Consider the following 64211-nt stretch of genomic DNA (forward strand, 5'->3'; position numbering starts at 1 on the left):
CCAGCCACATTTTTGATGAAATTTAAAATACCCCATTATCCAGGGACCCAATTTCATTGGACCTAAGTATCATTTGCTGTCTCTGGTTCCAGTAGTTATCTTACATTGTTGATTGGAATGCACAATTATACTGTTTTTTGGCAAACATGCAGACAGTTTTAAATAAAATTAAGTATACAGCTAATTTCACCTTGGGGAATTTTACTTACAGGGAAACACAATGTATGCATAAAAATACACATACACTCATGTTACTGATAGTTGTATTCAAAATTATTCAAAAGAAAAATATTTTAACTCGTGATCAACAAATAAGAGACAAATTATGGCATATGGGTAAATGGCATATTACTCCACATCATAATGAAATAAATCCCCATACAGGCAGCAGCATGGATGAGTTCAAAAGCACTAACCAGAAACAAACTTTCCTTGTTGTTCATTTAATATGATGTTCTAGAACACGTGAACTGATCTCTGAAGATAAACATAAGCAATTTTGGCCTGGAATATGTAACTGGGGAATGTATCACAAAGCCATAATGAAACATTTTAGGGTGATAGTGTGTGCACATGTGTGTGTATTTATATCCAAAGAAAAAATCTTAGCCCACAAAGAAAACATTTTCCCCAATGCATATATATACTCTGAATTATGAATAGAAATAACATTTTTTCAAATGTAATTCATGTATGTAAATTATTATTGTTTTAACAGAAATCAACAAAATATGACCCTTTAATTTTTCCTTGAGTTATAACTATTAAATTAAACTATTACATATGTGAAGTACAAAATACAGTATTTAAGATAGTCTACTTAATTTGCATATCCATCACCTCAGGAAATTTTTTGGTGGGTATGTCGAGAACATTCAATATCTACTGTTAGCATAATTTCAACTATACAGTTGAATAATGTTACCTACAGTCACCCTGCTGGACATTAGCTCTATAGAAATTATTCACTCTCCATGACTAAAACTTTTTTACCATAGTCAAATCTCTGAATTATCCCTATCTCTAGGCTTTTGAGACCACCATTGAACTATCTGATTCTATGAGTTTAATTTTTTATACTCCACATAAAAGTATGACCATGTAGTAAAATATGATGCTTTTAAAAGTATATAAGCTATATGTGTATCTATATTTTACTACATAAATTTCCAAAGTATATATTTAGTTTGTAGTGTTTAACACATTGAATTAGGATCTAATGAAAATTTCTATTCCTGTATTTAAAATAACATGTAATTCAAAGCAGGTTTTCTGCCCCGTGAAGAGGGTATCCATCTTCACAGGTTCTTTGTTCCTGGACACTTTTTGTTTTGTTACATTTCTCGTTTCATCTCACAGTATCATGATTGAGCCAGCAAAGCCCAATGACATTCTAATTCATTTTAAATTCCTCTGGTTATAGGCAGAATTTTTTCTGCCTCCAAATTCATATATTATAACCCTAATTCCTATTATTGAGAAGAAAATGGTATTTAGAAATGGGTCTTTCAAGAGGTGATTGAATTAAAATGAGATCCTTAAGCTGCATCCGAATCCAATCCAACTGGTTCCTTCATGAGAACAGGAGATGAGGGAAGAGAGAGGGAGATGCATCTGACACAAACAGACCAGGAGCAGCCACACCAGGACACAGCTGATGAGGTGACCATCTGCAGGCCAAAGGAGTGGCAGATGACAAATCAGATCTACTGGGCTGGGTGGTGCATGCCTCTAATACCAGCAGTTTGGGAGGCTGGGGGAGGAAGATTGTGAGCTGAAAGCCAGGCTCAATTTAGCAATCCCTTAAGCTATTTAGCAAGACCCTGTCTCTAATAAAATATAAAAAAATGGTTGGGGATGTGGCTCAGTGGTTAACATCCCTGAATATTGAGTGGTATTTTATTATGGCAGCTCTCAAAAATTAATAAAACATGTATCCTTATTTCTTTACTTAATCCCCACCACCACCATCAGGTAACCACACTTGAGTATTTACTGTGGATATGCTTGATCCTTGTATTCTTACAAAGTATGAATTTTTGTGCAATAGGCATGTGTTTACCAAAAGGTCATCATGCTCTACATCTCCACTTGTAAGTTTAAATTTAAGTCTACAGGGGACAATCTTATGTAGTGTACGCACATGTGTGAGTATTTATATCCAAAGAAATTTTAGCCCACAAAGAAGACAATTTCTCCAATGCATATTGTTTTCTAAATAGTTTTATAAACATTATATTCAGGAATTGCATATATATAAAATATTCAGTGTTTTAAAAATCCATTTGTACATTTGGAAAATTTTAGTCATTTTCAAAAGATCCCATTGCTCAAATACTGTTTGAATCCTCTCCAGTATTTGTCTACTCTTCTTTTATCTCTTGAACAGCAAGTATAAAGGAAAGATCAAAAGAATTTTAGTAAATGAGTGCTAATTTTTAGAGGAGTATCCTTCTTCTATTGTCCACGTTATAATTTTCCAGGAAGTATTTGCAATGTTATTCTATTGTTGAAGTATAAGGAATAAAAATACCAACAGAAAAGGTGGCATAATAGACACGTCCCTTACAGATGTACACAGTTCTAATTTCAGTGACAATTAGGTTCTAGCTCTTATATGTTTCTTTCTTTCTTCTTCTTTTTCTTCTTTTTTTGCAATAAATATGTGCCTGGAAATCAGCTGATTTGACAGACACACCTCAAACACTGGGTCCCCTAGATATCATGGAATTGACAGTCTATGGTTCAGACTGCTACAAAGAATATAGAATGGACTGGGGTTGTGGCTTAGTGGTAGAGCACTTGCCTCACATGTGTGAGGCACTGGGTTAAATTTTCAGCACCACATATAAATAAATGAATAAAATAAAGGTCCATAAACACTAAAAAAGATAAAGAAATTAAAAACAAAGAATATAGAAGAAGTGTATAGAGAATTCCTGGAGGAGAGCCCTGTTAAGGAACCAATCCTAGGTGGCATATTCCCTGAAGATGTAACAGGAAATATGTGGATCCCAGAGCCACCTGTGCCTCGGAGGTAGGGTCCAGGGTATATAGAACACATGGATTCTCATTGCTGAAGTCCAGAAAATCAAACTTGAAGCAGATTATCATAAGAAGTGAGTAAAAAATATTCATTTTATTTTTACATAAGAATCTTAAAGACATTCAAACCATGGCTCAAAATAAGCCACTTCATTTTGATTTTGGAAGATACCATGAATTCCATAAAATTTTAAAAAACATACAGTACTTACCCTATATTTATTTTTGATATTTTAACTGTTTTCATAATACAGAGTGTCAAATAGGATACATTTATACATATTGCCAAATTAAAACTGGCATCATGTCTCATAAAGAAAGTATATGCATAACTACTCAAAGTCAAAATCATGCCCCTCCTTGAGGGCATAACAACAGACAACAAATTTTGTCAGAAAAAATTATCGGTTAAATCTGATAACACAAAATAATAAACACAGAAACATAGTACAGTAACAATGCAATAATGGAACATATTTACATAAATCTTATATCTTACAGAAAAATCTTCTAACATTTTAGTACAATCGTATAAAAAATGACTTTTGTTCATTAGACAAAAAGAAAACAAAAAGACTTCCATTTGAGCAGTGGCACTTATGAGAGGGTTGGTCTTCAGTGGAAAATGAGGAAGATTAAACAAGAAACTTGTTAAGATTTTTAGTCACTATTTCAATAAAAACTTTAAGATAGAAAAAATATATATATATACTGTCATGATTTAGACTGAAATTTCTCAAACGCTTCTGAAATTAACTGTGCCAGTATACTCTAGACATAAATATTAACATGTCTAAATGATTGTTAATATTTTATGAACAACTACGACATACTATATGGGAAGCATCACTTTGATTACTCTGTTCTTTTATATTCAAGACATACCTGACATACCTCTATCTTTCTCTTATATATCTCCTACATAATTCCTTGTAAGATTTATATTGAGAGTACCTTGTTTCTGTTTCTAATTTTTCGAATCTACTAACCTCTGTCTCCTGCTTCTCCTTCTTGGCTCAGTCAGCACCTTGAAAATACCATCGCTCTGCTTTGTGTCTTTGAATTTCAATTCGGCTCCATCATTTGTGTTTCAAATCACTTCAATTCATTATCTTCATAAAAGTCTGAGTAATATTCTTAAAACTTAAATCTTAACACATTTTTCACCTATCATAAAATTTCTCAATAGTGTAAAATAGACCTAAAATCCTAATATATAAAAATGTATTATCTAAGTTCTCTAAGTTATTTTCTACTCCATTGTACATATTCCAAGTTGCCTGGATTCCTAAAAATTGTTCTTCCTTGGCTTTCACAGAACAGCCGATTACTTCTGATTGTTTATGTCTTTAGTTTTCAATTTCAAAGTGACCTTGGAAGACTATCTGTTAATCTCTCTTGTGAAATTGTTGTCCCAAGTTATATTAACTTTTTAATTTTTTTATAAGTGCTGGAGTTCAAACCCAGGACCTGTGAATGCTAGATACACACTCTACTTATAAGCTGCATTTACGTGCTCCTAGCTTACCCAAATAATCTTCGTGCTCTGTTTAATTTTCTCATTACACTTACACTTATACACTCTAGATACATTTCTTTTCTTTCAATATTTGACTATTTTTTTTTTTTTTTTTTTTTTTTTTTTTTTTTAGTATTGGTGATTCAGCCAAGGGTGCTTAATCATTGGCCACATTCCCATCCCTTTTTAATTTTTTTTTTTCTTTTGAGTCTGGGTCTCCCTGGCTTTTTTACACTCCCACTAAATTGCTAAGGATGGCTTTGAATCTCTGATCCTCCTGCCTCAGCCTCCCAAGCTTCTGGGATTTCAGGCATGTGCCACTGGATCTGACTTATTTGACAATTTTTTGTCTGTTTCCTGTAATTAGAATAAGAAATCCATGAGGTGAAGGGCAAGTAATTATCTGAGTTTTCAAAGTTGTCTTGATCAGAGTAGAATTTCAATCAATATGTGGTTAATAAATAAATAAGAAAACAATAAAGATAACCTAGCATTATGGTTTTATTTTTCTGATTCTCTATGTCTTATCATTTCATTTATTTCAATGCATAATAATTTTCTCTTTTTACCTTTTTTTTCTATATGTTTTAAGAGAGAGAAAATGTCAACAGTTTCAGGTTTTTACTGCTTAGACATGTATCAAAATATAATCTTTACTCTTGGGAACGTAATTGCAAGTCTTTAGGTAAGAACACATGACTGGTCTTACTATTTTACATTATTCATTTGTCAGTAGGGACTGGAAAGGGACTCTAATTAGTTTACTTTGGGTGATCATTCTTAAGATAAATAATCTAGAAAAACATTTAATAATATGAAATAGCATGTTATTCCATGGCAGATAATATTCACTGTAAGGATCAGAGCAAGTACATAGCATGAGAATATTTACTATGACCACTATAGCTGTCAAATTGTGAAAAAGGTCAATTAAAGAGTTTAACTAAAATTAAGAGCAGATATATTTTTAAATTATAAAAACATGTTGTAAATGTAATAAATAAAAATGATGATAAAAATAAAACAGTAGAAAGAATAGGAAGAATTATACAGAGTCTGGAACAATAAAACAAGAATAATGAGAAAGAAAAGGTAGGAAGAAATATCTTGTCAACATGCTACAAATATGTTAAATTTGACGCTGTTATATTTTTTTAAAGATTGAAAAAGGAAACTAGTCATCTAAAAAGTATGCTTTAGGTCATTTCTCTAGATATTTTTTCTGAGTTAATAAAATGGAAAATTAAAACAAAATAGTTAACAGACTTAAATAATTGAATATGGTAATTGAAAAACAGAATACACAGAATGGGAAAGGATAGGGCCTAGAATCATCTGTTCTAGGGAAAGAAAAAAAAAGAAGTATCAGATCAAGAGATTACAAAGAATCATTGATTTTTATTGTTGCAATTCCTGGTGGCTCTCTCCTACTCAATGAAAAAGGCATGATATGAATTATGGCTTCCAGTGTTTGCAATCAAAGGACAATATTAATTGCTTTAGGGGTCAAAGAAGTAAATCCTCAAAATGTTCCATGATCCTGGACTACCTTATAATTTACCATACTTTAACTTTCCATATGATTACAAATTTTTAATCAATGAGCAAGACTAACACATAATTTAAGGAAATCTCACCCAAGGAATTGTCATTATATATAATAAGGTTATAAAAAATAATTAACCTTGTAACTATTTTTTTTATTATTATTATTCTACAATCAGATGAATTGCACTGTACTCATGGCTCCTGGAAATCTCACCGAGGTGACTGAGTTCATTCTCACAGGAGTCTCAGATCTTCCAGAGCTGCAGATTCCTCTCTTTCTTGTCTTCCTGCTCATCTATGGGCTGACTGTGATGGGGAACCTGGGCATCATTACCCTCACTAGTGTTGACTCTCAACTTCAGACCCCCATGTACTTTTTCCTCCGACATCTGGCTGTCATCAACCTAGGAAACTCTACTGTCATTGCCCCTAAAATGCTGGTCAACTTCTTAGTAAGTAAGAAAACCACTTCATACTACGAATGTGCCACCCAACTGGGAGCATTCCTCGTTTTTATCATAGCTGAGGTGTTCATGCTGGCAGTGATGGGCTATGACCGCTATGTGGCCATTTGCAATCCCCTGCTCTACATGGTGGTGGTATCTCGGCAGACTTGCAAACTGCTGGTTTCACTCACCTACCTGTATAGCTTTTCCACAGCTACTGTGGTTTCATCTTTGGTATTCTCTGAGTCTTACTGTGCTTCCAATGTCATCAATCATTTTTACTGTGACAGTGTCCCTCTGTTAGCGCTGTCCTGCTCTGATACTTCCATTCCAGAAACAATAATCTTTGTATCTGCATCAACAAATATGTTTTTTTCTATGACTGTAGTTCTAGTATCTTATTTCAACATTGTTTTGTCTATTCTAAGGATGCGTTCATCAGAGGGAAGGAAAAAAGCCTTTTCCACCTGTGCTTCCCATATGATGGCAGTCACAGTTTTCTTTGGGACTCTGCTGTTCATGTATTTGCAACCTCGAACCAGTCATTCCCTGGACACTGATAAAATGGCATCTGTGTTTTACACCCTGGTGATCCCCATGCTGAACCCCATGATCTACAGCCTGAGGAACAAGGATGTGAAGGCTGCCTTAAGGAGATTCATGACAAATTCATTCTGGTCCCTTAAAACAATGAAGTTTATGAACTTGTAGGTAAATAAAGAGAAAGATGATTACCTGAGTAATCTTAGTTATGTAACTAAGCTGACAATTTAAAGGTATTTCTAGGAAAAAAAAAAAAGAGGGTCCAGGATATAGGATGCAAAGGACATTAAATTAAAAAATAAACTGTAGGTTATTAAGTTGTGAAGGTAACATAGAAACACAGATACTATTCCATAACTCTGCCTGCAAGTGAGCTGGTCACCAGTGTGAAAAAAATAAATAAAAGTTCTGCAGAGTCCAGGCAGATATATGTTTCAAAAAGTTAAACAAATTTAAAATGAGTAAAGGCATATGGAAAAGAGGAATAAAGCTGATTATTTTTGTTCTTGGCTTTTGTTTTTGTTTCTTCTGAGTATAATTGATATAATGGATCACTGCACCTTGACAAACTGTAATTACAGATAAATAATGTAATTTTTATATGTTATCAAAATTGAACTGATATTTCTATTTAAAACTCCCTGTCTCTTTCTTAATGTATTTGGAATGAATAACTGAATTCTACTAATAGGTAGCATTTAATGCTTCCAAGTAATGTTATGTACAATTTTAAAAGTAAATCCCAACATACAATATAATTTCATGAAATTTGATTTATATGCTTGATACATTCTTTAAAGGTTTTTCTTTTTCTTTGTTCTGAGTATATACTTTTATATTTTTTGAAATTAATATCTTTTACTGTGATATTACTGGACTTTAATGGGTTATCTTCATCTACATTCCTTACATCATTAGAGGAAAAAAAAATAAATTCATCAATGATTTTGCTTTATTTATGGAAACTCCTTGATCTGTAAGCATACACCAAAGTCTGTTGTATCCAACCTTAAATATGTGGTGGAGAACCAGGCTATATTTGAGAATTATCAAATCGGAAGCATAAGTTACTGGCCATAAAGACATATTTAAAAAGCTTCACAAACATTCCTGTATAGGACTGTAAGAATAAATTTTGGCAAACATGAAAGAATTAAACTGGAAAACATATGATAAGATTTTATGCCTGTATTCTCTTTAAGCATAATCGTGTTTTGACAAAGAGTTTTTTAGTCTTATTATTAAATATTTAGTCAGAATAATTACAACAAAAACACTGTAATGCTTTAAGAAAATTAGACTCTGAGACATAGGAATGTTATAATTAATATATATTCAGAGTTGTATTAAAGTTAACATATTCAGTCTATCTTTTTTACAAAGTCTTTCTTCCTCTGGTTTAGAGAAAAAATAATGGGAGAAATGTTTGGTGTAGGGTGTGATTGTGAGTTAATTGACTTATCTTTCTTAGACCCACACTGACCTACATTTTATTTTGTATTATATTTCCATCTTAATATGTTTATAATACATATACATATAGTATGTATAGGTATTATGTATACATATTCACACATATGCCTTTAGATTTTCATGTATTTCAATGACATTAAGATATGCTTGTGTATATACATACAAACATTCATATATATTTAGCAACATATATATTTATCACCTATAATTCAAGAATAAAAGTAGATAATATAACAAAAATTAAAAAACCATAAATCTAACTATAAATATTAATTATCATTAAGCTCATGACAAAGAGTCCCCAACATCATTTCTGATGTGGAAAATGAAATAACAATAACAGTGAGAAAGTCTATCCAGGACACATTTTTGAAGTGAAATTAAAAATCCCCTGTTATCCAAGGACCCAGTTTCAAGCTACTACTAATTATCAGTTACTACCTCTGATTCCTGAAGTTATCTTACTTTGCTGATTGGCATGCATTAATACTTTTCTTTGGCAAACAGGTGGACAATATTATGTAAAGTTAAATATGCAACTAACATGTTCCAGGCATTACCCTCATGGATTTTTACCTACAGATAATGACAATATGTTTAGAAAAATATATATATACACTCATGTTACTGATGTTCTGTATAAAATAATTTAAAAGAAAAAATCTAACTGCTCATCGACAAATAAAAATTAAACTATTGCATGTGGATAAATAACATACTACTCAGTGACAGAATAAAATGAACTCCCATATAGGCAGCAATTGCCTAAACTTCAATAGCATTAATCACACAAACTTTTCTGGTTATTCCTTTTAGATAATGTTCTAGAACACGCCAACTAATCTCTGAAGAAAAACATAAGAAATTTTGGTTTGAGATATGGGAAAATGTATGACAAAAATACTTCAGGAAACATTTAAAATGATAAAATACTCTGAGTTAGAACAAAAATAACATTTTTCAAATGTTACCCATGTAATTAGTATGTTAACAGAAAGCAATAGAATATGACACTTTTATTTATTTTTTCAGATGTTTTAGTTATTATTGGGCTGGGTTTGTGGCACAGTGGTAGAGTGTTCGCCTAGTGTGAGGCACTGGGTTTGATTCTCAGAATACATCAATATAAAGTTATTGTGGTCCACCTACAACTAAAAAATAAACATATAAAAAATAGTATATATGTAAAGTGTAAGCCATTTTTATGATGATCAGTCTTTTCTGCATATCTGTCACCTCATATAGCAAACTTTTTCAGGTAGTATGGCAAGAAAGTTTAGCATCTGCTATTAGCTTAATGTCAAGTATTGGGCTCAGTAAACTTATGTACAGCCACCATGCTGGACATTAGCTCTACAGATTTAATTGTCCCCCAAAACTGAAGTTTTTTTTTTCTCTTTGTTCAAAATATTCAAAATACCTCCACCCCTGCACCTTGAGACTGCCAATCCACACTTTGTGAGTTTAATTTGTTTTCAGATTTCAAATAAAAATGAGATCATATAGTAAAACATGATATTTTTAAAAGAATATTCACTATGCGAGACTATATTTTACTAAATAAATTTCCAAAGTATATATTTAGTTTCCAGTGCTTGGATGTATAGAATAATGATATTATGAAGATTTTTTTCTCTATTTTAATAACTGTAATACTCATCAGAACAGGTTTGCATATGAGCAGGTTTTACTTATGAAGATGTCTGTCTTTACTTTTTTTTTCACCTGAGATGAGAGATTTGAAAGACTTATGTTTTTCATTGCATCTTAGAGTATCATCATTGTGCTAGCAAAGCCCCCTTCTATTTTAAATTATTTATTAATCCCTTTGATAATGGTAAGAATATAGTCTGCCCCAAATTTGCATAAATTATTAGAAAACCCTAAATACCAGTACTGAGAAGGGACAATATTTGAAAGTTAGTTTTTCAAGAGGCAATTGAGTTAAAGAGAGATCCTTAACCTGAGCCCTAATCCAATACATGTGGTTCCTTTATAATAAAAGGAGATGAGAGTAGAGAGGGAGATGCACCAGACACAAACACAGACCAGGAGCAGCCACTCCAGGGCACAGCTGAGGCAGTGGCCATCTGCAGACCAAGGAGTGGCAGATGAGAAACCAAACCCACAGACATCTAGGTCTTGGACTTTGAGGCTCCTAACTGTAAGAAAATAAATTTACATTGTTTGTAGTTGCATGGTATTTTATTACAAAACTCTCAAAAATCAATAAACTTTGTATCTTTCTTTTTCTTTAATAATTTATTTATTCTAATTTGTCACTTATGATGGCAGAATGCAATTCATTTCATATTACACACATAGAGCACAATTTTTCAAGTCACTGATTGTACACAAAGTATTTTCACACCATCCATGTCTTCATACATGTACTTAGGGTAATGATGTCCAACCCATTCCACCATCATTCCTTCCCCTTGCCTCCTCCCTTTCCCTCCTTCCCCTTTGCCCTATCTAAAGTTCCTCCATTCCTCCCATGCTCCACCTCCCTCATAGCCATTATGAGTAGGCATCTTCATATCAAAGAAAATATTTGGCCTTTGTTTGGGATTGGCTTGCTTCAGTTAGATTTATATTCTCAACACTGAAATACATAAATTTATTGCCAAGGTTTTCTTTTGGATGTTTGTTTTTTGTTTGTTTTGTTTTTAAGGCTATTGTAAATGGGATGGTTTTCCTAGTTTTATTTTCAGTGGATTTGTCACTGATGTACAGAAATGTTTTTTATTTTCAGTGTTGATTTTATATCCAGCACTTTGCTGAATTCATTTATTAGTTCTAGAAGATTACTGGGGGAATGTATTAGGTCTTCTAAGTATAGAGTCATACCATCTGTAAATAGTGACAATTTGAATTCTTCTTTTGTCATTTGTATCTCTTCAATTTTTGTTTTTGTTTTTTTTGCTTTGTTTGTGTGTATGATTGCCCTCACTAGAGATTCAAGAACTATGTTGAATAGAAGTGGTGAAAGAAGGCATCCTGTCTTGTTCCAGTTTTTAGAAGGAATGCTTTTAATTTTTCTCCATTTAGAATGATGTTGGCCTGGGGCATAGCATAGATAGCATTTTCAATGTTAAGTTATGTTTCTGTTATCTCTAGTTTTTCCAGTGTTTTGAACATGAAGCAATGCTGTATTTTATCAAATGCTTTCTCAGCATCTATTAAGATGATCATATGATTTTTATCTTTGAGTGTATTGATTTGATGAATTATATTTATTGATTTCAGTATGTTCAACTAACCTTGCATCACCTGGATGAACCCTACTTGATCATAGTGCACAATCTTTTTGTATGTTTTTGTATTTGATTTTCCAGTATTTTATTGAGAATTTTGCATCTAAATTCATTAGAGATATTGGTCTGAAGTTTTCTTTCTCTGATGTGTCTTTGTCTGGTTTTGGAATCAGGGTGATATTGTTCTCATAGAATGTGTTTGGAATTGTTTCCTCTTTTTCAATTTCATGAAATAGTTTGAGAAGTATTGGTGTTAGTACTCCTTTAAAGGTCTTGTAGAACTCACTTGTATATCCATTGGGTCCTGGGCTTTTCTTGGTTGTTAGGCTTCTGATGGCTTCCTCTATTTCCTTGCTTGAAACTGATCTGTTTAAATTGTGTATATCATCCTGATTTAGTTTGGGTATATCATATCTCTCTAGAAATTTATCGATGCCTTTGATATTTTCTATTTTTTGGAGTAAAATTTTTCAAAATATTTTCGAATTATCTTCTATATTTCTGTAGTGTTCGTCATAATGTTTCCTTTTTCATCACGGATGTTAGTAACTTGGGTTTTCTCTCTCCTTCTCTTCATTTACATGGCTAATGATTTATCAATTTTATTTATTTTTTCAAAGAACCAATTTTTTGTTTTGTCATTTTTTAAAAATATTGTTTCTTTTGTTTCAATTTTATTGATATCAGCTCTGATTTTAAATATTTCCTGCCTCCAATTGCTTTTGGGGTTGATTTGTACTTCTTTTCCTAGGGCTTTGATATAATGATATGTCATTTGTTGACTTTTCCTTCTTTTAAGAAATGAACTCCATGCAATGAACTTTCCTCTCAGAACTGCCTTCATAGTGTCCCAGAGATTTTGATATGTAGTACTGGTGTTTTTATTTACCTCTGAGAATTTTTTAATGTCCTCCTTGACATACCTTTTGCAAACCATTGTTCATCCAATAGCATATTAGTTAGTCTCCAGGTGTTGGAGTAGTTTTATTTTTTATTTTATCATTGAATTCTAATTTCATTCCATTGTGTTCTGATAGAATGCAGTGTAGTATCTCTACTTTTAATATTTATTAAGATTTGCTTTATGGCATAATCTATGGTCTGTTTTAGAGAAGGACCCATATGCTGCTGAGAAGAAAGTGTATTTGCTCATTGATAGATAATATACTCTATATATGTCAGTTAAGTCTAAGTTATTGATTGAATTATTTAGTTTTATAGTTTCTTTATTTAGCTTTTGTTTGGAGGATCTATTCAGTGGTGAAAGAAGTGTGTTAAAGTCACCCAGAATTATTATTTTGTGGTCTATCTGACTCTTGAACTTGAGAACAGTTTGATTGATGAATACAGATGCTCCATTATTTGGGGCCTATATATATATTTATAACTGTTATGCCTTGTTGATGTACAGTTCTCTTAAGCACTATTAAATGTTCATCCTAATCCCTTTTGATTTACTTTGGCTTGAAGTCTTCTTTATTTGATATGAGGATAGAAATCCCTGCTTATTTACATAGACCATGTGAATGGTATATTTTATCTTAACCTTTCTCCTTCAGTTTGTGAGCATCTTTTCCTAAAAGATGAGTCTCTTGAAGGCAGCATACTGTTGGGTCTTTTTTTTTTTTTAAATCCAATCTACCAGCCTATTTCTTTCGATTGGAGAGTTCATTTTATTAACATTTAGCGTTATTATTGAGACATGATTTGTATTACCTGTTTTTTTTTGGTTTATTTTAGATATTTAGTTTGACTTGGTTTCTCCTTTGGTTGGCTTTTCTTTTATTGTATTCCTTCCTTTGCATATTTTTATTATTGCTTTTTATTTCCTCCTTGTGGAATAGTTTGCCAAGAATGTTCTTTAGGCTCTCTTGCTGTAAATTCTTTTAGCTTTTGTTTATCATGGAAGGTTTTTCTTTAATCATCAAATTTGAAGCGTAATTTTGCTGTATATAAGATTCTTGGTTAGCATCCATTATATTTTAGAGCTTGGTATATGTTTTTTCAGAATCTCCTGGCTTTGAGAGTCTGAGTTGAAAAATCTTCTGAGATATGAATTGGTCTTCCCTTGTAGGTAATCTGATTTTTCTCTCTTGTGGCCTTTAAAATTCTACCCTTATTCTGTATGCTAGGAATTTAATTATAATGTGTCTTGTACATCTATTGTAATTGTGTACATTTGGTGTCCTATATTTGATTTTCCAATCCATTCATCATGCTTGGGAAGTTCTCTGATATTATTTCATTGAAGAGATTGTGCATTTCTTTGGTTTGAATCTCTGAAACTTCCTCTATCTCAATAAATTTTAAGTTTGGTCTTTTGGTGGTATCCCATAATTCTTGGACTGTTCATGGTTTCTTACCATCTTCACTGTGAGGTCAACTTACTTTTCAAGGTTGCATATTTTGTCTTCATTTTGTGAGGCCCTGTCTTCCAAATGATTTAGTCTGTTGGTGATGCTATCTATTGGGGTTTTTAATTGGCTTATTGTTTCTTTCATTTTGAAGATTTCTGCTTTTTGTTGTTGTTATTTTTTTCAGTATCTCTTTCTTGAAGTAATCTCTTGCAACCTGTATTTGCTCTCTTATCTCTTTGTTGGTATGATTGATGGTCACCTGTATTTTTTCCCTTATCTCTTTGTTGGAGTGATCGATTTTTGCCTGTATCTGCTTACTTAGGTAGTTCTTTAATTACCAAATCATTTTAGTTATGTATATTCTGAACTCCTCCTCTGACATTTCACCTACGGCACTACATATGGATTCTATTATTATAATATCTTGGATTATTGAGGCACTTTATCCCTTGATTTTCCATGATGTCTGTGTGTCTTCCTGTTTTGCAATGTAGATCTGAAGTATTATAGCTTCTGCTCTGTTGTCTTATGGTGTCCCTACATGTTATCAATACCTCATTTTTAAGGAAGAGATCAATATTACTGCACTCAATGTACCCAACGTGCAGCCATATATCAGTGTGCTTCTATTTTTACAATTACAATTGTGTCACTAAAATCAGAAATGATGAGTTTGGTTATCTTCTACCATATAGTCAATAGCTTTGCATAATGGTTTACAGTTTCTGATGGTGGAAGGGGGGCCTGCGGGGTTGGCTGAGATGTTTGTGAGGTAAGATGTGATAACATGGAGGTATTAGACTATATGTCTAGTGAGAGGGTAATCATAAGAAGTTGGCTGTTAGTAGGAGAAATAAGAGATAGGCAACCCCATGCAAAACTCCCTGTTAGGTCAGCAGTGAACTCAGTAGACTGTTAGCACCCCTAGTAGAGAAACCTCTAGTGAAGCCAGGAAACACAGGGACCTTGATGTTGTCTTACCAGGTCCTTATTGTTGTCCTTTGATAGAAGCTGTGCTTTGTCAGTTTCATGGTCATGGTAGCCTAAAACCTCTATGTACCTTGATGTTGGGCTTTGGAGCCATGCTTTGGTGGATAAGGAACCCCAGCACATGGCTTTCCATGCAGGTGCAGAGTGGCTCTCCCCTGGAACTCCAGGACGCAGTGCCATGGTGGCATGAGGCAGGCAGGATCTCTTCTATCTTTACTTTTTTACCCACTCCCATCCAGCACCATCTTGTATACACCTCGAGCCTTTACTGTGGATGTGCTTGTTCCTTATGTTCTTATAAAGTATGCATTATTGTGCAGTGGGCATGCATTTACAAAAAGGTCATTGGGCCCTATATCTCCACTTCTAAGGTAAGTCTACAGTACAATCCTGTGTAGTGTGTGCATGTGAGTGTGTGTGCCTGTGTGTGTGTCTGTGTGTGCGTGTGCATGCCCAAAGGGAGGTTAACCCCCTAAGAAGAAAATTTCTCCAATGTACACCAGCTTCTAAATAATTCTATTAGACAGTACATTCATGAAATACACATATTTAAAATATGCTTTATTTTAAAAACTCCATTTCTACATTAGGAAATTTATCATCATTTTCAAAGAGACAACTTTGCTTTAAAATTCTGTGGTTGACTCTTTTCCAGGATTTGTCTACTCTATTTTATAACCTGAAATGCAAATGTAAAGGAAAGATTAAAAGAATAATTGTATTAAATGAAGAACACTTTGGGAAATGGAAGTCCTTCTTTTAACATACACTTTTGCAATGTAGATCTTTCTTTCCAGGAAATAATTATGATGTCAATTCTATTCTTGAAGTACAAAGGATAAAAGAGATGGTGGCCTAATAAAAAGCCTACTACAGAAATAGATTGTTGTAATTTGATTGATAGACAATCAGTTTCTGCACTTATATATTCCATTTTGCAATAATGAATCTCTAACTGGAGATGCGATTTGGCAAACACATTTTAATCACTGTATCCCGTAGATATTATGGAATTGACAGTCTATGGTTCAGACTTCTACAAAGAATACACAAGAATTATATAGAGAATTCCTGGAGGAGAACCCTGTTAAGGAACCAATCCTAGTTGGCATATTCCCTGAAGATGTAACAGGAAATATGTGGATCCCAGAGCCACCTGTGCCTCAGAGGTAGAGTCGAGGGTATATAGAACACATGGATTCTCATTGCTGCAGCCCAGAGACTTAAACTTGAAGCAGATTCTCCATTAGAGGTAAGTAAAACATATTCATATTACTTTTCCATAAGGACCTTAAAGACATCCAAACCATGGCTCAAAATTAGCCACTTCATTTTGATTTTGGAAGATACCATGAATTCCATAAAATCAAAAAATAAAGCCCTTAACCTAAGATTTTGTGTTTGTGACATTTTAACTATTTTCAGAAATGCAGTATGTCAGATACAATACAATTTTATATGTTTCCAATCTAATATTGTCTCCAGGTCTCATGTGCTTTAGTAAATTTTATCACTTGTGAACCAATGAACTTTTGCTCACTGACTGTGTTTATATCACTGCTATATTGTCTAAAATGAAAATTTCATGTGTCCAGGAAAACTGTGGAAGAAAACTGGATGTATAGCTACCCAATGTCAAAATCATGTCTCTCTGAAAACATAGCTGTAGATAACAGATTTCTTCAGAAAAATTACCAGTTGAATTTATCGCCATACAGGAAAGTATGGCGTAACACAGTATAAAGCATAACACAGTAGTCAATGAAATAATATAACATATTAATATAAACCTTTATTTTCAGAAAAATTAATCTGTCAACATTTCTATTTAATTATATCCAAAATGGCTTTGATTAGTTATTAAAAATATTTTAAAAATACTAGAACTCCTTTTGAGATGAGGCTCTTGCCCTCTTGGTACCGTCCAGTAGCATAGATTCCTGGTCTCTAGGACAAATTTTCTAAGATATTTTCAAAGGGGAAATAAAATTCTGGAAGAAAATATACATTTCTTGTTTTGCCCTTAATTCATTAGACCTAAATTTTAAACTGTTTAAAAAATGAATTCACTTTCTCTGATTTTTTCCCCTTGATCTACAATTTCTCCGAGGATTGGTCATTAGTTGGAAAAGATAAAGATTAAATGAGGAAAATGTTGAAATTATTGGTTACTAGTTCAATGAAAACCTTGTAATAGAAAAAATACATTCTGATTTAGACTGAAATCAATGCAAAGCCTGTGAAACTAACTGCACTAATATGCTCAAGTCATAAATATAATATGTCCAGCGATTTTGAATACTTCATGAGCAACTAAAGTATACTATATTGAAATATCACTTTGATTACTCCATTCTTTTATATTCAAAATATCATTAACATCATCCAAATTTCCAAAATCACCTCACAGAAGTCTTCCAGATCTACCTTCCTCTCATTTTTTTTCATTTATCAACCATATATTCCTTGTAAGATTTATGTTGAGAGTACCTTGTTTATGCTCGTGTTCCAATTTACTAAATCGGTCTTTTGTAGCCCTCTTCTCTCCTGGACTCAACCAACATTATCTCGAAAACCACATAACTGTCCATTAACTGTTTTTTTTTTATTCCACTTCTGCTCTACCTCTTGCCTTTTAGAATCATTACTATTCATGTTTTCATAACAGCAAAAATCAGTTTGTTTAAATTTAAAGCTGGTCATATTAGTTACCTATCTTAAAATTTTCGTATGGTTTGCAGTGCCCTTAAAATCTGAATAAGTACTGTGAGTTCTAAGTTCTGATTGTATTAACAACCCACTTCTGTATTAAAATACAGTCATACTCTCTTCCATTAAGTTTTCCATCTTCTCCCCTCTCAAAAAATAAAATAAGTTATTTTCTATGCCAAAGCAGAATTCCACACATTCACTGTGGCATAGAATCCTGAAATGTTCTTGCTGAACATGACTGCTTTATAGAATAGTTAATTGCTTGTGATTCTCTAGGTCTTTGGATTTCAATTTCCAGTCTGAAAAGGCCTCCCCTGAATGATGAATGATTTTTTCTGATAATGTAGTCTAAGGTTTTTCATTGTTTTTTGTCTGTTTGTTTGTTTTTGTTTATTTGTTTGTTTGTTTGTTTTTTCTGGGCTGGAGATAAGACTCAGGGCCTCCTGCATACTAGGCAAGCACCCTACCTCTAAGCCACATCCCCAGGACCTCCCTGACTCATCTTAATGTATCTTTGTGCTCTTATTTAATTGACTCATTACACTTAATACACTGTAGAGTTACCTTGTTTTTATTTTTCTTTAACAATTTTTCTTCACTTCCCTGTAATATTTTAGCAGGACCAGGAGGTGAAGAGCAAGTAATTTATCTGAGTCTTGAACATTGTCTGGTACAGAGTAGAAATTCAGACAATATTTGGTTAATAAATAAGTAAGAACATGACTCAAAGACACCTAGTGAAAGAGGAATAGTTGGTGTTGAAAACAAACTTAGATACTCAACAAGTCTAGGATGTCCTTAGGTAATATTTTTCTAATTATTTTTGTCTTATCACTTCATTTTTTTAATGCCTAATAATTTTGTCTTTTTTTTCTTTTTTGTTCTATGCTTTTTAGATGGAGAGAAAATGTCAACAGCTCTAGGCTTTTAGTGCTTAGACACTTACATAATATAGGCTTGACTCTCAAGAACTTAACTTCAAGTTTTTAGGTAAGAATACATGACAGACTTATAGGTTTGCATGAATAAATTATTAATTATGACTAGATAGAGAATCTAATTAGCCTACATAAGAGCAGTTGATCATCCTTAAACAATTTGGAAAAAAATTTAACAATATTAAAATAGCATCTTATTCTCTCTAATATCAAATACAAAAAATAAGAATGTTTATTGTAATCACAATAAATAAAATTGTCAAATTATGCAAAAAGAGACTAATTAAAGTAAATAACTAAAGTTAAGAACAAATATATTTTTTACTATAAAAACAATATTGCAACATTTCATAAATAAAAATGATAATAAAGTGAAACATGATGGAAAGAATTGTACAAGCTTTTGAAATGAGAAAACAAAGAAAAATAATGAAGGGAATGGTAGGAAGAAGTACCCAGTAAATCATCATATCACCAAGTTACAATAATGCGACAATTTTTCACCATTACAACTTTTTAAAAGTTGAAAATGGAAACCAGTAATCTACAAAAGAGTTCTTAGGTGGTAACTCCAAATATTTTTTTCCTAAGTTAATAAAATAGAATGTGTAAAGAGTAAATAGAATTAAATGGTTGAATATGCATGTTAAGTGCAGCTAAAACAAATAACAGAAAAATGGAATACAGAAAATAGGGAAGGATTGGGCCAAGAGTCATCAATTCTAGACACACACACACACACACACACATGCGCGCACGCACACACACACACACACACAAACATCTCAGATCAAGAAATTGCGAACGAACATTGGTTTATTTGGTCCTTACAATTCCTAAAGGCTCTATGATGATCATGCAAAAAAAAATAAGTTAGGAACCATGGCTTTCAACTTTTGCAAGTGAAAGACACTGATAATTCCATTACATTGTGAGGAAGTAAACACTCAAAATGGTTCTATAATGCTGGACCACCTCATACTTTGCCATACTTTTTCTCTACAAATGATTGAAAATTTTACTCCATAGTTATGGAATTTTGAGTTTAATGACTAAGCAAGATTAGTGCATAATTTAAGGAAATTTAACACAAGGAATTGGCCTTGCCATATATCAACAGTCCTATAGAATAATTCCTTAAATGCATAATGACTTCTTCTTTACTTCTACAAACAGACGAGTTTCCACCAGACTCATGGCTCCTGGAAATGTCACCCAGGTCTCTGAGTTTGTTTTCATAGGAGTCTCAGATCTTCCAGAGCTGCAAATTCCTCTCTTCCTGGTATTCCTGCTCATCTATGGGCTGACAGTCATGGGGAACCTGGGCATCATCACCCTCATCAGTGTTGACTCTCGACTTCAAACCCCCATGTATTTTTTCCTCCGACATCTGGCTATTATAAATTTTAGCAACTCTACTGTCATTGCCCCTAAAATGCTGGTCAACTTCTTAGTAAGTAAGAAAACCACTTCATACTATGAATGTGCCACCCAACTGGGAGCATTCCTTGTTTTCATCGTAGCTGAGGTTTTCGTACTAGCTGTTATGGCCTATGACCGCTATGTGGCCATTTGCAATCCCCTACTCTACATGGTGGTGGTATCTCGGCGGATTTGCAATCTGCTGGTTTCACTCACCTACCTGTATAGCTTTTCCACAGCTATCGTGGTTTCATCTTGTGTATTCTCTGTGTCTTATTGTGCTTCCAATGTCATCAACCATTTTTACTGTGACAATGTCCCTCTCTTAGCCCTGTCCTGTTCTGATACTTACATTCCAGAAACTGTAGTCTTTATCTCAGCAGCCACAAATATCTTGTTCTCTATGACTGTAGTTCTAATTTCTTATTTCAACATTGTTTTGTCTATTCTAAGGATGCATTCATCAGAGGGAAGGAAAAAAGCCTTTTCCACCTGTGCTTCCCATATGATGGCAGTCACAGTTTTCTATGGGACTCTGCTGTTCATGTATTTGCAGCCTCGAACCAGCCATTTCCTGGATACTGATAAAATGGCGTCTGTGTTTTACACCCTGGTGATCCCCATGCTGAACCCCATGATCTACAGCTTGAGGAACAAGGATGTGAAGGCTGCCTTAAGGAGATTCATGAGGAATCCCTGTGGTTCCCTTAAAGCTATGTATTTTTAAATCTACAGGTAAATGAAGAGATGGCTAAGATTGTGTGCTATACAAGATTAAATTTTTTAAAAATTATTGTTTTATGACTAATTTGCAATCTCCATAGCATTCTTGGATTCTTGGGAAATTAAAAAAAGAGAAAGAAAACTGAACTTATTTGGGGTTTTAAAGTCAATGCAACCTTTATCAACTTTGCCCTGGAGGAGACAGGTAGCTAATTTTGAAGCAATGTTTTCAGCAGTAAACAAAGCTATCAGTTAAATAATTGAATAAACTTGAATGGAGAAAAAAGATAGTGTACCAGAAATTAAAGCTGATGTCTTTTTTTTATTATTCAACTTTCCTTTGGGTTTTTCTCCAGGTATCATCTAGTATAGTAGATTTTTATATTTTGAAAATCTATTAATTATGGATGAATAAATTCATGTTACAGATAAGTTACCCATTCTGACTCAGTCATCTTATTTAAAAGAAAACTATCTCTGTATTAATATTATCAACAGATAAATATCGTCATTGATTTTATATTGTGAATGATAAGCATTTTAAGATTGAAATTATAATTTTTAAATTAAGGCATAGTATAGTACTATTAATATGCTGGATTTGATTTGCAAGATAGTCAATTCTGTAAATATTATTCTTTCTCCTTATACTAAATGTGATATTTAGTGTAAGTTTCTAACAGTATTTTGTGTGAAAAATAAATTTACTGTTTTGTAATAGTCTTAGACATTTAATTGTCTATCTTCATGAAAGTCAGTTACAACATTAGAGGAAATAATTCATTGGGTTTTATAAAAATGTTGTCTTGTTTTCTGATTGTTCTTGGTCAGTTAGTTTACACCAGAATTTACTTTGCAAGTTTAAATGCATGGGGGTGGCCTAACTAGCTCTCTTTCTGAATTATCAAATCCAATTTATTTATTTATTTATTTGGTGGGGGCGGGGGGGCAAGGTACCAGGGATTGAATTCAAGGGCACTCAAACACTGAACCATAAACACTACCTTATTTTTGTGTTTTGTATTTTTGTATTTTATTTAAAGACAGAGTCTTACTGAGTTTCTTAGCACCTCAATTTTGCTGAGGCTGGCTTTGAACTCGTGATCCTCCTGCCTCTTGAGCTGCTGGGATTATAGGCACTTGGCTCAGATCAAAATTATAAGATAAAGGCTACACATCCTTATTTTAATAAGCTTGATGGGGTATTCTTACACATACTCTTAGGAATTAATAATTCTATATTAACTTTCTGTGCACATGTTCACTTATGAGTGGGCTTCAGTATTGAAGAATGCTAATATACACATTAAATATTCAGTCATGATGATTTTGATATAAGGAAGGAATTGTTATATAACAAAAAATTTGGACTGAGAGACATTCAAAGATTGTGATTGGTATAACTTTATTGTTGCCTTAGTTATTTGAAGTTTGTATGTTCAAGTCTACCTCTGGGATTCTCACATTCTATTTCCATTGATTTATTTCTTTTTTGTGGATCACAATTTTCTTTCCTTGAATATTTACAGTTTTCAGAGAAACACTTTATCTAATATTATGTGGAATTCTGAATTCTGTTCCTCCCACTGTATCAGATTTGTTGCTCTTATTTTAGTTTGTGGGTTTGTCTGTAGGCTCAGTACTAAGATATTTTGCTTGGACATCTTGCAATTATAAAAGCTTACACTCTTTGCTTATAGTAGCTGGTCAACAAATCTGTTATGAATCTCCATTACATTTATCAGTGTTTTCCCAATCTATTGATTACCCCAACTAGTGCTGTTATCTCACACTATAATACCCATCTTTCCAAAAATAGCCCTGAAGTAACTTTTGTTTTACAAACACCTCTATAAATGAGTTTTTAAATGTTATACTCAAAGCAATTCAATCCACATCTAAAAGAAAAGTTGCAGGTTTTCATGGTCTATCTTACCCTTAGGTATTTTAATTTATCCAACAAAAATCCAAGTGTGGACATACATACCAAATGTATTAGTAATTGATAAACTTTGAAAGCAACCAATGTCTTTCATCAGGTAATTTAACAAATGTTATGCATCCATAGAAGGAATCACTATTCATCAAGAAAAGTCAGTAAACTATTAAATAATAAGAAGAAATAGAAAACATTCATTGTTTATTATTAGGTGCAGGAAGTGGGCCTGAAAGACTACATCATTCCATTCCTAAGACATTACTTGAAAGGAAAACTCTAGAAATGGTCAACTGATCACTGGTTTGCAGAGGCTTGTGTGGGAAGGAAGAGTTTAGTAAGAGAAGCATATGGGGGTGTTTTCCTATACTGAAACAATTCATCCCAGCACTGTAATGGTGGGTACATGACACTATGTCTTTTTCTAATATTTCCAGAGCTTTACAGGACAAAGAGAAAAACTTAATGAATGCTGATTTAGAAATAAACAATTTAAGAGGTCAAAGGACACTGGAAAAGAGGACAGAATGTGACAAAAACATCCCACTGTATTAAAAATATGTGGAATGATTTTTCGAAAGTGGGTAGGAAGAAATGTGCTGACTTATTAAACACAGGAAAGATTAGAGATGTGATGTGAAAATCAAGAAGCACTTTGGCAATAAAGTTGTTTCTCATAAGAATGGAGTTTAAAAATTCTAACACCATTATATATGGATAAACTAGAAGTGATCAATTAAGTATATGGTTGGCAGGCACATTTCACAGTATTAGAAAAGGAGATTAGATTTTCAGGGAGAGGAATCTAGAATGTTCTGGTTTGTAATGGATTGGTGTTGGAGACAAAATGGATACTGAGACATAGGGCCAATATACTTCTGGGCCTTAACTCATGGTCTGACAGCTATTAAAAGCTACAGTGAAAATTGCTAGAATCATAACCTGTTAGTTGCCCTAATCTGTGCTCTCTTCCATTTCTACCCATGTGCTCTCTTAACCACTATAGGGACTCATTCTTATCACAAGACAGGGATGTTTATGCAGAATGAGGCAGCAATATGTAAAAATAACCTTTAGTTCCAGGATAGCCAACTGACCATGTCTTCCTCCAGTTAAAGGATCCTCACAGGAAAAGAACACAGACCTTGGAAATGTACCTGAATTCAATTAACATTCCTAAAACTTAGCACCTCTTGCAAACAGCCCTTTCACACCAATAAAATTTCTCTCCCTCTTTTTGGGGAGCCAGCCAGACGCTCTGGTCACAGTGCTGTATCTCCCTTCTCTTAAGAGAAGCCCTAATTTAAAAACAAACAAACAAACAAAAAACAAACAAACAAAAAAAACCTTGCCTGTATGTTCTCTTGGCTGACTTGCTTCTGTTTCTGCTATCACAAGTCAAAATAACTGAGTCCAGCATTGTGATGAGTAGTGACAGTGATTGGGAGACCAGTTTCTGAGATTTGGGTCCTGATGACTTCGTGGCTGTGGCTTGCTTGATCCCTGGGAAAGTTTCTGTGCAAAGGTGCAGAATGCCCGGTTGCTATGGTAATGCCCTTCCTAGGGAGACACTGTGCTAGAGTCGTATCAGCCTCAACTTTGCTCTCAGGCACACGACTCCTGAGAATGAAGGAATTCTCTTGCTAAGACAACCACAATGTTTTGCCAGCTCTGCTGCTCCTGAATCTGCCTGCATAACCCTAACTTTAAACAATGGACTTTCATGAGAGCTACACAATGCTCTTAGCATTTCACATTGCAACTGTACAATATAACTGAGGAATAAACTACATGATGTTGCTAACTCTGTAACTTTCATAAATATAAAGAGTAATGCTTACAAATTATCTATTAATGAGAAATACATAATAAGGATTGCTGGTGTAATTCTTTAGACCTACTTCTCCATCAGAGAGCAGTGTTCCACCCATCCCGGCTGTTAGTTTCACAATCTGAGTACATGAGTCTTATTTTTTTTCCAATCTCTCATTTCCCCTCATGGGGACCTGCTAGTTTGGTTGCTCTGGTTATGGCACAGCATTATTTGGCAACTTTGCCAGGAAACTGTAAGGAACTCAGGTGACACCTGCTAGGATGGGGACACCCTGATATGATTCCTGTCCACCATGTTTACCCAATGTAGATGCTCCCAGGTTACACATTGAAATTGTTGTAGATATGTTTATACAAACAAGCACACATAGCTCTATTAGCTGACACATATTCTAGAATCTGGTATTCACCCCAATAGCAGCAAACACACCAGGAACACAGATGATGTTTTCTAATAACATTTTTTTTTCTGTAAAAAGAACCAGACATTCTTTGAAACATAACCAGGAGAGGGAGAGAAGTTTACATGATGATTCCCAGAGAATGTTACATTATCAGAAAGTCAGGAATTAAATAAATAAAATAAAATCTACCATACAGATAGAAGGAAGTGGTAGCATAATTATAAAAACAAAATAGGGAAACAGGCAAATGTCCTATGCAGAAAAAAATGTAGGAATTTATGTAGATCCTCTGCCTTCAAGGAGATGAACAATAACCCCCTCCTACTCCTTAGATGTGAGTAGCACATACTGACTTTTTCCAAAAAGTGCAGTAGGGAAAGGAGCAGAGAGTTCTTTGGAGTGGTGAAATCTGACAAACATTACTATTACAGAGCTGGGGACGTCCAAGAAGTTGAGGCACCCTGAAGACCCACCTTTCAAACCCCAATTCTTGCAAATAAGTCAGAAAGATTTCAGATATGTAGATCAGAGTAATAGGTATGAGTTTATTGAAAGGATAGGAAAAGGGAAAGGGGACACTCTCAAGGGAGAGCATAGGACCTCTCAGTAAATCGAGGGACAATATGCCTCTCTTGCACTACAGTTTTACCAGGGGTCTCAGAGAACTTTCCAGAGAATCCTGCCCAGGTCCTCCTCTAGACTTTTGACTGATAGAAAGATGATGTCAGACTTTCAAGTACACAGTGCCATGGCAACCCTAGGTCACCTTGGCCCATGCCAACTAGTTTTATCTGGATTCCTAACCATACATTCTTATAATTGTTATTGTTAGTAGGATTTATTCCTCATCTCCTTGAGTTTCAGGATCTGGTCACCAAAGTCTCTGGGTTCTTCCCCTTGACATTATCTCAGGCCTGCATTTCTATTGCACATAACAGGTAGTTTGATGAGGAATGTGACATATCCTGTCTACTTCAGCCAAGCAGGGCTGCAGGTAAATTACTTTTAGAATGGAATGCATGTGGGAATCAACACAATGGGCCCATTTTATAGCAGTATTCTCTTAACCTCGTGTCCCCACTGTCCTCATCTGTCTGTCCCCTAACATACCTTGGCCAGGTGATCAAAGTTAACACTAGCTGCAATGAGTCACATTAATATTAAGTACAGTTAGTAACTACAGTGTTGGCAGATAGTGATCAGATTTTATCAGGATGCAATTAGAATGTCTATTGATTTCTATGATTTTTTTTCTCCCAAGATTCATGACCCTAGTCTAACCATGATGAAAACATCAAAGAAATCTAATTTAGTGGCATTTTATAAGATACTTGATCAGTATGCTTCTCAACATTGTCAAAATCATAGAAAATAAGAAAAGCCTAAGAAAGTCTGACAACCAAGAAGAGTTTAAGGAACTGTAATAACTAGATTCACCAGTCTATTCTGGATGGGATATTCTAACATAAATGAATATTGGGTGAAAACAAAAGAAATCAGAATAAGGGAGGGGATTTGTTTTTTTTTTAAAAAAAGGCACAAAAATCCTAGCAGTCATCACAGCTGTCCCTCAGGCTGCAGAGAGCCACTGTGGGGCCACACCTTCCTCTTCTCTGTAATTAAACGGAGTTTTACTTTGAAAAGTAAATCTCAACGACAAATCAGCTCATGTAGTAAGTCTAGTATTTTCTTTCCTACAAAAACCTGGAACCATTTTATTCTGAAACAAGACTGATTAATAATGTGTTATGTTAATATGAAGCCTTGGCTTGATTTCTGAGAAGACCATGGACTTAATAATGTTTGTTCACCGAGATCTGGAACTGGGTGTGCTGGCTGCCACTGGGATGCCATTGCTTTTAGCCACTTCTTCCAATTCAGACAGGAATTATATTTATCTGTGATAATTAATATGAATACACAAGTCTGTATTTGCCTCTGTTTTCCTATCTACCTACCCAGAGAACTTCCTATGTAGATGAACTTGTGTAAATAGTGGTAGCACTGACTAATTCACCTTCCCAGGGTTCATAGAGTTCCCCACAGATTACTTTTAATTTCTTTTTTTGACAGTAGAAATCCTTCTTCTCTTATCTATAACAAAAATCTGAAACCTTTTTATTTTGAAACAAGACTGATTAATAATGTGTTATGTTAATATGAAGTCAAATTACGTGGTCAAATTGATATAAAATACTATGGCAGCCATTGCTCACATCAAAATAATGAAAATTCAGCCTGGTATAGTGGTGCTGCCTGTAATCTCAGTGGCTCAGGAGGCTAAGACCAGAGGATCCTGATTTCAAAGCCAGCCTCAGCAACTTAGTGAGATCCAGCCACTGAAGATGTGGTTCAGTGTGGTTACTCATCCCTGAATTCAATACCTGGTATAAAAAAAAAAAAAAAAGAACTAAAATCTATCTCAATGTACCATCTTGAAAGAGGGTAACAAGGCCTTCTATAGTCCCACCCAGTTTAGTAATTTTCTAGGTTTAATTATCTAGGGAAATTCTGCATGGCTAATAAAATCTTTCTCACTAAAACTGCTCCTTGATTATGACTGAATCCCCAAGAAAAAATTCAGGTATATATGTATATATTAAATTTATGGCCACTTATTATCTGAAGAATCACTCAAAATCTGTAATTTAACAAAGCTTTGCCAGCAAATTGAGAATCTTGACATTAAAAAGAAATTTTAATTTTAGCTGGCAAAATTTTAGGCCTAGAAATCTCATATTTCTTTAATATACAATTGTATTTCTTACAATTTTAGGAAGATATATTTTATCTGTAATAATTTTCCTTGGGGAAAAGTACTGATAGTCATTTTGTAGGCCTGATCTATAATATATGATTTATTAAATTAACATGATATATCAAGAACTAGATAATGTTTTGAACAACCAACAATAAAAAATTAAAAAAAAAAGAAGTAAAAAACAATTAATTAATTAATTAATTAATTAACATGATGTTTATTTCACTGACAAACTTGTGGTTCTAGGAATTGCACATTTATTAGTGGTATTATAATTTTCTTTAATTACAGAGATATAACTAAGTGATTTAACATAATTACCTTGTTTAAATAGACACTTCCATAAAACTCTCACATAATAATCCTCCCTGACATCTCAGAAGGGAATGTGAGATAAATAATAGTGTCCCAGGGGAGCCTTCACAGAAATTGTGGGATAAAAGATACACTTTATTTCAAACTCTTTAGAGATTTAAAATAAGGATTAAAACAAACAAATAGATAATGTTCAGAAACTCAATCTATACTAGCCACAGTGGAAAAGAAGTATGGAGACTACTAAGGTTCTCCTTCAGAGGAGAGTCCCCTTGACTTCCCTGAAGAGATTCCAGGGGAACTATGTGGTCCTGCAGGGTCCTGGATTCAGGACATTAGTAGCACCATCTTCCAGTTCTGCCATACCATGCCACAGATGTAAGAATAAGTGTTTCTCCTGAATGATTTTTTTGTTCGATTCCTCATCACAGGAGTTGAATTTGTACTGCAGTCACTGAAACACCACACGATGCTATTCCAAGATGTCTATGATTTTACCATTTCAATGAAAAATAGATTGGTGTTTTACTGTTTCTTTATCTGGAAAAGCAAAGAACTGGAAACTAAAACAGTAGAGATTTCATAGGAAATGAAATTTGTTACTTTTTGAAAAGCAAGTAACATACTGCGGTATATGTGATATACTGAAGGAGTGATTATTGATGTTTTGCTCTAAATACAATCATAACAATAACAATTGTGCTATCTCTGATAGCACAATTAAAAATCAATCATCAGATTCATCTACACATGGATAGACTTCTAATTTCTAGGAATGACATTTTTCATAGCTCCATTAAATACCAAGCCCTTGAGGGAATGCTGGTTTTTGATACAATTATTTTTTCCATGAATGACAAAATTGCAGAGTATTAAATTCAAGAAAATGGCCAGAGGCTATATTTACATATTACTCTCTTTCAAAAATGCTCTGAGCTGGGCTTGGGTCTGTGTGGAGAACAAGTGCTCCTTGCAGAGGGAGTAGCAGGTTCACAAACCCTGAGAGTAGAATAGGGTAACACTGGTTCAGGTTCTTCCAGTACAGCAGTGTGGCCAGAGTGTGGAGGTCCTGGCAGAGAGTACAAGGAGTGATTCTGAAGTGGCAAACAGTTATTTTAAACAACGAAAAAAGTACTGTCATTCTAGTCTTGACTCACTACAAAGCAGCTGAGTGAGCCTGGGCAGGGCATTACAATTCAGTCAGTTCCTTACAGCCACTGTGTGCCATTATAAGTAATTCTACTGGGAACCAACACAAGGGGCAGCAATGCTGATCCCTCTTCCAAACAGGCAAACAGGGAATTGATAAAACCCACTTGGTCCTTCCTTTCACTAGGGTATCTTTTTGGAAACTATAGATGAGAACAGAAGACATTGGGCATAAATACTCATAATTAATAATTATTCTCTACTAATTAGAAAGTTAATCACAGACTTTTCTTCTAAACATTGAATGTGTGGGCTGGCTACTAGAGTGCTTGCTTAGCATGTGTGATGCCCTAGGTTCAATCCTCAGCAATACATAAAGATAAATAAATAAAATAAAGGTCTAAAAAATTTCAATGTATGGAGAAGAAATATGAAACATCCCAGAGAAATTTTGTTTTACCAGTTAAACTAAAACTGCAACAAATTCTATGGTTGATGCTAGATATTTTCCTCTTTTTTATTATAGGATTATTGGTAAATGGCTCTATCTTAAGAATTAGCAGCTATAGCAGATACTTCCATAAGCAAGGAGACCCATAGTTTCTCAGAATCTTTTTATTTCTCTGAAATTTACAAAACCTAATTAATATTGAATGCATATATCCACTTAAAAGTAAACATTAATGGGGTTATATGGTGTGCTTTGGTAAACATCCACTCAAAGTTAATACTTAAAATGTTAAGTACAAATATATCAATCCAGTTTAACTACTAGAAAAAAATCTTTAATTCACTATGGTTGTTTACCAGGAGAGTCAACCTGTGTCCACTGGTTTTATTATATTTTTTATTACAAGACCCACTGTTTTATAAGCTTTATGATGAGATGTAAGAGTGAGGAAATACATATTGTAGTATGGGACTAACTCATGAGTTCAGAGCTACAAAAAGCTAAGCACATGCCCAGAGATTTACCAAATGTTTTGTTCAGACAGTGTTGAGGATGGGTCCTTTAAGAAAGTGTACACATTTTTCATAGAAAGCTATTTTCAAGATTTTGTAAAAGATAATTTCTATGTTCCTTTCAAAGCCAAATTTGAAGAATGACACTAATAATTTAACACAACAAAAATATTTTTAAATGACACACTAAATGCAGAGTTTTTAGCAGTTAAAATCAGGGATTCACATTAATAAATGGAGCAGGTATTCTAATATTTTTGATAACATTGTTTTTCTCTTTCTCTGGAGGAAGATCCTTTGGGACAGACACTAACAATACCATGCAGCCTGACTCTATATGGACCCATTATGAGGAAACAAAGAAGCACATTCTACCTGAGTAGGTTGAAAGAATATATTCGACTTTGAAAGAAAAGGTAAGCACTACTTTTCAAATCGAATGCATTTCATGCACAAATTTCACAGTTTTGTGTTTTAAAACTGAAAAAGACAATTGAGGACGAGATGAGAAAAATAAAGGAAGTTTGGATAGAGCTTTTTTTTTTTTTTTTTCCTTCTGGTCTAGTTGATGTGCTTTTCTTGGCTCTTTCTTCAGACTCCATGTCCTATCTGGATGTTAATAGTTCTCACTATGTATTATTGAATGATGAGCACATGAATTAAAATTGCCTCCTAAGGAAGCAGCACCCGGACATCATTGAGGGAAATGTGAAGCCCAGAATATCTACTCTTTTGATAATAGAGCAGCCTGGAAGCCACTTGGGCACCATGTACATGCAATTCAGTTTCCGCTCAGTGAAAAAGGTGTGGTGTGTTGTAGATTAGAGGGCAGATTCAAAACTTTGCTTTTCACTACTAGTACATCATACATAAAAATTTTAAGATGCTAACAAAAATAATTTTGATTACGTAGACATAGAACAGATTACAGTAACACAAAAGAATATGTCTGTGCATTCTAGGGAGTGAGTATTCTTCTGGAAATATTTACTAGCTCTATGCCTGCTTGGAGCAAGTGTTTATTTGTGTAACTTGTGATCAAAAATGTTAGAGTTAGACAGTTATTGCTCTACAGAAGTTTCTTGGTTTGAGCAGCAATATAAAGAAAAATTTTATTTTCATTTTGTCCCCTTCTTCTCTCTTTTTAGTTTTTTATTTTTAATGTTTTTATTTATTTTATTATTTTTGCTTAAAATTGAACTTCATTTTTTATTTAACATGACAACTAGAGTTTTGAAACTTAAGGGTTCCTAGGTCCTTATTTCCTAAAATTTCCATGTTGCTATAACTAGACATTAAATATGTATTAAGAGTTCAAGAAGAAGCACAATTAGTTTAGGGTAAAATCAAGGTTAAATTAGTATTTCTAGAAAGTTATTACTTGCTCAATAAACATTGATTAGAAAAAATAAAACTAAAATTACTTAAAATGTGTTATTGACAATGAAACAACAGCTGTAAGTAAACAAGGGCTGTAAGTATATTCTGAAGAACTGTGAGGAACACTCAGATTTTATTTTATTTGTGAATTTATTATTATTTATTATTATTATAAGGTAATTGCTCAATATGAAGAGCAAATTATGAGTTTTTCTAAGAAATTTCTTTATTTTTTGGAAACAGAGAAAATGAAAAGGAGAGAAGAAAACAGTAGGGAAATTATAATATTTCACATTATTTGGATATCCAATAATTTAATTATGGAAATTAGCTAAAATGATTAAGAATAAATGTAGAAAAATGTTTAACTTCAAACATAGTAGGAAAACAAAAAAAATATGCAAGATGTAATTCAAACCTATGTTTTCTTAACAAAAGAGAAAACCTGGAAAGAGACACAATCTAATTTATAAATTAACTTACAGAAAAAATTCCACATCTCTTGGAAAACAAATATAAGTTTTGTCCTAGTTTACAATATATTATAAACTTATATGAGGAATAATTCTCTTTTATCATTCCTTTACCTCATGTTTTAGAAATGTTGGTAAATAAATGTTTCTAAATAAATATTTAGAAATAATTTAGGTTTCTAATACTAGAATAAATAGGATATTTATGTGGAGAACAATCTGATGAAAAATATGCACTCCAGACTACAAAACATGGATTTGAAACCCAACTATACTTAAAATGGTTGTCTGATGTTCTTGCTATTTTATTCACCTCTGTGTCATTTGTAAAATGGGCATGAGTATATTTACATTAAGTTTAGTGAGATTAAACAAAGTCTATTATATACCATGCTGTCTTTTCCAAGAAGTTATCTATTTTCAATAGTTGAATTAGTAACATTAAACAATATTACAAATTGATTGCCTATGTGTCAAGTACAATTAATATAAAATAGAAAAATGCAAAACCATATTTCAGTCAACATTGGGACAATGAGCAGATTTGTTCACACAGGCAAAATAACAAATCTGTCAGAGAGATGCAACTTTCAGAGGTTTTGGTTTATGCTGTAAATTTCAAATCTGTTCAATGAAACCATAGCAATTTAACAAGTCAGGCTGTACATTTAAATAACTTGAGGAGTAAAACAAAGTCACTTCACAGCACTTTTCTTTGAATAAACAATGAATTTAAGGAAAACAAATATTTCTTTCCCACAAATATCTCTTTCAGCTTCCAATCGTATTTCCAGAATCTCCAAATGCTGGCAATCCTTAATACTAGGAGAAAAACAAACACACAAAAACCTCTTTACAAGATATCAAAGTACAAAAACACCATTTAGGGTAATCATACTATAAATACACAATTCGGACTTAACTATTCTCTCTTTTTCTCCATCCTGATTCCTGAAGGCACATGGCTCAGAAAAATTGCACCCAGGTGAGAGAGTTCATTCTCATGGGCCTCACGGATCGCCAGGAGCTGAAGATGCCCCTCTTTGTGATGTTCTTATCCATCTATCTTTTCACTGCAGTAGGCAACCTGGGTTTGATCGTGGTCATTAGAACAGATTCAAGACTCAACACACCGATGTACTTCTTCCTTAGCAACCTGGCTTTTGTTGATTTCTGTTACTCTTCTGTCATCACACCCAAAATGCTTGGGAATTTCTTGTACCAGCAAAATGTTATATCCGTCAGTGCATGTGCTGCACAGTTAGGCTGCTTCCTCAGCTTCATGGTATCTGAGTGCTTGTTACTAGCTTCCATGGCCTATGACAGATATGTGGCCATTTGCAACCCTCTGCTCTACATGATCACAATGTCCCCAGCTACCTGTATTCAGCTTATAGCTGTACCCTACGGCTTCAGCTTCCTGATGGCACTGTTTCATACCATCCTTACTTTCCATCTCTGCTACTGCCACTCCAACACTGTCAATCATTTCTACTGTGATGACATGCCCCTCCTCAGACTGGCTTGCTCAGACACACACTCCAAACAGCTGTGGGTTTTGACCTGTGCTGGTGTCACATTCATCTCTTCTGTTCTCATAGTCTTTGTCTCCTACATGTTCATTATTTCTTCCATCCTGAGGATGCGCTCGGCTGAGGGGAGACGAAAAGCCTTCTCCACATGTAGCTCCCACATGCTGGCAGTGACCATATTCTATGGGACCTTGATCTTCATGTACCTACAGCCCAGCTCTAAGCATTCCCTTGACACAGATAAAATGGCCTCCGTCTTCTACACAGTGATCATCCCCATGTTGAACCCCTTGATCTATAGCCTCAGGAACAAGGATGTGAAAGAGGCTCTGAAAAAAATCATGAACAGACAACAGGCTTGTGTGTCCATAAAACTAAAAAAAAACTTCAATAAACAAAAATAGGCTTCCCTTCATCCTATTTTTCCTCATTAATAAAACTAGCTATGGTGACTTTGTTGTATCTGATATTCAATAAATATCTGTTCATTAAAAAGTGAAATCATTCTGTGTATTTTTTGGTACGTAATTTTGACTTATTTCACATGTAGAGGATACCATAATGATTTACATTGTAATTTCTCACCTAAAAAATGTTTTTTTAAAAATTATCTCATCCAATAGGTATAAAACTAGATACTTGTCTATAATAGACAAAAGCAAAGGCGCCCCAAATGCCTAGTCTAGGATTATATGAGTGCTTTAACATTATATTCAAAATTGAATTTGAATAATACATTCCAAATTAAATGGAATGATATTCTCTGATAAAATTATACAAATAATGACCCAGACATTCCACTGAAGATGATCTTTCCCTTAGCAGAGATTAGGCAATGCCTGCAATTGTTATTGATTTTCATATGAGAGTGTGGGGTCAAATAATGTTACTGCTACAGAGAGGGGAAGGCCAGATGTGATGAAAATATTCTACTAAGCACAGCATAGTCCTTCATGCAAAGATTTATCCAGGCCACAATTGTTATAATGGCAATTCTGAGAAAGTGTGTTCTGAACCACTATATGCTTAACAATAGTTATATTGTCACCTGGTTGATTGTCAGTGCTGCTCAAAATTTTAGAACCTTGCTAGTTTTCTCTTTCTCTTTGTTCTACCTATTAAGATTGGTATTATAGTTAAAATCCCAATTAATTTTGTTTTAATTTTTCTTGTTTGTCAGTTTTTTATCTCAGATATTTGGGGGTTCATTTATCATTTTTGCATGAATTTATAATTGCTAAATTTGCTTGTTTTCTCCTGTTACCTAAACTCTGTTTTCTGGTGGTGATTATTTTCTTAAAGTCTTATTTTTTTCCCACTGTCTTTAGTGTAACAATTTCAGCTTTCTCTTGGTTGTTATTTGCATGGATTAGTATTGCATACTTTTAGTTTATATGTCTTTTTTAGTATGATTGGTGTTTCTTAAGGACAGAAATCTTGACTCTTTAATAAACTCAATACTCTGCCATTTTGATTAGAGTATTTAATCAATTCATATTTCTTATAATTATTGGTGAAATTGAATTTATGTTTGTTATTTCACTAACTATATTCTAAATTATTTATACTTTTATGTTTCTTTATTTCAGCACTTCTGGACTCTTTTGTTTTGCAATATTTTACTTAGATATTTACTTCCTAATTTGTTAAATAAACAAGTACACACACACATACACACACACATACATACACCCTGGCACACAGCGCCCCCACCAGTTTTTGATTTTGCTCATCCTATTTGATATTGGTGTGGGTTTTGTTGCTTTTATTTGTTTACTCAGTGACTTTTCTGGGGGTAATTCTGGAAAATCTGTCTTTCCTATAATGTGTGGTTCTATAGTTTAAATGTTGAATATGCTCAAAAAGCCCAAGTGTCCAAACACCACAAACACTGCCATTTTATATAGTTCACGCAGTTTTACTTGAATAAAGATTTTTCACATTATTTTTAAAATTTGACTAATTCCAAGAATTCTGGGAAATGAGATTTTCAAATGTGTACCAGTGTTTTTCTTGATTTTATGTAGGGATGTATTCCTGGAAGTCCTTGTCACACAATTCCAGAAGTCCCTCACATGTCTTTTTCTTGATCAAAAACATAATTAGCATTATGGTTTAGATATGAGGTATCCTCCAAAAGCACACATGTAAGACAATGCAAAAAAGACTAGAGGTGAAATGATTGGGTTATCAGAGCCTAAACTTAATTGGTGTGCTAATTCACTCATAGGGATTAACTGAGTACAAAATGTATGCTGGTAGAGTGTGGCTAGAGGAGACGGATCGTTGGAAGTATGTCTTTGGGGTATATATTTTATCTTTGGTTAGAGAAGAAGTCTTTCTCTCTGTTTCACGATTCCAGGTTCTGATCTCACTCTTCTGCTATGAAGTTCTGCCTCCCCTCAGGTCCAGGGCAAAGGTGTCACCTATAGACTGAGGTCTCTGAAACCATGAACCCCCAGATAAACTTTTCATCTTCTGATTATTTTAACAGGTCCTTGGTCACAGAGCCAAAATTAGCAGACTAAAATAGAAATTGTTACTGAGATGTAGGGTCATTTTTATGACTAACCTACTTAATCTGTGGTTTAGAAGCTTGTAAAACTTTTTAGAATTTTTGTGGGTGAAATTTTCAAAATTTTGGAGACAAAATATGGAAAAACTTCAGAATATTGTCAGCAGAGCTCCATAGGTGACTCTGGTAGGAGCTCAAAGCACCAGAGTGCTGATAGGATTATGGACAGTGAAGACTGGACTCATAAAGTTTCTGAGGGGGAAGACTCCATTGGAAATTGAACTAAAGATCATTTGTGTAGCATTATGGCTAAGAAGTTGTTTACATTTTACCCATGTTCTGAGATTTTCTGTGAGGCTGAATTTCTTAACCTGGTGGAAGAAATTTCTGAGAAGCATAGCATTCAAGCTGTGGCATGGATATTGTTGGTGGCTTTTGGTCAAGTTTATTGTGGTTATCAGGAGCATAAAGCACACAGAAATATTTGAAAAACTTGCATTTTGGCCAGAAATGATTTTATGTGGGATGCATTCATGGAAGGCCTTACCACACTGTTGAGAGCCACAGCCTAAGGGGCCCCAGCAAACTTTCAGACTGGCAGCTGATGATTGGCTCACAGTGGCCCCAGCAACATCAAGCTGATTGGCTCCTCTGCGGTGATGCTCATCTGGCTGTTTCCCTGCCCTTTCAGGCCCGGAGCTGCTCATTGGGGGACTTTTTTGGCTCTGCCCACATGACCCAGCCAATCGGCCTCAAGAGCAGGAGGATTGTGGGAGGTGGAGAGGCTGGTGGGTGTGGGAGAGACTTGTGGGAAGCCGGTGGTGGCAGTTGGGGCTCTGAGGGTTTTTCCTGAGAGGCTGTTTTGTTTGGCGTGTGTGGTTCTAAAAATAAAGTTAGTTTCTTTTGACAAGTGGCTCCTGAATTGTGCCCAGCCAGACTGCAGCATTTGGTGGCTCGCACGGGGAGTGACTGAGGGTAAGTAAACTGCTCGCCCCTGAGGGCAGGGGGAGAGGATGGGTAGCCATTTTAAGATTCCTCTTTTGTTTTGCTTCACTTTTGTTTTAAGAAGTTGCCTGTCCCTGGAGATGTGTAAGATGGAAGAAAAACCGCTCACATCTGAGGAACAGATAGGGAGAAAGGACGGATGGACATTTCAGGAGGCTATTATAATGATTTTGTGTTGTTCCAATTTTGTTTCACTCAGTTTCAGTTTTGTTAGGCGTTATCTTGTTGAGTTGTATTATAGTAGAAATACGGGATCAGAAATTAGTAAAAAACAAACTGAAAGAGTGTTAAGTAAATTGTTAGAGGAAGGAGGCATCTCAGTAAAATCAAGAACAATCAGGGCATACGTTGATACAATACAAAAATGTAGCCCATGGCTTTTTAAGGAGGAGTTGTTAAATATATCACAATGTAACCATCATGGTGAAGAGTTAAAAAGAATAGAAAAGAACAGCCCAGGGACTCTGCCAGTTGGCACATTGCCATTGTGGACATTCGTATCTGGTTTGCTTAGTTCAAAGCCTTCAATTCAAACAAAGGTAGAGGAAGGAGAAGACATATTGATTCAAGTAAAAGAGAAGGTCTCTCAAGTTAGTCAGAAAGAGGAAAAGATTCAAGTAAAAGAGAAGGTCTTTCGAGCTAGTCAGACAGAGGAAGGAAGTTTAGAGCAGAAAAAGCCATCAGGGGAAAAGTTACAACAGGAGACTGCTACTAACACTTTTCTATCACCAGAGGGCGTAAGTGTCCAACCAACAGCACCACCTCTACAGGAGACTGCTACTAACACCTTTCTATCACCAGAGGGCATAAGTGTCCAATCATCAGCTGGCAGTCTGAAAGTTTGCTGGGGCCCCTTCGGCTGTGGCTCTCAACACCACACAATTCCAGAAGTCCTTCATATATCTTTTTCTTGATCAAAAACATAAGAATTAATTAGTGTTATGTTTAGATATAAGGTATCCTCCAAAAGCACACATGTAAGACAATGCAAAAAAGACTAGAGGTGAAATGATTAGGTTATCAGAGCCTAAACCCACTTTGCATGTTAATTCACTGGGACTAAAAAAGGTGTGATTATTAAAGACATTATAGCCATTTAGTAAATGCTAAATACTTTCCCCAGAAACATAAGGAAATAAGATTCATCTCAGAAATTGAAAATACCACACCCATATCAGGCTATGGCTGCAAAAGTACAAAGTTCTTTGAGAAAAAGACATGGCAGCATCCTGTTTGCACTGGGGGAACTAGAAAGTTTTCACCATGCTCAGCCACCCAGAAACTCAGAGGCTGCTTCAGTCAGAATTCCAGGTGTTTTCAATTAGACCATTATAATTATACATAATTTTTGGATTCATTATGACAAATAATACATGAAAGGAATTTGAATTCAATCCCCATTTTCCCCTCTTTTCCTTTCCTCCTCCCTATTCCTATTCTCCCTTCTCTACCAATCTTCATTTCACTCCTTTATTTATTTATGATTGTTTTTCCTACTTATACATAAAGGTGAAATTTCCTTTGGTACATTTACATATGTATATAAAAAGATTTTGTTAAAATTATTCCATTCCCCATTCCCTTCCACCATCTCTCTCACTCTGGATTTTAACCCAAGTTCCTATCATGGAACATTAATACTACCATCACAGTAACATGAAGATTAATTCTTTCAACCTAAAATTTTCTCTTTGTATTTAATAGTCAAATATTTTGATTTCTCCTAGACTTTTTCCTACTGGGAAAAACTCTTTGACATTAAGATTAAGAAATGAGAAGATGAAACCGACCTGTAAAGAAACTTTGCTAACCATTTTTAATTTGATGTTGAAAGAATGTTGTAACAAAAGAAAAATCCTAAAAATTCTGCTTAACAATTTCTGCTCATTGCCATTTGAATTTCATTTAATTTATTTATGTGTATAAATATGCATAGAAAATTTCTCTTTAGTTGTTCAAATCCCAATACCAGACACAAAGTCATGATGCTTTATAACAAGACATAAATATTAGTAGGGATTTTTTCCCTCCATATAAAGTATGTTTGCAAATTTAGACAAACTTATAGAGTATATATTCATTTTTATTATTATCTTAAAGATAATTACATTGTCCGAAACCATGTAAAAATTTTTATTTAATGCCTGTATATAAAGCAGATAACTCCACCACTCTATTCTCACAAAACCTATTCATCATCAAATCCAGAATCCCTGGGAATGTCTGCTTCTCTCAAGGTTTATGTCAAATGCATTGCTGACATTTGCACAAATGTATTTTAAGCTTACTGTGTGTGAACTCACTTAAAAAAAAATATTCGGTCTATTTGAGTTCTATAGAAGATATACTCGGACATATGACCTATCCTCAGTAACATGTTGACCTCTCTAAATTATTAAGATAGCAGAAAATTCTGCTTTTGAAAAACAAAAATTATTTCATAATTTCTTTTTCCCCCTTCCACTTCATTCCCCACAAAGCCTTTTGCATTGTAGATAATTATTATTTTTTTTTATTTCTCAAAGATATCCCCTTATTCAATTCAGGCTGCCATAACAAAATACCATACAATGGGCAAATTAAATGATTGTAATTGATTTCACCACTGTCCTGGAAACCAGAAGCCCAAGATCAAATTTTTTGTCTAATTTGGTTACTAGTTGGACATGTCTTTTTACCTTTTAAGCAGGTTTCATCTTTCTGTGTCTTCATACATCCTCTTTGTGGGGACACAAAAAGGAGGAGATAGAAGAAGAGAGAGGGAGAAAGCACACTCTGGGTATCTCTCTTCCTAAGGTCACTAATCCATCATGAAACCCCCACTCCCATGACCTCTTCTAGTCCTGATTACCTCCCCAAAGCACCATCTTCAAATACCATCACATTGGGGGTTAATGTTCAAAATATGAATGGGGGCGTAATGCACTCATAGCTAGTGTATTCTTCTCTGGTAAATATTAAAAGCATATACTTTTCTCGCTATGACCTCAGTTGCTTAAGAAAATAATCTTAAAGAGTACTCTTTAGACAAGATAAAAAGAAATTAAGTGATAATTTATATAAATCATGAGCATTTCAAAAAGGAAATTAATTAGTACATTATGTCTTAAAATACTTTGGAATAGGGTCTTGGGAGTTGGCTACTCAGTATTTTGAAAAATACGCTGTAAGAATATTCACAGTGCAATTCTTTTCTCTTGTTCAAAGATAAATTCAAACCCTGTCACTAAACAACAACATCAGAATGAACGAGGAAAACAAGAATCATTTAACAAATAGCATTCCCAAAATGGAAGTACTAGGGCAGTAAGTGATGCTACCTGCAGATCTGTGATCTGCAATTCCTCAAAACCACAGAACAAGTCTAATTCATCTCTAGTCTATCATGGGAAATAGGCTGTAATTTTTATGAGGATTGCATCAGTCTTCCTTTGGGATACAGTCACTAACAAAATCCTTTAGGTTGGTGCTGCCCAAACACCTGCGGAGATGAAATAGGAACGCGTTCTACCCAAGTAAGTGTGAAAAATATACTTCAAAATTGGGATCAAAATGAACATTTTAAAACTGAAGTATATAGAATCCAATAGGTTTTAGATTAAAATGTTTCAGCCCGGAGCAGTGGCACACACCTGTAATCTCAGCTGCTCAAGAGGCTGAGGCAGGAGGATCGAAAGTTCAAAGACAGCCTCAGCAAAGGTAAGGTACTAAGCAACTCATTGAGACCCTAAATAAAATATAAAATAGGGCTGGGGATGTGTCTCAGTGGTTGAGTACCCCTGGGTTCAATCCCCAGTAAAAAAAAAAAATAAGTGACACTTTCTAAAATAAAGCTAAATAATATTTCCTCTACTTTTGTTTAAGTTATATATTTATGCATTATTATATAAAATGTATGTCCTTTTAGTTTGAACTGGAAAAACATTTCAGAATTCCAATATATAATGTATTAGATTATTTAGAAAATTAGTAATTCAATCAACTAGTTTGAAATCTATGTTAAAACTGTCCTCACTTTTGCAAAAGTTAGACATTTTTCCTCAGATGAGAAGAGAGTGTACCCAAACCAAATCATCAATATCTCACTTTGATACAAATAAAGATATTATTTATATTATTTATGAACAAGAATCATTAGGTATTGAAATGCTTTTGCAAAAATGAATCTAAAATTTTCCATTACCAAACATCTAGAAGGGGCTGCAGTAGGAAATGATTGAAAAAGTCATGATTTCCACTTGTGAGCTTACAATCTGTCAAAAGAAGAGATGTGCAAACAGCTGCCTGCCATTTGTGTGAGATGAATTGTAAATAAGTTTGCATAAAATGTTTTCATAACACAAAGATGAAAGGTGGTAACCAAGCCTGGGGATGGAAAATAAGAGAAGCCTAGAAGGATAAAGTGCAGTTTTTCACAGGGAAGAGAACATATGAGAACAGGTAACACTGTATTCTACTGGAGAACTTCAAGACAATTGTCTTCATTATATTCCTGTGTATTAGTTTTGACAGAAGGGTAGCGATGTGGCTGGAATTAACATGGGAAATATTGCAAAAGGTTATATGAAATGCCTTTTCAAGTTTAATGCATACTCTACCTTTGAGACAAAACAAAGTAGCAAATTGAACTTCAAATAGGTGTTAAAGAGTGTGGTCTTATCAGGTTATCTCCAGACATGGAAAACAAAATTTCATTAAATTAGCTTCCCAATTACAACCATGCACCACATAACAATGTTCAAATCAACAGTGGACCACATGTATAATGGTGGCCCCATAAGTTTGTAACGCCTTGTGATGTTTCAGCCATTTTAGGTTGTGCAAATAATCTGAGATTTGCACACAATAACAAATTTGCTTTCTGGTGCATTCTCAGAGTGTATCATGGTTATTAATCAAGTGGTGGCTATACTCAAAAGAAGACTTTCAAATTTGTAGAAACACAAACTAGGCTAGCTAAATCTTTTACTACCTATCTATCTCAGGTAATAGTAAGCAACAGCACTGATCTTTGATCAGCCTATTATGAGTGGTTGTCCTCATTATAGAAAGTAGTAGATACATGTATGCATACATACTAAAAACGTGATATTCATGTCTACACTAGATGAATATTTAACTTCTTTCTTTCAAATAGATCTAATAGCATGAGTCAACCCAGAGGGAAACTTTCCATTTACTTACTAGTAAAAAGGGAGCTTACCTCTATTTAATGTAGAACCAAGAGCATTTTAAATCTTTGTCAAACTACCAGTGCATTTCATTGCCATTATTCAAGCTCAAGCTTCATATTTTTTAATGCTATGCCACATTGCTTCTCTATAAAGAAGAAAAAACATTATGATAAAAATAACACATCATGGGATATTGTATAAGTGAGACTGTACCTGATGGAAGCAAAGCCTGTTGGTGTAGAGTCAGGATAGATGACCAATCTAATTCAGGAAGTATTTTCTGAGGATCTACTGAATAGTGACCTCTGTGCCACAAGTTCTAGAAATAGAAAAGAACTTTCATATGCTTTTCTCCAAAGATAATTATGTTTCTTAAGATTTTGATTTAGTGGTAAAAGATACTTATTTTTAAAACATAAATCCTGGTGTATGTATATGTATATGTATATGTATGTAGACATATCTGCATGCATATATTTAGAAGCATATGTGCACACTCAAAGATAAATTCACACATTCTCTATCTCACAGACACATGTATTTTCTTAACAGGAATATAGCATAAAATGATTGGTGCAAGTACTAAGTCTGAGAAAAAGTGACACTATAAAAATATCTAAAAAATAACTAAAGAAATTGTCCTGAGGAGCCGAGGGTATTTTTTGCTGCTGGGAAGTGGTTGTAGAGAAGCAGTATATGTTTGCATTTCTGAAGCTGGTGGCAAACTTGGAAGACTTGGGGAGGTAAAGGAGTGAGTGCTAAATCATCTCTATGAAACATTATTGAAAAGTGAAAACACTGACTATTTTAATAGCATACATTATATTTTTATAAAAGAAAATAATGCATTCTGGTAATTCTTCTGGATTTATGTAATCATATATATTACAAGATAATCATCTTTTAGATATTTTTGTATGTTCTATGACAGTTTATAACACATGTTTCTTGCATTTGGATCATGGATCAAGATGCCTCTAGTCAAGACAAGAGGTTCAGTTTGAGCAGGCACAAATGCATAATTGCCTATTCCTTTTTAAAAATAATGTTTCTTTAAAATGAAGATGCATTTTTGTTTTTTCACATGCAAATTATAATATAGGATACTCAAGACGTATGGGTCCATCTTTTCCTCCATGTAAACGTTGCTGTCATTAGGTATAAACAAATCTATGTGTGAGGTTGGCAAAATGGAATGTAGCTTATTTTTTTTTAGTATGAATAAAAAATGAATTATAATTCTATTTTAAAGTGACTGCTTTCCATGGAGTACATGCTTAATAAACATTCTAGAGCCAATAAATACAAACTCTACAATCTGAAACCATTCTGAGATAACCAAAAAAAAATATGCTTCAAGACCCATTAGTCAAAATTAGATTGGAAATACAAGTTATTTTGTTTGTGTAGTATTTACACCAACTCTCTTTTCTTGTGCTTCTAAAGCAGTATATATGTTTTCTTCAAAATTGCTTTTAGTTTTTTTATGCAGTGGCAGGGGGATATAAGATATTACATTTAGGAATTGTGTACCAAGAAACCATATGTGTGTGTGTGTGTGTGTGTGTGTGTGTGTGTGTGTGTATTTATACACTCTCCTAAACCAAACTTTATGTTGATATTTGTTTTCCAACTATAAACAGTCCAAAGTAAAATGTGAAGATATTCCTTTTAAAACAATATGCTAAGGATGTAATTCTTTGATAAAATCTTGCCCCAAATATTAGAAATCAGAAATAATTAATAGTGGGAGAAAAAGGAGTACAGCAGAGGTAAAAGGCATGAAACATCATCTGTTCAACAGGATCAGACACAGTTAGCAAGAAAAAAATAAGGAGAAACAAATGTGTTAGGTGATCTTTAGTCCAAGGAATTCTCTGTTGGGCAACTGGGCATTTTGTTTTTTGTTAAGTAAAAAGAGAGATGATGGCAGCTAGCTATATCAAAACTCAGTTATCAGTTGGGTTATTCCAATATCATTAGTCTTTTGTGGTTGCCTGTGATGTGTTGTGTGGTGACCCTGAAAAGTCATATATATANTTAAAAATGCTCTCTCTCTCTCTCTCTCTCTCTCTCTCTCTCTCTCTCTTATTTTAAAGGATTAAACTGTGAGGGTTTTAGAGTTTTACAAGAGACTATTAGTGAAAAACAACCTGATATATTCAACTTACTAAGGCCCTACTCTTTCCCCCTAATCTTTCAGCAGGGCCCAAGGGAGGCTAAAGTTTAGATCACTCTATTCTCCACAAGAACTTTGATTCACTATTAAATTCTGTTTAATGAAGATGACTTTGCCATTCCACGGCCATCATCTTCCTATATGTGGGACAATGCAGTATCCGCCTTGTATAAAGGGAAATTGTTCTTTCTTTTTAGTTACCCCAGTTAAATAGACTCATGGAAAATCACATGCACAAGAGACCTGTGAAATCAGTAATAGTATGAATTGCTAGGGTGCCATGGGGAAGCAAGTTAAGGAAATAACAATTTTGCTTAAGTACACACTTGTTCATGTATTACAGCTTGTCATGTTTATGATGAGAGCAAATCAAATGGAGAGAAAGAGAGAGAGAAGGAGAAGGTGAGAAGAGGAGAGGAAGGAAGAGAGATTCTCTTAATGGCAGAAGTAAAGTTATAACTACTTGCTGTGTTACCAATCATATTGTATATACTTCTTGTCTTGGAGATAAAAATCTAAGATGAGAGGTACATGTCTGCTTTAATGTATGACAAATTTCTGATATATAAATAATACATGGTAAAAAATAACAAATTATGTAATAAACTGTGGTTCTGAAGTTAAGCTATTATAATTAATAAAATTTCAATATTACAAAGTTTAACAAATATACTAATGAAATAAAATAAATGTAAAAATGATTTTAATATGTGAGGTGTTTTGTTATTGTTTGTTTATTTTTCGGTACTGGGGATTTAACTCAGTGGCACTCAACCACTGAGCCACATCCCAGTCCTGTTTTGTATCTTATTTAGAGACAGGGTCTCACTGAGTTACTTAATGCCTGAGGCTGGCTTTGAACTTGCAATCTTCCTGCCTCAGCCCCCTGAGCCTCTCGAATTACAGGCATGTGCCACTGCACCTGCACTAATATATGTTTTTAAGTAAATACTAAAGATATGACAGGACCCATACAAATTGATGTAAATCCATTAAAAAGCGAATGCCATTTTTATTTTAGTAAAGCAAAATATATTTAAGGCATATGGATATTCATTGTTTTCAACCTGGTAAGTTGGTACTTCCCATACAAAGATGTCTTTGCAACTCTCTATCAGGAAACATGTGAACAAACAATGTTGGTCGTGTGTTGGTGGAATAAATTTACATGGACAATTGCTCCAAATATTTATAGGTCTTCGTCTATATTGGTATTATGTCTATTTCCTCCCTTCTTATTGTCTTTATCTCCTATCTGTACATTATTTCTGCCTTCTATGGATTCTCTTAGCTGAGGAAAGATAGCTACTTTGAGAATATAATGATAAGGTTTAGAGACTCTTGAGTCTACAAGCATGAGTTTGAAATCCACCTGTTTGAATTCAGTTTCTTAAATGATTAGAGACTTCTATCATTTTTATAATGAGGTTATTTTTGTGTCTTTCATGTTAATCTTCTGCAATATTATGAAGATGCATAGAAAGTTATAGTGAGCTCTTTGTGGTAAGAAATGTAATTAGAATAAAAAAAAACAGAGAATTCCAATATGTTGGCATGGGACATAGGTGCGATGGCTTAAGTGACACCCCTAGAATAGATTTATTCATTTATGATACTAATATCAACATTTCTTAATAAAATAATATTTTTAAATATTTGAAAGATTAATGTTAAATTTTAAGTAAGACAATGCAAAGTACTTTAAATAAAGAATGAGTCACTGCAGACTGACTCCCAACCATCAACTCTTGACTTTGTAAATACAATTTGGAGGATTGTATTCATATAATTGTAAATTCAATTAATATTGTGTTTCTCACAAAACATCTCCTTTTGATCTTCATTCCACTGTCAGATTTCAATATTAATATACTATCATATTTGCATTAAATTATTTTTTGGAATATTAAATAAATATAGAAATATTAAGCTTGATTAGACTCTCCATCTTCTTCATCCACATGTTCCAAAGACACATGGCTCAGAAAAATTGCACCCAAGTGACAGAGTTCATTCTCGTGGGCCTCACGGATCGCCAGGAGCTGAAGATGCCCCTCTTTGTGACGTTCTTATCCATCTATCTTTTCACTGCAGTAGGCAACCTGGGTTTGATCGTGGTCATTAGAACAGATTCAAGACTCAACACACCGATGTACTTCTTCCTTAGCAACCTGGCTTTTGTTGACTTCTGTTACTCTTCTGTCATCACACCCAAAATGCTTGGGAATTTCTTGTACCAACAAAATGTTATAGCCTTCAGTGCATGTGCTGCACAGTTAGGCTGCTTCCTGGCCTTCATGACGGCTGAGTGCTTGTTACTGGCTTCCATGGCTTATGACAGATACGTGGCCATATGTAGCCCTCTGCTCTATATGGTGGTCATGTCCCCAGGAGTCTGCATTCAACTTGTAGCTGTCCCCTATAGCTACAGCTTCCTGGTTGCACTCTTCCATGTGGTCCTTACCTTCCGCCTGTGCTACTGCCACTCCAACACCATCAACCATTTCTACTGTGATGACATGCCCCTCCTCAGGCTCACTTGCTCAGACACCCACTTCAAACAGCTGTGGATCTTTGTCTGTGCTGGTGTCATGTTTATTTCCTCCCTTCTGACTGTCTTCGTCTCCTACATGTACATTATTTCTGCCATCCTGAGGATGCGTTCAGCTGAGGGAAGACACAAAGCTTTCTCCACATGTGGCTCCCACATGCTGGCAGTGACCATATTCTATGGGACCCTGTTCTTCATGTACTTACAGCCCAGCTCTAACCATTCCCTTGACACAGATAAAATGGCCTCCGTCTTCTACACCGTGATCATCCCCATGTTGAACCCCTTGATCTACAGCCTCAGGAACAAGGAGGTCAAAGAGGCTCTGAAGACAATCCTCAAGAGAAAAATGGCTTTTATGTTTATGAAATTAAGAAAGTGATTTGAATAAGTAAAAGTGGACTTTTTAGTGTGTTTCTGTTTGCTTTTTTATACTTTTTTTTGGCACTGAAAATATATCAGCATGATTGTTTCTTAATATGTAATTTATGTACATCTGTTCAACTTTTTATTTGTTTTAATTAGTTATACATAACAGTAAAATTCATTTATGCACTTTAATATATCATACATAGATGGGATATAATTTTTTCACTTTATAACAAAATTCCTATAAATTTTCACATAGACTGTGACTTTAGGTATAAAAAGAACTGTAAGAATTTATACCCTTTCTCTCATTTTTCAAATGGAAAATGTATGAACAATAGTTTTCTGGTCCATAAGAATTTGTGCCAGTTTTCCAATGAAAAATACACAAAAACTGTCAGTATATACCTAACTATAGTCATAGCATAGACAAAAGTTCAGAATTCCCTTCTATACCAATCCTCAATTTTAAATTCTAAGAGTGCATTACAATTTTCCATATGAAAATCAAAGTTTCCTCGGGTGATACATTTCTTAGAGCCCTAATTTTTTGAAACCATACATGACAGTATAAATCTGCCATTTAATTTGCATCTGCCAACTTGTCTATATTAAAAGGAACATTCTACTCTTACCTTACCACTGATCAAACATGACCTTTTACCGTCCTGGAATTCTTTAATTGAGATGATTTCTTATGTCTAGAGACCACATTATGTTTCTTTGTCCAGATTATCTAAAAAGATATAATTCAGAGATAGAATTATACTTCAGTCTACCCCCGAATTACATTTCAGGGGGAGGGATATCAAATTCTAAGCAAATATGCTCACAGTTGATTGACACAAAGCTTTTATGTTTATAGATCATTTTGTTCATAGACCATTTACCAGCACTTGGGATTACAAGTAGTTCTCCTAGGAAAATTATGTCTGGGTGACCTGGTCATTATTTATTAGAGCGTATATTACAACACAATGTCCAGTGGGCAAGGCAGCCCTATGCAAAGAGACAATGCCTCCTAATCAAAGATGGTGCTTAGATTCCAAACATATCATTGTAGTACATGTATGTTATACTGGATGAGTCAACTTTCACATCAGTTAAATGAGAAAATTGTTAATCTAATCTTTTTGAGAATTAAGCAACATCAAAAGTTTATAATGGGAGTTTGTACATTATCTCCCTTTTTTCTATGAGCCAGAAGTCCTGGATTCTAATCCCAACATAATTAATTATAATTCACATGACCTAGAATAAGCAATTTACAAAAATAATGACACTACACAGCCACTGATAACCATATATATGTGGTCTCTCTCTTTGATACATATATAATATCATGATTTGACCATTTGGGTGGGGTATTGAACTCAGGGGCACTCTAACACTGAGTCACATCCCCAACCCTATTTTGTATTTTATTTATAAACAGGGTCTCACTGAGTTGCTTAGCACCTCATAGTTGCTGAGGCTGTCTTTGAACTTGTGATTCTCCTACCTCAGCTTCCGGAGTTGCTGGGATTACCGGTGTGTGCCACCGCACCTGGTTTGAGTTGACCATTTTCAATTACACAGAAGAGTTCTGAGTTTGTGACTCATGCTTACCTCTTTATTTTTGGTGTCAAATTCTTGCACCAATATGGGCACCAAAGAGGCACAAGTATAGAGATAGAAGAGGGAAAATGAAGTTATCAATATTCGTAAATATGGACTGCATTGCAAAATAAAAATATGCGTACAAAATCAAATCAAGCTTATCGAAGCAGAGTATAGCATAAAATATAGAACATGACTAAAATTGAATCCAAAAACGGAAAGGAAGAAGGGAGGAGGCAAGGAAGGGGGGAGGAAGAGATAGATCAACAACCTCATAGATATAATTGCTATTAACCATGGAAATCAGAGTCACAATCCTATGCAAGTCATTTCTGCCTGTAGGATAAGCTCAAGCCCTATGCCAATAAATCTTAGAGCTGCTATGCATGTCCTGTTTCAAGGCATAGAGATTCAGACAACACCCAGCTCAGGCTGGGCAGCTCAGGTGTCCTGATAACATGGTAGCTAGCCTGGGGTGAACTGCTCAGTTTCTCCAAGGATCTAATAAAGTCAGAAACTTTATTCTCAAAAGACAAATAATTATCCAGTGAAGAAATTATCTCTTACCCCCCAAATCATAAGTCTCTACTGTAATTCCCTTCCGGGGTTTTACAAAGCTTTATAAACACCCCTACCTTTCATGGAATTTTAGATTTTACTAGAATTTCTGTGTTGTGCTGCACATGTAGCTTACCCTGCAGGAAATGTTAGTTTGCAGAGCCATCTTTTGCTCTGGATACAGCTTACACTGTGTGGTATTTGAATTAATCAGCAAATGTGTAAGAGCAGCATTAAAATAATAAGATATAAGGAGACACCCAAGTCAAATGCCATTGTTTGCTCTTCACCTTTAAAGTTTAATTTCAGTATGTCCAAGACCACTAAATCAAATCAGAAGTTTCAAAGAAGTGGTCATCTGAATCTTCTGGGATTATTAAATTGCAGTTGACGTTCACGTTTGTTCCATCTACTTAAGGTTATAATTTCATCTTCACCTGACCCAACCATGAACTAATATGAGGTATGTTAGTAGTATTTAACCCCGTATCCTAACATTTGATTTTCAAGATTTGAAATCTAGAGTGTGGTTCAGCTTCTCTCCCAGCGTGGATAAAATGAGAGCTAGTTTACTTTTCTTTTCTTTTCTTTTTTTCTTTCTTTTTTTGTGACTATTGGAATGGAAAGGGTTAGATAAGGGTTTAATTTTATGAGAGAGAATTATATCATATTGCAATGAAGCATGATGCTGTTAATGTATTTATTTGGATGCTGAATTTTCTTCCAATGGATGTGTGTTGGTGCTGGATTGCAAAAGAAGGAATTTCCCTAATCCCTGTTGTCACTTTGACTTCACAACTTCTGCTAGAATTGAGAATTGACGACTTGCTAAATCCCTTTCGTGAGTTAAAGTCTGTCATTGAGAAGAAATGTGTTATATCTGGGAGGCACAGAAAAAAACAAAAGCTGTTGTTTTCACAGAGTAGGGTATACGGACATCATCCAAAGTGATGACATGAACATTTGATATTTCTGCAGATCTACCACTTGGTGGACACAGCCTTCTCTTAAATCTCTCCACAATCACACCTGTGTGTCAGGTTTGTATTCTTAAAATGAGTTTCTATGATGTTACAGCTTTAGCCTTCTTAATATTTACTGTTCTATTTCTTCCAAAATTACTGTAGGTCTTAACTGTGGTTTTTAAATATCTTAAATCTATAATATTTTAAGTGGCTTGTTTGTCTTGACTAAACTGAGACACTAAATAGTATTTTAACAGGGTCCACCAAAAGAATACATAAAGCTCCCAATAACGACTGTTTATATGTATAATGTATGTACTTTTTTTAAAAAACATGGGGGCACAGATTTTCACTTTAGATAAATAGAAATAAGTAAGTAAGTGTAAGTAAGTAAGAAATAAGTAAGTCAGTGTAAGTGTAAGTAAGACCATTTGAAAACTGCCTAGATTTTGGGTCCTCAAATATAGAAGAGCTAAAGAAAGAGAAGAAAAATTTGAAGATGTTGGGGTAGTTAAATAAATTTCAAAGCAAGAGTCCATAGAAAACTGAACAGTGAATGTGAATGGCAATCCCCAAAATACTGACAGCCAGCAGGGTAAGGAATCAAAGATAAGTCTCTGAGCAATTTCAAACCAACCGACTATTCTGGAAATACAGTGATTTCCTGCATGTGACTAAAAAATGACAGTAGGCAGTAGAACTTTTTAAGAACAAAACTGAATTTATGACAATAGTGATGGTGATAGTAGTAATTCCTAGTATTTTCATTACTATTAATAATGCGAATTGAGCACTTTTTAGGTATTTGAGCGCATGTTATCAATTTCTACAGTATCCAATATTTTGGAACTTGTGAAATTTTAGGTAAAGGAAACATGATTTTCATAGACTGTAGGTAAGGGTTTGGGGATAAAGTGTTATCATGTGGGCCATAAGGGTCTTCTAGAGATAAATTGATTTAACCAAACATTGGATGGTTATTCTATCAATTAATGAACAGGGCATATACCTTGTCCATCTATAGGGCTTAGGTAAAGATTATCCAAGAAGACACAGAAGACAAAAGAAAGAATGGGGCTGGGTGTGTAGCTCAGTGGTAGAGCACTTACTTAGCATATTGTGAGACCCTAAATTCAATCTCTAGCACTCCCCCAAAATGCAGAAATAATGACAATTATATGTCTCTGTTCTGCGTAAAGAAAGAATTTAAATTTTCTCATCTTTCTGGTTAATAGAAAGCAATATGCATAAAATAAACTACAGTCTAGTAGTATATTATTTTCCCTTTGTCACTGGATACTTAAAGATATAGGATAAAATAAGACTTCTGAATTATCTAAATATATATTATTCATCCTTAAGAAGAAAATTGTAAATATATATTTGTGCATATGTCTAGGTATGTGCATATATGTTTTTTTCAAAATAGTACTGATTTTTTTTTACTTTTCTCCAAAATTTCTAAATACTGCACATGGATAAAAGTATATTCAGAGCATGTAGATATGCAGGAAGAAGAATATTCTATAAATACCCCCAAATTGTATGATTAGAGATATACTGTCAATATTTTGGCTTATGACCTTATATGTTACCATTAAAGTGTTTTCTTTATACGGTTCAAAAATTTCTCATATCCTATCTTTCACACATTTTTATTTCCTTTGACTTATGCTTAATGTAGTCTTATCTACACGTGTGTACGTGTGTGCGTGCGCGCGCACACACACACATCAGAAAATCCAAGTGTAATTGAGAGTACACATCACAGTTCTCCTTTGAGTAAACATAGCACATCTTTTTGAGTCTTTCCTATTCTAATACCAATGTGGATTATTTCCTACAGAATTGAGATAACTCAGAAGGTTTTCTCTGGAGGGGTTTACTACAGAAACTTCTATATCTGCTAAATGGCCAAACACAATCATTCAGCAGTGACTGAGTTCATCCTCCTGGGACTTACAGATGATCCTGAGTTTCAGGTCATTGTTTTTGTGATCCTTCTCATCATCTATTTAGTGAGTATCATAAGTAATCTTGGATTGATTGTTCTAATCCAATTCAGTTCTCAGCTTCAATCACCCATGTACTTTTTCCTCAGCCATCTGGCTTTTGTTGATTTTTGTTATACCTCCTCTGTGACCCCAAATGCCCTGGCTAATTGTTTATGTGAAATTAAAAGTATATCCCTTTATGCCTGTGCAGCTCAAGTGTATTTCTTTGTAACATTTTCAGTGTGTGAAGTTTTCCTGCTCTCCGCCATGGCCTATGATAGATATGTGGCTATCTGTAATCCCTTGCGCTATATAATTCTCATGCCTAGGAAACTCTGCTTTCAAATAGTCACTAGCATATATATTTATGGATTCATCATGGGACTTATACAGACAGTGAGCACATTCATTTTGTCTTTCTGTGACTCGAACTTGGTCAACCAGTTCTTCTGTGATGATATCCCCTTGATTCCACTGGCTTGTTCTGACACCCAAGTCAAGGAGTTGATGTTGCTGACCATGGCTGGGTTCAACGTGTGCTTCTCTCTGCTCATAGTTCTCGTCTCCTATGTGTTCATTGTGTCTGCAATCCTGAAGAAGCACTCAGCTAAAGGAAGACAGAAGGTTTTTTCTACCTGTGCTTCTCACTTATCTTCAATTACCATGTACTATGGGACGATCATTTTTATGTACTTACAACCCAAATCTAACCATTCCCTGAATACAGACAAATTTGCTTCAGTTTTCTATGTAGTAGTGATCCCCATGCTGAATCCTTTGATTTACAGCTTAAGGAATAAGGAGGTAAAGAATTCTGTAAAGAGGATTATACATAAGGTTCATTTGAGTAGCAATAAATGAGCCAGATTGTTATTGAAAGAACGAAGGAATCTTTAACACCAGAGTTAGTGAGTCTAGATATGCCTGGGATCACAGAGTGTTGACAACCTGTTAGGAAATAGATAAACTTCTTGTCTGTGGTTACTATAACCAGTAACTTAGTTTCCTGGTTTTTCTAGAATGGAGGCTTACTGTATACATTATTTAGACATAAATAGTATGTACATAGTAGGATTTTAATAATTATTTTTGTGAATAGTTTAACTGAAAGAGACAAGCTCCCTGAGCACCGCTTGACCATAAGAGTTTTAAAAGAATAACAAGTAATGAAGATTACAAAGATGAGTAATGAAATGATGACTTTATTTCAAATGGATTTGGGGCTCAGAACTTTAGAGTACATAAGCCATTACATGAATCATGCAAAGAGGAGGTAAAATTTTATTTCATAAATGCTCTGGAAATATAGGAGAAGATCTTTTATTAGAGAATTCTTTTTGTTTTGTTTAAATACTTCCAGCAGTTTATTGACTGATTTTATAAAAATCTTGTATTTTTTTTTCACAATTTCAGCAGGTCATGATGGCATAAGCAAATGCAGCTTGTCATTCAACTGCTATTGTGATATAGTTTTGTTTTATTTCATTCCCCAAGAGTAACTTGTTACCTTTTACCTGTTCTGCTTGTTTACAAAATGTTGTGTAAAAATACAGACTTTTACCTCACAGAGTAACTTTCAGACTCATTCCAGATCTATTTTACTATGCCCGAGTTGCTTCAATATCTAAGTCACTGCTTTATTGAAGAACACAAAACTACCACCTTCAAGATAAATATTTATTCTGTGCTCATCATTTAGAAACTGTAAGAAGCACAAAAGTTTTAAACAAAGCTCCCAGTTGGTAATTTTCATATCAACTATTAATATCTGAGTATGTCCAAATCTAATCATCTCTGTGTCCAATGATACTTAAATTGAGCATACTACTTTTTTCAAGTAAAATATTCACTTACAATATATTTTATGAAGATGGGACTTGAGAAGTCATGCTATTTTCAAGGTTTTGTTTTCAAGAGTAAGGGAACTTCAAATTTCACTAACAATAAAAAAAAAAACTTTTATCAAATGTGTCTATGTCTCTTTGGTTTGGTGAACAGATATAAATCTATTGCTTCTGGTACTTTACACAAAAATAATTCTGCCAATAAGTGTGCAAACCCTGTTTGATGAACAAAGAAATCAAGACAGGAGGCATAGCTTTTGCGTACACAGTCACGCACATGCAGCAAGCACACAGTTGCATATGCTTGAGTCAGGATCTGAATTTGGTTTTAATTGATCCCAGAGCTCAATTTCACAATGACTTTATTAAAATTTAAAATATTTATGAAATAAGATGGGCTATGGTTTAAAGTATTCCCTAGATGTCACCCAAAGAGTACATATATTAATAACATTTTATAGTGTTACAATTGCTGTATGGCAGAGAAGGGAAGCCGCAAATAGCACATACATCTGCATTCCACCTTGATGTTTATTACACTGTGGAAAACACACACACACACACACACACACATTAGCAGGAAGCATTCCCAACCTCAATCTTTAGTCCTTTACACTTAATGATGTTTAGTTCAAATCATCTTGGAATTTTCCAGCTTTCACGAGACTTTGCCACTAGCTACTCCAATCTATACAGCCATATTCCAAAATAGCAATGTAACCTTGGTAATTCTGGTTTCCAATTTTATCCCTAGACAAGTTTCTCTAAGACACTTAACAATTCTAGGACATATTTTTCTAATCCATGAAATGAAACATCTTATACATTTTAAAATTCTAAATATAGCTCTGCTCTTTTGATTAAATATTCTTTAGTCTTAACCTGGAATCTTCAGTTATTGGCAGAGTTTCAGTAGCTAATGTTTTTTGGGGGCTTAAGATTCTAACAGTGAGGGGAAAGCACAGTGACAGGAAAAGAGAGATTATCCACTACAGGCTGAGCATCAGTGAACATGAAGAGGCACAGAGTTGTTTGTCCATGTGGCATATTTCTAGACATGGTATACAGAAACCCCAATTTTCAACTGCAGTCCTGGTGACACAGTAGCCTCCAGATCTAATTGGTGTTCATCTGCCTCTTCCACCCGTGTATCTGCACGTGCCCCAACCTCAGCCAGTATTTTGGAAGGCCTAATATTTTATTGTGCTCCATTTATCTTGTGGGATAACCCAGACACTCATCATCATGGATTCTGAGACTTTGCTACCCAGCCCTTGTAGTGCTACATTTGCAGAAAGCAGCAATTGATAATTATCACTGACTATAAAAATATCATGACATGCTACAATGCATCTGTGAATTCTAATTACATACATCCTTGTCCATGTTATAGGATAGAAACCCAAGCTTCCAGATGGAAGGGTTGATTACCTGTCCTAGTTTGGTCATGATGTATCCCTCAACGACTTATGTGTTGAATGACTGTACAGTACAGTAATATTCACAGGTGAAGCTTTCCGGAAATGATTGGACCAAAGGGTCCTGATATCATCAATGGATTAATCCAGTGATAGTTTAATGGACTATCAGGAGGTGGTGACAACTGTACAGAATCAGGTATAGTTGAAGGAAGTCTGTCTCTGGAGGCATGATCTGGAAGGGCATTACTTGCTCCTGTTCCCTTTCTCTTTCTCCCTCCACCCCTCTTCCCTGCTGCCTTAATCTGAACACTGAATAACTTTCCTCCACCATGATATTCTGCCTCACCTTGGGGTCAAAGCACTGACTATGCACTGAAGCCTCTGAAACTGTGAGCCAACATAGACTTTTTCTCCTCTAAGTTGTTCTAGTCAGGTATTTTGGTCACAGTGATGCAAAGTTGACTTAACACATTACCCAACCAATGAAGTAAGTCCTTTCTTTGTCTTCTGATTCACTGGCAAAGGAACATCATGTATCAAGGTGACAGTCACAGCCTCTAGTGCAGTGGCTCCTCTGTTCCTCCAGAGAAATGCTTCTCTTTGGGAACTAGACTTTTAACCTGGCAGAGCCCGAGGCTGCTGAGACAGAAAGCACAGCTTCCTCAAGTGAGTCATTTATGTGATGAAAAGAGGGGTTATTTTTGCTTTTACTCTTGGTTACTTTCACTCTAGCTAAGGCAAACACAGTAGCATTTATTAGACACAAGTTCAATGTATGCAGTTTTCTTGGATTTCAGTTTCCCAACCCAATGAGAAGGAACAGTCCCCAAGTGATGTCTCAGTTCACCACACATAAGGTCATTCTCTTTTCCATTAGTTCAACTGTTACCATGTAATAATGTACACAATGATACATGATTCAGACTCATATACCTATGCTTGCTTGTAGCCTCTATTTTTGTGAAAATTGTCCCTTTTCCTGAAGGTACACTGCAGGATTCAATGCTAATAAATAAGGCATTCTATAGGCCCTTAAATACGGATGAAGGTCAAGGTATTGCAAGTAGGAAAAGCCAAGTCCTGTTGGGAATGTGTGTTGATGGCCAAAAGGAAAATATCCCCACCCTATCATGACACAGCTTTGATGAGAGCAAACTACAGCAATTATTGGCAGTGTCACTAAAGTAACAAAGCCATACAAATGACCCTGACATTGACATTACTGTTGGCAAACTGAACACTGAACAATGGCATATCTAGCTCAGAATTGGAAACAGAAACCCTTCGTGGTAGGTCCATGCCTTTGTGGCTACATTCACAGGGAATGACACTTAGAAGAAACCCTGGCTATTAATCACAGGACAAATCCGCTAAAGCTATTTTGTGATCTGTGAGCTAGTGCATTGATATGTCTTTTCCCCAAAGACAAAGCCAGAAAATTCCAAATCCCATCTATTTTTAATGCCCATAAGATATATCTATTAAAGAAAAAAGAAAGAAAATGGTGATAAGAAGAAAAAAATACGTCAAATTAGATGCCCAGAGATAATATTTTCATGATTCCTTTTTATATCATATTTCCTCATTTATTCTTGCAAATGAAATAGCCAATGTATAATTTGTTGAGATCAACTTATAACTTAAAGCATTTTGAAATAAACTGTGAAAAACACTTTTATTTTTAAAGGCACAATGTATTTTTCTTTTTTCTTCAAGAAAAGTACAACAGAGTTTACTGCTATATTTAAATGTATTGGGTTTTTTAGTTTTATATAATGTCAGGATTCATTTTGACATAACTGTAAAAGCATGGAATATCATTTTCTCTAATTTTTCCTCCTGTTCTCCCTCCTGTTACCTACCCTATACGCTACTAATTGTTCTGCTGTTTACTTATAGTGTTATTTCAATTCCTGAATTCCTTTCAAGTCTCTGAGAAAAATTATCACTATAAGCATTAGAAATGAGTTATAAAAGAGAAAAAATATAAGGACTTCTCTATAATTTGTGTTTACTATTTATATAGTTGTTTTAGTTCTTGTAGGGAAAATGGTGTCATGAAATATCACAGAAAAAGTGATTTGAGGATAAAATATTCACATTCAAAAGGACTGCCCTCCTTTATTTCCTCCCTCCCTCCCTCCCTCCTTCCTTCCTTCCTTTCTTCCTTCCTTCCTTCCTTCCTCTCTCTCTCTACTTTTTTTTCTTGATTGTCTATAATTTTTCTATTCTTATTTGTCATTCATTCTATACCTATATGAATATTGAGGATTCAAATGAACAGTTTATTAGCAGATTTAAAGAAGTGTTAATTTTTCTGTAATTTTAATGTCTTTAAATGTTTCCTAATAGACTTCATGAAACAAAGTTGAGTTTATTTTAAATTAATTTTCAACTTGAATAAAATCCTCAGGCAATAAATCTCTGTACTTGACTTCAATGTACCACCAGGCCAATAAGGAATTCATAGTTTAATTATTGTTTGCTTCCCTCAACAAATTCGAATTGAATTTCAAATGTAGTTTTGGATCTTTAGTACAAGGTAAATTATTTCTCCATAGCCTTGCAATGCTCAATAGCAAGCTAATTTACTTTCATCTAATTTCTACCGTGATCTCTTGTTAAAATTCGTGAGTACACAGGATATAAAGAGCAATACAAAACTGGTTAATTTTTGTGAGTTATTTCTCATTTATTAACATAATATTTGCTATTATTTATTGATGCTCTATTACATTTAGCCTCAGTAGAGTGATCTGCCTTTCACTGATTATTTTTTCATATAAGCAAATTGGTTCCCAAAAGATCAACCATAACATAATTACTTATGTTTGTGAAACATCATTATATTTTTGGTTCAGCAATTGATTACAATGATGTAATTCAAGGAAAATATTCTAGAGGGACCAACAGATCATACCAGATATACTCACAATGCTTAAGTAATGTTAAGTTCTATTAGCATCTACCGAATTTGCCTCGGGGTGTGTGGAACTCCTTTAGGTTCTGTTGTGGATTACTCAAAAGCAAAATGTAGTGGGGATAAAAAGCAAGGTAATTGAAGGAGTAAAAATGGATTTGGAGGAATATAATCTTTGTATCATTTGTTTAATTATTTAAATAATATATTTGACTTATTTACTAATTGTTGAAACCTGCAAGATATAGGTATTTGGTATATGAGAGACATTGCAAGTAATGAGAAAAGTTGACAAAAGAAAGGTTTATTTGTCAAGAATTTAATTAACCATATTAAGAAGTTAAGTCTGTATCCAAATTTAAAGGTAAACAAGCGAAGATTTACAGGTTAAGAGAGATGCCATGTATTTCTAACCATTTCTCTGTGCTTTATGCACAGAGAAGTTGGTAAAACTTGTTGCTATAACAATTAGAAATGTTAATATTGCTAATATTCCAGAGTTCTGATTTGAAGCCCATATAAGTAAAATAGAGGAGTTGTTATAAGTAGACATATATGACAAAAAAGGTGTTAGATACTCAATAGTTTTCAATAATTGATTTTTTATTATTGAAAGTTAAGATATACAAAATGTATCTTTAAAAGACTGCCTCATGTGGACAACTGAATGGAATATGGTACCAATACTGATTAGAATATTTGTACTCCAAAGAATATGGGTAGGGTTGGGTGGTTTTTAAATTGATAAATTTTCTTTGAATATGTTAAATTTAGGAACCTCTGGAATATCTCATTTAAATTGCCTGGGAAGCAATTAGATATGTGTGCCTGAAGTTTAAAGGAGAAATTTGGCATAGAGAGCTCGACTTTTGCATCAGGAGCATATAAATGACACTAGTTCCCATAGCATCAGATGACAACTCTCAACAAGGATGTGCAAACATAACATAAATTGGTCTAAGAAGAACACTAAAGAAAGAGTATTGCTTCAAGCATAAACAATGGAAACAGTCATTTAGGAAAGTAAAAGTGAACAGAAAAGATGACAACTTAGACACCCCCCTTCCAAAAATGTGGGGGCTAATGTAGAAGCAGGTAGTTTCATGGGACTGGCACCTAGAACTTTAGAAAATTTGAGGCTCTTTTAATGTCAGAAATGTTGGCATCTACTGAGAGTAAATGGTGAGGTAGCTGTGTAGGAACGTGAAATAATTCAAAGGGTTTGAAATTGCTACCTACAAAATGTGAGACAGAATATTGCTTCAAGGAAAAGCAGATCAAGCCAATGTAGTTGATTTTTATTTTCATTTATTTAACATTTATTTATTGATTGATTGATTTTTAATATAAGCTTATTATAATTTAATTTTGTCCAGATGTTATTCTTGATAGTTTAGAAAAAAATTTTAAAGAGAAAAGCATGTAAAATCCCCCTTAGTTCGATAAATCTGTGTACGAGAAAGTATTGAAAAAAGAAGGTGACATGTAAATAGGCAAGAAGTAATTTGTGGCATTTAAGGAATGAATATAAGTAAATAAATGAAAAGTCATAGTCACATAATGGAGATAAAAATAAAACAGGAAAGTCTGTGATCATAAGGTAATATTTTAATTTGGGATATTTAGCACTTGATCAATTTCCAGATACAACACTTTTCAACAAGTAGCCCTGGGAGTGGGAAACTGAGGTAGAATTCTAAGATTGGTGATATCAAAATGTCCAGAGCTTGAGAACCCATTTTTTTTAGTGCTTAATTAAAAAAAAACTTGTTTTAAATAGTTATACATGACAGTAGAATGCATTTATGCACTTTGATATGTCATACATAAATAGGGTATGATTTCTCTTTTTTTCTGATTGTGCATGTTGTAGAACTACATTGGTCATGCAGTCATGTATATACATAAGGTAATAATGTCTGTTTCATTCTACTATCCTTTCTATCCCTATTCCCCTCCCCTCCCTTCACTTCCCTCTCTCTAATCTAAAGTAACTCTGTTCTTCCCCCTTACTGTGAATGAGCATCCCCATATCAGAGAAAACATTCGGCCTTTGGTTTTGGGGGATTGGCTTTTTTTGCTTACCGTGATATTATCAAGAACCCATCTGTTAATTGTGTGGGAACAGATGACAGTTTGGTGAGTGAATGATTGACTAGGAAATATGTAAGGGACAAAGTATACCAGTGTGTAAGGCTCAAAGCATCAGAGGAGTTCACAGAAATTCAAAATGTAAGAATAGATATGAAATAACAGCAGAAGCATAAACATTCCTTATCTCCCTTGCCAAATATGAAATATAGAGAGAGTTCTAAAGAGAAAAGGTCTGAAGAGAAAAGTTCTCATGAAGCTACCTAGTTTCATTATAAGGAAAGAAGAATCAAAAGATTGGCAATGTTGGAGATTTGAGAACTATTCAGAGAGAAAGTTACATGTAGCTTTCGCAGCGCATAAATCTAAGTATTAAAGGAATAAGAGTGAAGAGAAATAAAGATTAGAGATGACAAATTAGTGAATCAATGGAATAATATTTAAAATATTGCAAAATGATTAAGCCCCTATACTTATCATTATGTGAGACTGCACACAGACTTCTAAGTAAGGAAGCATCAATCTAAAGAATATCAATACCATTAACAGCTGAAATTGTTGGCACATAATATGAGATAATCACTGTTCTGACTTGACATAAATGAATTCATAGATCCCCTACCCAAAGTTTTCTTGATCTCCGGTTGATAGGGAAATTGTTGCCTATGTGAAAGTTTGTTTTCATAAACTAGGAATTGATGTTAGAGAATCAAGTTATGTGTTATTCTGTTACACTATATTCCAGTCATGCAGGATGCTCAACCTCAGTTCCCATAATTGAAAACTAATATGCTATATAACAATTAAAGAAAAACTAGAAATCAAATATATGAAAGTACAACATAAAAATTTAAACTCACTGTAAAAATATAAGATATAGAAATAACCAGTTCCCAAAAGATTTACTACAATCTTTCCTAGGAGACCCATGGAGTCAATATTTTTGAATTTATTATTCCCACTCACTAAAATTTTCCAAAAGAATCAGTGTGATTTTGTTTAAAGTATTTTGATAATTGTAAAAGAAATATTTTTTCTGCATTCAAACAATTCTCTTTTTTCTCTTATCATAATAGATATGACATAAGTAATACAATTATGTGAAACTTAAAAATACCATCTTTCAACATTTACAAACCCTCACAGAGTTGCATGCTTTGCAATTTCTACCTAGGAAATATCAGTTTTATTTTTTTCTTCTAGCAGACACAAAATGAAGAGGTTCCTCTAAATGTTCTCAACAGAGGATCAGAGCATAAGAATCATCTCCAGACCTCAACTTAGTTATTGTTAACAGGAATGCTGTTCCTCAGAAGGTGTGCTCTGAAGCACTTTGTTGGAGACAACCTCTTACACCTCTTCTATGGCTAATGGTAATCACTCATTAGTGTCTGAATTTATCCTCTCAGGGCTCACAGATAATCCAGAACTTCAAATCATCCTCTTTGGTGTATTCTTAGTCATTTACTTAGGTAGTGTCATGGGTAATCTTGGACTGATTGTGCTAATCCAAATCAGTCCTCAGCTTCACACACCCATGTATTTTTCCCTCAGCCATCTGGCTTTTGTTGACTTTTGCTTCACCTCCTCTGCCACCCTCAACATGCTGGTGAATCTCCTGCGTCAAGTTAAAAGTATAGCATTTTTTGCATGTGCCATTCAGGTCTGCTGCTTCATCACATTTGTAGTCTGTGAAGTATACTTGCTGTCAATCATGGCATATGATCGGTATGTGGCTATCTATAACCCTTTACTTTATGTCATTCTCATGCCTAGGAAACTCTGTATGCAAATGGTTGCTAGCACATACATCTATGGATTCGCAGTGGGTCTTGCACAGACAGTAGCAACATTCCACCTGTCTTTCTGTGACACCAATGTGCTCAATCACTTCTACTGTGATGATGTCCCCTTAATGGCTCTGGCTTGTTCTGACACTCACATCAAAGAGATGATGCTCTTAATCATCGCTGGTTTCAATACCTAATGCACTCTAACGGTTGTGATCATTTCTTATGTCTTCATCCTCTTTGCCATTCTGAGGATTCGTTCAGCTGAAGGAAGACAGAAGGCATTCTCTACCTGTGCATCCCACCTGACCTCCATCACAATATTTTATGGGACAATTATTTTTATGTACCTGCAGCCAAAGTCAAGCCATTCTCTGAACACAGATAAATTTGCTTCGGTGTTTTACATAGTAATAATTCCCATGTTAAACCCATTGATCTATAGCTTGAGAAATAAGGAGGTAAAGAGTGCTCTGAAAAGAATGATATAAAAGTTGTGTTTGGTTATCAAATAATCTAGGAGTCACTAGGCCAAGATCCAAGGACTTTGAGTTGGGCATTAGCTACAGTAATAGTGCTGGTATTGGTAGAGACACATTCTTCACTTTGAGTGCTCAGAGTCTCTCAGTGTAGGTCTCATCCTCACTTTCAGTCTCAATAATTTCCACATGAAAGGCTTTTTGTACATTTTGAGTTGTTGGATTTTAAAGAAGGGGAGGACAACAGAGAAAGAGAGTGAGATCTTAATCCTCTTTAACCACACATCTTTACCAATGACTGAAGAAATAGCATCTTAGGATAGAGGTTTTATATGAGCTCTGCGAGATACTGACACACATGGTTTATACTGAAGTAGATAAAAATTTGTGTGTTATATTTCAAATTTGGTGCATAGATAATCTGGAAAAAATAAAGTTTAATAGCAAAGAATTTTTGGTTTTAAGATGTTGGGTATTTTCTACATTTTTCTGGGAAAGATAGTGCTAGCAGATTTATATTTGCCGCAGTCCGGCTGGGCACAATCAGGAGCCACTTGTCAAAAGAAACTAACTTTATTTTTAGAACCACACATACCAAACAAAACAGCCTCTCAGGAAAAACCCTCAGAGCCCCAACTGCCACCACCGGCTTCCCACAAGCCTCTCTCTCCCACCAAGCCTCTCTCCACCTCCCACAATCCTCCTGCTCTTGAGGCCGATTGGCTGGGTCACGTGGGCGGAGCCAAAAAAGTCCCCCAATGAGCAGCTCCGTGGTCTGAAAGGGCAGGGAAACAGCCCAATGAGCATCACCGCAGAGGAGCCAATCAGCTAGATGTTGCTGGGGCCGCTGTAAGCCAATCATCAGCCGGCAGCTGGAAGTTTGCTGGGGCCCCTTTGGCTGTGGCTCTCAACATCTCCCCCTCTCTGTTTAAACAACAAGCATGTGGCTTAGGGACCGTGCCTGCCTTAGGTTGTCCAATAGTACATATGGTCCTTACTCATTAGGTTGGTACCATTGCAATTGGATCTTACCCGTCA

The 64211-nt window shown here is 34.5% G+C and overlaps 6 protein-coding genes across 6 annotated transcripts; all 6 read left to right on the plus strand.

Moving 5' to 3' along the window:
* The first annotated feature begins 6306 nt into the window (after positions 1 to 6306).
* On the plus strand, positions 6307 to 7269 carry LOC107159504 (olfactory receptor 8J1-like). The gene has a single exon (XM_015506099.1). The coding sequence runs from the start codon at positions 6307 to 6309 to the stop codon at positions 7267 to 7269; it is 963 nt and encodes a 320-aa protein (XP_015361585.1).
* Positions 7270 to 20023: 12754 nt separating this feature from the next.
* LOC107159516 (olfactory receptor 8J3-like) lies at positions 20024 to 20977 on the plus strand. The gene has a single exon (XM_015506108.1). It carries the CDS (start codon positions 20024 to 20026, stop codon positions 20975 to 20977), a length of 954 nt encoding a protein of 317 aa, XP_015361594.1.
* Positions 20978 to 33148: 12171 nt separating this feature from the next.
* On the plus strand, positions 33149 to 34123 carry LOC107159524 (olfactory receptor 1044-like). The gene has a single exon (XM_015506114.1). It carries the CDS (start codon positions 33149 to 33151, stop codon positions 34121 to 34123), a length of 975 nt encoding a protein of 324 aa, XP_015361600.1.
* Positions 34124 to 46568: 12445 nt separating this feature from the next.
* On the plus strand, positions 46569 to 47525 carry LOC107135351 (olfactory receptor 1044). The gene has a single exon (XM_015477234.1). It carries the CDS (start codon positions 46569 to 46571, stop codon positions 47523 to 47525), a length of 957 nt encoding a protein of 318 aa, XP_015332720.1.
* A 4972-nt stretch (positions 47526 to 52497) lies between these two features.
* LOC107135352 (olfactory receptor 5AL1-like) lies at positions 52498 to 53489 on the plus strand. Its single transcript, XM_015477235.2, has one exon. The coding sequence runs from the start codon at positions 52545 to 52547 to the stop codon at positions 53487 to 53489; it is 945 nt and encodes a 314-aa protein (XP_015332721.1). The 5' UTR covers positions 52498 to 52544.
* Positions 53490 to 62267: 8778 nt separating this feature from the next.
* LOC107135354 (olfactory receptor 5AL1-like) lies at positions 62268 to 63185 on the plus strand. Its single transcript, XM_015477237.1, is given in 1 exon segment — positions 62268 to 63185. A coding segment is annotated over 1 exon segment (918 nt).
* The last annotated feature ends 1026 nt before the right edge of the window (positions 63186 to 64211 follow it).

The sequence above is a fragment of the Marmota marmota genome, unplaced genomic scaffold (assembly GCF_001458135.2).
Source record: "Marmota marmota marmota unplaced genomic scaffold, marMar, whole genome shotgun sequence".
NCBI lineage: Eukaryota > Metazoa > Chordata > Mammalia > Rodentia > Sciuridae > Marmota > Marmota marmota.

Coding starts and splice junctions, on each gene's coding strand:
- LOC107159516 (XM_015506108.1), top strand. CDS start 20,024: ATGGCTCCTGGAAATGTCACCCAGGTCTCTGAGTTTGTTTTCATAGGA.
- LOC107135352 (XM_015477235.2), top strand. CDS start 52,545: ATGGCCAAACACAATCATTCAGCAGTGACTGAGTTCATCCTCCTGGGA.
- LOC107135351 (XM_015477234.1), top strand. CDS start 46,569: ATGGCTCAGAAAAATTGCACCCAAGTGACAGAGTTCATTCTCGTGGGC.
- LOC107159504 (XM_015506099.1), top strand. CDS start 6,307: ATGGCTCCTGGAAATCTCACCGAGGTGACTGAGTTCATTCTCACAGGA.
- LOC107159524 (XM_015506114.1), top strand. CDS start 33,149: ATGGCTCAGAAAAATTGCACCCAGGTGAGAGAGTTCATTCTCATGGGC.